This window comes from Oncorhynchus masou, chromosome 21 (genome assembly GCF_036934945.1).
Source record: "Oncorhynchus masou masou isolate Uvic2021 chromosome 21, UVic_Omas_1.1, whole genome shotgun sequence".
Classification (NCBI taxonomy): domain Eukaryota; kingdom Metazoa; phylum Chordata; class Actinopteri; order Salmoniformes; family Salmonidae; genus Oncorhynchus; species Oncorhynchus masou.
This window is the reverse complement of record NC_088232.1, coordinates 47,107,061-47,176,873: the sequence shown is the minus strand read 5'-3', so window position 1 is coordinate 47,176,873 and position 69,813 is coordinate 47,107,061. Positions and strand designations below refer to the sequence as shown.

General features: G+C 41.5%; 6 protein-coding genes and 3 non-coding genes across 15 annotated transcripts in view; 1 reads left to right on the top strand and 8 right to left on the bottom strand.

Moving 5' to 3' along the window:
- Positions 1-12,282: 12,282 nt before the first annotated feature.
- LOC135508435 (heterogeneous nuclear ribonucleoprotein R) lies at positions 12,283-35,473 on the bottom strand. Of its 7 annotated transcripts, XR_010450796.1 has the most exons (15): positions 35,320-35,473; positions 32,096-32,253; positions 30,632-30,750; positions 30,425-30,532; positions 30,196-30,309; positions 29,426-29,605; positions 29,090-29,225; positions 28,480-28,685; positions 28,142-28,291; positions 27,910-28,031; positions 27,241-27,782; positions 25,887-25,964; positions 21,984-22,076; positions 21,862-21,916; positions 12,283-20,269 (listed from the first exon to the last, which is right to left on the bottom strand). XR_010450796.1 is itself a non-coding variant. In XM_064928611.1 (13 exons), the coding sequence occupies exons 2-12, from the start codon at positions 32,247-32,249 to the stop codon at positions 25,936-25,938; spliced, it is 1,860 nt and encodes a 619-aa protein (XP_064784683.1). In that variant the 5' UTR covers positions 32,250-32,253; positions 35,320-35,473; the 3' UTR covers positions 12,283-22,076; positions 25,887-25,935. The 7 variants fall into 7 exon arrangements, 3 of the variants coding, with proteins under 3 accessions (XP_064784683.1, XP_064784684.1, XP_064784682.1); XR_010450794.1 differs by having other exon boundaries at positions 21,862-22,076; XR_010450795.1 differs by having other exon boundaries at positions 12,283-21,916.
- Positions 35,474-35,926: 453 nt separating this feature from the next.
- On the bottom strand, positions 35,927-39,794 carry rpl13a (ribosomal protein L13a). The gene is made up of 7 exons (XM_064928609.1): positions 39,714-39,794; positions 38,285-38,357; positions 37,953-38,018; positions 37,543-37,644; positions 36,949-37,034; positions 36,555-36,614; positions 35,927-36,184 (listed from the first exon to the last, which is right to left on the bottom strand). Exons 1-7 carry the CDS (start codon positions 39,732-39,734, stop codon positions 35,975-35,977), a joined length of 618 nt encoding a protein of 205 aa, XP_064784681.1. The 5' UTR covers positions 39,735-39,794; the 3' UTR covers positions 35,927-35,974.
- LOC135508601 (small nucleolar RNA Z195/SNORD33/SNORD32 family) lies at positions 36,301-36,382 on the bottom strand. The gene has a single exon (XR_010450824.1). It is a non-coding gene; the product is annotated as a small nucleolar RNA Z195/SNORD33/SNORD32 family (small nucleolar RNA).
- LOC135508596 (small nucleolar RNA SNORD50) lies at positions 37,293-37,362 on the bottom strand. The gene has a single exon (XR_010450818.1). It is a non-coding gene; the product is annotated as a small nucleolar RNA SNORD50 (small nucleolar RNA).
- LOC135508600 (small nucleolar RNA Z195/SNORD33/SNORD32 family) lies at positions 37,744-37,825 on the bottom strand. Its single transcript, XR_010450823.1, has one exon. It is a non-coding gene; the product is annotated as a small nucleolar RNA Z195/SNORD33/SNORD32 family (small nucleolar RNA).
- A 1,011-nt stretch (positions 39,795-40,805) lies between the features above and the next one.
- Positions 40,806-42,755, bottom strand: atp5if1b (ATP synthase inhibitory factor subunit 1b). Its single transcript, XM_064928608.1, has 3 exons — positions 42,608-42,755; positions 41,294-41,406; positions 40,806-41,092 (listed from the first exon to the last, which is right to left on the bottom strand). The coding sequence occupies exons 1-3, from the start codon at positions 42,674-42,676 to the stop codon at positions 40,951-40,953; spliced, it is 324 nt and encodes a 107-aa protein (XP_064784680.1). The 5' UTR covers positions 42,677-42,755; the 3' UTR covers positions 40,806-40,950.
- A 1,934-nt stretch (positions 42,756-44,689) lies between these two features.
- Positions 44,690-53,800, bottom strand: zmpste24 (zinc metallopeptidase, STE24 homolog). Its single transcript, XM_064928607.1, has 10 exons — positions 53,404-53,800; positions 52,410-52,556; positions 52,165-52,251; positions 51,952-52,068; positions 51,662-51,814; positions 51,367-51,508; positions 50,971-51,128; positions 50,506-50,610; positions 50,243-50,386; positions 44,690-49,418 (listed from the first exon to the last, which is right to left on the bottom strand). The coding sequence occupies exons 1-10, from the start codon at positions 53,506-53,508 to the stop codon at positions 49,194-49,196; spliced, it is 1,383 nt and encodes a 460-aa protein (XP_064784679.1). The 5' UTR covers positions 53,509-53,800; the 3' UTR covers positions 44,690-49,193.
- A 4,606-nt stretch (positions 53,801-58,406) lies between these two features.
- Positions 58,407-59,646, top strand: LOC135507425 (dynein light chain Tctex-type 1-like). Its single transcript, XM_064926967.1, has 5 exons — positions 58,407-58,551; positions 58,847-58,888; positions 58,997-59,120; positions 59,237-59,314; positions 59,447-59,646. The coding sequence occupies exons 1-5, from the start codon at positions 58,525-58,527 to the stop codon at positions 59,515-59,517; spliced, it is 342 nt and encodes a 113-aa protein (XP_064783039.1). The 5' UTR covers positions 58,407-58,524; the 3' UTR covers positions 59,518-59,646.
- Positions 59,647-61,503: 1,857 nt separating this feature from the next.
- Positions 61,504-69,813, bottom strand: part of rlf (RLF zinc finger) — a 12,241-nt gene continuing 3,931 nt past the window's right edge. The window contains exons 5-8 of the mRNA XM_064928606.1: positions 69,735-69,813; positions 68,019-68,155; positions 67,733-67,874; positions 61,504-66,812 (exon numbers count right to left, since the gene is read on the bottom strand). The exon at positions 69,735-69,813 is cut by the window's right edge and continues 124 nt beyond it. Of these exons, the coding sequence (XP_064784678.1) occupies positions 62,019-66,812; positions 67,733-67,874; positions 68,019-68,155; positions 69,735-69,813 (5,152 nt within the window). The 3' untranslated portion in view covers positions 61,504-62,018. The remainder of the gene's footprint in view (positions 66,813-67,732; positions 67,875-68,018; positions 68,156-69,734) is intronic.

The following is a 69,813-nucleotide window of genomic DNA, read 5'->3' as shown; positions in this document are numbered from 1 at the left end:
AAACACAACTCAGCCTTAGCATATGCTGCTTTAATGAGCCTAATTGGGATCTGGGTTAAAACAATAGGGAGGTGGTTGTCTATTGATGTTTTAGGTTGCATCAGATGCCATTGCTGCTATTTATAGACTCATGATAAAGTTAGACATGTAGGCCTAGCAATTTACCATGGCAATGCTTTCCTCTTCCAATCCTAACAATGTTGCCAATGAATGTAACAACATTGCCCTTGTGGGCACAAGACTGTGTTAGCCCACTGAGATAAAGCCTAGGCATTCACTCAGGAAGCTAACACAAGTCTTCAAGTCTCAGGCAGAGTTACTCATCATACAAGTGTGGTTTACAGAACCATGTCCCGTTACACCTCACTACTAGTTTGCAAATTTGATGATATCCAATACTGCCCCAGTGAATCTCTCTCCCTAATCACTGACTGACCACCAAGGGGTTTGTTTATGCCAGAGTCTGAGCTCTCTCATGCAGAAACTTAAAAAACACATGATTAAAAACCAAGTTCAAGAAAAGCTAAAATATCCTGTTGAGACTAAATCAAAATCCACAGTGAGAGAACATGGTAAGCATGCAACTTAACCTGCTGCAGTAGATTTGATTTTTTATTGCTTTGAATTAATGTGCCAAAACGCATCACCCACTTGAATTTTAAGTTTATTTCTTAAATCCTGGCCTTCCTTTCTAAGCTACCACATGAGCCTCCACATGCATGCTCATTAAAGGAGCACCTCTGGACAGACGAAACGTCTGCCAACTATTGAGATTATTAAGGGGATGGAGAAGGATCAACCCCCCCCCCCCCCCATTCTACCCTGGTGCGAACTGTCCCATCATCACTGTACAGTTGTGGCCAAAAGTGTTGAGAATGACACAAATATTAATTTCCACAAAGTTTGCTGCTTCAGTGTCTTTAGATATTTTTGTCAGATGTTACTATGGAATGCTGAAGTATAATTACAAGCATTTCATAAGTGTCAATGACTTTTATTGACTATTACATGAAATTGATGCAAAGAGTCTATATTTGCAGTGTTGACCCTTCTTTTTCAAGACCTCTGCAATCCACCCTGGCATGCTGTCAATTAACTTCTGGGCCACATCCTGACTGATGGCAGCCCATTCTTGCATAACCAATGCTTGGAGTTTGTCAGAATTTGTGGGTTTTTGTTTGTCCACCCGCCTCTTGAGGATTGACCACAAGTTCTCAATGGGATTAAGGTCTGGGGAGTTTCCTGGCCGTGGACCCAAAATATTGATGTTTTCTTGCCCGAGCCACATAGTTTTCACTTTTGCTGGAAAAGGCATTGTTCATCACCAAACTGTTCCTGGATGGTTGGGAGAAGTTGCTCTCGGAGGATGTGTTGGTACCAGTCTTTATTCATGGCTGTGTTCTTAGGCAAAATTGTGAGTGAGCTCACTCCCTTGGCTGATAAGCAACCCCACACATGAATGGTCTCAGGATGCTTTACTGTTGGCATGACACAGGACTGATGGTCGCGCTCACCTTGTCTTCTCTGGACAAGCTTTTTTCCAGATGACCCAAACAATCGGAAAGGGGATTCATCAGAGAAAATGACTTTACACCAGTCCTGAGCAGTCCAATCCCTGTACCTTTTGCAGAATATCAGTCTGTACCTGATGTTTTTCCTGTAGAGACGTGTCTTCTGTGCTGCCCTTCTTGACACCAGGCCATCCCGCAAAAGCCTTCGCCTCACTGTGCATGCAGATGCACTCACACCTGCCTGCTGCCATTCCTGAGCAAGCTCTGTACTGGTGGTGCCCCGATCCCGCAGCTGAATCAACTTTAGGAGACGGTCCTGGCTCTTGCTGGACTTTTTTTGGGCACCCTGAAGCTTTCTTCACAACAACTGAACCGCAGCAATTTAAGTTTTTAATGATCCGATAAATGGTTGATTTAGGTGCAATCTTACTGGCATCAATACCCTTGCCTGTGAAGCCCTTTTTGAGCAAAGCAATGATGACGGCACGTGTTTCCTTGCAGGTAAGCATGGTAGACAGAGGGAGAACAATGATTCCAAGCACCACCCTCCTTTTGAAGCTTCCAGTCTGTTATTCGAACTCAATCAGCATGACAGAGTGATCTCCATCCTTATCCTTGTCAACACTCACACCTGTGTTAATGAGAGAATCACGGACATGATGTCAGCTTGTCCTCCTGTGGCTTGGCTGAAATGCAGTGGAAATGTTTGTTTTTTTGTAGATTCAGTTCATTTGCATGGCAAAGAGAGACTTTGCAATTAATTGCAATTCATCGTATCACTCTTCATAACATTTGGGAGTATATGCAAATTGCCATCATACAAACTAAGGCAGCAGACTTTGTGAAAATTCATATTTGTGTCATTCTCAAAATTTTGGGCCACAACTGTACTGCCTAATACCTGTGAAATTAGCCCTCCATTCACCACTCTGACAAGAGGCAGGGCCATATCTTGCCATGTAAGACATAGCTCTTATTGCTCAAATTCTAAAAATCTTGAGTAAATATTGATATGTGACATTTGTGCATTGTGGCTCAATATGTTTTCAATACATCAACAGTATAATATACTGAGATATCAGCCATATATCCCACCTATAGTTTACTATTGTGCACCCCACTCTATTTTAATATGAGAGCTTTCAATATGCAAACGTCAATAGAAATACAATAAAACTTGATACCATAGGAAAACACAAACCAATTCACAAATATTGACTTATAAACCACTATGAGATTGAATCAAATGTGAGTCAATAAACACTGTAAGGTGTTTAAATGTGGTAGGTTCTTATGAGAGTCCCACTGAAATGCATGGTGCAATGATGTCTTGCAACAAATAATCCTACCACACCATAGTATGGCAGTGCAAATTCAGGGTCCTCCAAGGAAAAGGCCCATTTTCTTACGGATGTCCTTGGTTCGGGCAGCTCGCCATCCTTGGTGGAACAAAATCCCAAAAACCTGACCTGTTTTACAAACAGGATCACACAATATATATACCATGAGTATCTATTCACATAAATATTAATATAGTGCTTAGCTTTAATCTCTTACAGGAATAAGAAAATAAAAGCCGAATTAGCTAGCCGAATTGCTAGCAGCTCGTTCTCCTTATGAAAACTCACCAAAACCTGGCTTCAATCTTTCCCTCAACCCCTTCACATCATGTTCAGATATATAAGTGAGTGTTAATGTCCAGTTTTCTCTTTTTAGTTAAGTTTTATACAACTTCTCATGACGATTTGAAAGTTCGTTTTTCGTCCATAGAATGGCGGTGGCTCTTCACGTTCCGTTCCAGCTCCTTTTCAACTTGTTGGCGCCCTCTGGTGTAGAACGTGAGGTTAGGAGAGGGACTAACATGGAATATAAACTGCTTTTCGTGTAGCTTCTGACAACTGATTTGTAATAGCTGTCAACTTTTAAACATATCACTATATAATATAATATGATTGGTTACTGGAATCTCACTAGTAACGATTCGTATTCAACATTAGTTGTCCTGCGCTATCTGCTGTTTGGGGTTGTAGGCTGGGTTTCTGTATAAGCACTTTGTGATATCTGCTGATGTAAGAAGGGCTTTAGAAATAAATGTGATTTGATATGAGAAAGAGAGACAACACTGTAAATAACCAATACTATAATATTTGAAATGTCTATATAATTTTGAAACTTTTGTGAGTGTTCTGTTTACTGTTAATTTCTGGTTGTTTATTTCTTGGCATTGCTTTGGCAATGTAAACATTCCTATGCCAATAAAGCTTTTTAAATTGAGAGACAGAAAGAGAATAGAGAGAGAGGGAGAGAGAGAGAAAGAGAAAGAGAGAGAAAGAGAGAGAGAAAGAAAGAGAAAGAAAGAGAGAGAGAGAGAGAGAGAGAGAGAGAGAGAGAGAGAGATGTTTATCTCCAGTATTATGATTGCTTGTCTGGATTCCTGGCTCCTTGCCATTGCCAATTTGAAAGTGTGACCTTCTGGACAATACTTAGTAAAAAAACAATGTCCCACATCAGCACATCCTACGACTACGTTGGTTGGCCGAAGCATGTGACTAAGGACGACAATATTGAAGTCACTCACCTATGTTCTAATTCTATAATTCTAAATCATAATTCAATTTTGGAATATGACGATCAGATGAGCTTCATAATCATTCAGACTTGGTCATGAAAATGCATAAACCCTCACACATGAACACATGCATGTCATGCACGGTCTTGCATCAACACCTTAAGCAAGGCTGTGGAATGAACAGTGTGTGTGTCTTGCTTTCTGGGTTGCAGATACTGCAGAAAGAGAACGCTGAGATTAATGTATTTCCTTAGTTAGCCACTGAAGGTAATGAGCCATGTGAATGACAGAGAAGAGGGGGTATATTTACAATGTTTTAGACTGGTAGGGATGGTCTCAGATTCCATGTGAGGTGAGAATGCAGCTCTGAAGCTGTCTGAATGAATCCACCTATGGAAAAACAAAGGAGATGATGACTCAACAATCAATACCCAGATGGGCTGACTAAGAGCCTTTCAGCCTAAAAGAGACAGAACTATGGATTCAGGACCTCTGTAGCTCAGGGGTCCTCTGTGGCTCAGTTGGTAGAGCATGCCAGGATAGCGGGTATGATTCCCAGGACCACCTGTATGTAAAATGTATGCACATATGACAGTACGTCGCTTTGGATAAAAGCAGCTGCTAAATGGCACATCATATTAGGACTTGAGGAGTTGGCTCATTGCCACATGCCACGCCTTCGAGATATTGGCTTGAGTCGTTCTCCACTCCAGCAGAAGCCAATTGCTTTTCTCTTTCAGTGTTGGTCAACTTATAAACTGGTTTTGTTTCAGTATCCACATCTCTTAGACTGACGTTTGTCAGTGGTGGTGAGAAGACTTGGTTTTTACAGTCTGTGTTATCTCAATACTCTGCATTTGTCATGGAAACTGTCTGATACAAGGTACATACAGTTGAGGTCAAAGTTTACATTCACCTTAGCCAAATACATTTTCAGTTCTGCCCACATATTTTCTATAGGAATGAGGTCAGGGCTTTGTGATGGCCACTCCAATACCTTGACTTTGTTGTTCTTAAGCCATTTTGCCACATCTTTGGAAGTATGCCTGGGGTCATTGTCCATTTGGAAGACCCATTTGCAACCAATCTTTAACTTTCTGACTGATGTCTTGAGATGTTGCTTCAATATGTCCACATAATTTTCCTTCTCATGATCCCATCTATTTTGTGAAGTGCACCAGTCCCTCCTGCAGCAAAGCACCCGCACAACATGATGCTGCCACCCCCGTGCTTCACGGTTGGGATGGTGTTCTTCGGCTTGCAAGCTTCACCCTTTTTCCTCCAAACATAACAATGGTTATTATGGCCAAACAGTTCTATTTTTGTTTCATCAGACCAGAGAACATTTCTCCAAAAAAGTATGATCTTTGTCCTCCTGTGTAGTTGCAAACCATCGTCTGGCTTTTTATGGCGGTTTTGGAGCAGTGGCTTCCTCCTTGCTGAGCGGCCTTTCAGGTTATGTCAATATAGGACTTGTTTTACTGTGGATATAGATACTGTTGTACCTGTTTCCTCCAGCATCTTCACAAGGTCCTTTGCTGTTGTTCTGGGATTGATTTGTACTTTTTGCACAAAAGTAATTTAATCTCTAGGAGACAGAACGCGTCTCCTTCCTGAGCAGTTTGACAGCTACGTGGTCCCATGGTGTTTATACTTGCATACTGTTGGTTGTACAGATGAACTTGGTACCTTCAGGCGTTTGGAAATTGCTCCCAAGGATGAACCAGACTTGTGGAGGTCTACAATTTTTTTCTGGGGTCTTGGCTGATTTCTTTTGAATTTCCCATAATGTCAAGCAAAGAGGCACTGAGTTTGAAGGTAGGCCTTGAAATACATCCACAGGTACACCTCCAATTGACTCAAATTATGTCAATTATCCTATCAGAAGATTCTAAAGCCAGGACATCATTTTCTGGAATTTTCCAAGCTGTTTAAAGGCACAGTCAACTTAATGTATGTAAACTTCTGACCCACTGGAATTGTCATACAGTGAATTATAAGTGAACTAATCTGTCTGTATACAATTGTTGGAAAAATGACTTGTGTCATGCACAAAGTAGATGTCCTAACCGACTTGCCAAAACTATAGTTTGTTAACAAGATATTTGTGGAGTGGTTGAAAAACAAGTTTTAATGACTCCAACCTAAGTGTATGTAAACTTCCGACTTCAACTGTAAGTGAGAACTGCCTCTGTAACTACTTTAAAACCCATTACATAAGAGGTGATTATGGGAACACCCAAAACCCTGAATTGTGGCAAAATTGGCATTGGTTGACCTTTGGTATGAAACATAGTGATTTGCAAAAGAAAATCTAAAAATAAAAGCTGGACATCTGACAATAACATTTCAGATCACTGGGGGCATGATGGGTTAGATAAATTAGTTGTTTACCAGGCCAACTGAAGCATGCTTACAACTACAAATGTCACAACGTTATTAATGGCATTGTTTAGTGCAAGCATTCTCTCATTCCTCTTATGATGTGTGGGAATAGTTAGGCTGCCCTGCTCTTGAACCTATATAAATACAAAGACATGGGACTGAAAATCTTTAACACAAAACCTTGGGAGGAAGATCCATGCTACTACTATATAAGAGTCAAGTCAACAAGAATGGCTTCTATCTTCAAGTACAATTGAGTAGTTTTGGAAATAGGCTTCTCTCACATTCAATTTTGCTCAAGTTGTTAATGTGGTGTTGGAGGTGCCAAATGGGTCATGTCCGACATACCTCAAGCTACTTGTTATCGTGTCCCTGTGTACTCAAAATATCTCTTTCATACAGACTAAAATCCCACCATGCCTGCTCTTTTATACCAGCTTTTTCATATATCTGAAAGGGGTAGGAGGTTAAAAAAACAAACATGGTAAATTAAAAGCCACCTAAAGACCTAAACGGTCTGTGAACATTTTGTATCTTCATTTTTTTGCAGGTAAATTCATTAACACCTCCCTAATTTGAAATGCAAATAGCCCCCATGGTTTAAACGCTCCCCCACAACCCTCCCAATTTGCCAGTTACCCACTGATATGTATAAAATATGACTTCCACATGTTGTTGTGTTACAGCATTAATTTAAAAATGATTAAATTGAGATTTGGTGTCACTGATCTAGACACAATAAATAACCCATAGTGGATTTGGTTTTTGAAACGCTTTACACATTTATTTAAAAAAAATGCCTAAATAGTAGTGGTTAACATGTCGAATAGTAGTGGTTAACATGTCGAATAGTAGTGGTTAACATGTCGAATAGTAGTGGTTAACATGTCGAATAGTAGTGGTTAACATGATTTTTGAATGACTACACGATCTCTGTACCACACACATACAATTATCTATAAGGTACCCCATTTGCGAAGTGAATTTCAAGCACAGATTCAACCAGGTAATATAGCACATATAGCACATCTTCTGTCTGAAATGGGTAAAATTGTTGAAACTTTCTGTACTATTCAAAGCGTTTGCATTTTTTTTAACAGACTAAGCTATTTGTTTTGAAAGCATTTGTCTGTATTATTTCACGTTTTGCAGTTTTATCTTTTTGAGGCATCAGTGGCTTCCTGCCCCTCGGGTGTCACGGGCCACTGGGTGTCTGTAGCCACACCATCACCCTGGTAGTAGTCTCCTCCATAGTAGTAGTTGTAATAATCCGTTTCTGATGCCTCGCAAAAGACACCTATTAGAAGATGGGTGAAGATGAAAAAAAGGCAGACACTGAATACCTCTTTGTGCATGGTGAAGTTATCAATTAAGTTTGTGATGGTGTATCAATACACCCAGTCACTACAAAGATACTGCAAAAAAATGTGCCAAATAAATTTACTTTTTGCCCTGAATACAAAGCGTTATGTTTGGAGCAAATCTAACACAACACATCAGAGTACCCCTCTTAATATTTTCAAGCATGGTGGTAGCTGCATCATGGCATGGGTATGCTTGTCATCGACAAGGACTAGGGAGTTATTTAGGATAAAAATAAATGTAATAGCGCTAAGCACAGGCAAAATCAGCTTTCCAACAGACAAATTCACCTTTCAGCAGGACAATAACCTAATACTCAAAGCCAAATGTAGACTGGAGTTTCTTACCAAGACGTCATTGAATGTTCCTGAGTGGTCTAGTAACAGTTTTGACTTAAATCAGCTTGAAAAATCTACGGCAAAACTGTCAAGCAATGATCAACAACCAACTTGACAGAACTTGAAGAATCTTTAAAAGAATAATGGGCAAAGATTGTCCATCCAGGTATCCAGGTCTTGAGACTTACCCAAAAACACTCACAGCTGTAATCCCTGCCAAATACCATTATAACGTATCGACTCAGGGGGTTGAATCAAGATATATTATTGTTTAATTTTTCATTAATAAGAATACGCCCCCCCCCCCCCCCACACACACACACACACACACTTTTGACATTACAGAGCAATGCGTGTGGATCATTGACAAAAAAGGACAAATAAATTCATTTCAATCCCACTTTGCAACATAACAAAATGTGTAAAAAGTAAAGGGCCATGAATACTTTCTGAAGGCAAGAAAGTGGTAAATAAGGGGCTGTTTGAAATCAAATCAAATTTTATTTGAACATTGCCTTATGTTTTACAGGTAATATAGCACATCTTCTGTCTGAAATGGGTAAAATTGTTGAAACGTTCTGTACTATTCAAAGCGCTCGCATGCTGGACTTAATATATTGTACAAGCACTGAAGTCTGACATTCAATTTCTCTCAACTTGTTCATGCGGTATTGGAGGTACCGAATTGTGTTATGGCTGACATACTGTACCTCAAGCCACTTCATATCGTGTCCCCGTGTATTCAAATAGTTTAAACTTCATTGTACAACAAGCACTGAAACAATATTTTTTATGTGACTCACTTTTACAGTATCCCTTCATCATCGAGGGACTGACTGTCACGACTTCCGCCAAGTCGGCTCCTCTCCTTCGGGCGGCGTTCGGCGTTCGACGTCACCAGCTTTCTAGCCATCGCCGCTCCATTGTCATGTATCCATTTGTTTTGTTCCCTGCACACCTGGTTTTCATTCCCCAATCAATCTACATGTATTTATTCCTCTGTTCCCCTTCATGTCTTTGTGTAAGATTGTTTGTGTTACGTGTGTATTGTTGACGCGCCAAACTGGCTTGTTTTTTCCGTCTTATTTTTTCACGAAGATGTTTATTGTTAAACAAAATTTTTGTGACTGTTTTGCACTTTTGTCTAAATAAAGTGTGCGCCTGTTCAAAAATCTCTGCTCCCCTGCACCTGACTTCGCTACCAGTACACACTCAGCTGACACTGCCCCAACTCTAATTCCAGGAGGGGAGGGCTGTGATTGTTTAGACCATAATAGTCTGGCCTGGAGGAGACACTCATACACTCCATGGTCTTTTCAATCTTTCTCCAGTGGTAGCCTTTGGTCAGAGAGTTCAATAGCAACACCATCTAAAAACTAATCTTTAGAATAATCAAGGCACTTTTTCCATCTGTTTCCTCAGATTTCCCTCTTAAGTCAGCTAGAGTTCTCCTGCTCAGATTTCCCTCTTAAGTCAGGTAGAGTTCTCCTGCTCAGATTTCCCTCTTAAGTCAGCTAGAGTTCTCCTGCTCAGATTTCCCTCTTAAGTCAGCTAGAGTTCTCCTGCTCAGATTTCCCTCTTAAGTCAGCTAGAGTTCTCCTGCTCAGATTTCCCTCTTAAGTCAGCTAGAGTTCTCCTGCTCAGATTTCCCTCTTAAGTCAGCTAGAGTTCTCCTGCTCAGATTTCCCTCTTAAGTCAGGTAGAGAGTTCTCCTGCTCAGATTTCCCTCTTAAAGGTCTCCTGCTCAGCTAGTCAGTTCTCCTGCTCAGATTTCCCTCTTAAGTCAGATTTCCCTCTTAAGTCAGAGATTTCCCTCTTAAGTCGAGGTAGAGTTCTCCTGCTCAGATTTCCCTCTTAAGTCGATTTCTCCTGCTCAGATTTCCCTTTAAGTCTGCTCCTTCAGATTTCCCTCTTAAGTCGAGCTCCTGCTCAGATTTCCCTCTTACCTCCTGGATTTCCCTCTTAAGTCAGGTGAGTTGCTCAGATTTCCCTCTTAAGTCAGGTAGAGAGTTCTCCTGCTCAGATTTCTCCACTTCTGCTTTGAAGGCCTGAGCACCTGGCCCCCCAGGTGTTGGTATGTGAGTCGCACACACAATCATACACAGGCCTTAATTACAAAGACAAGTTCATGATCCAGTTGGAGCCACTTGAAATTAAAACAGTCATAAAAAAACCACACCATGCCCACACAATCTGACCCATAATCACATGAACACATAAACGCGGTGTTCTTCTCTTTCACAGAGGCAGCGACTCAGATTCTGTGCCGTCTTTTTTTGGCAGGACACGCTCTGGGCTCTTGTCAATGTCACAAGTCTAGCACAAGCCAAAAAAGATGGTGGGCTTTAAACTCTCGTGTTTATTTAAGAATAAGATTTGCGTGTGCTTGTTTAAACACCAGGGGATTGAACCTCTAAAGAAAGCAAAGGACACAGGAGACCAGACTAATGTTACATTTTTAAGCTGTTATTTGTTCAATGTGTTTTATGCTGAAATGAGATTTGGAGGAATGAGACATAGCCACTGAAATCCGACGATCAACATCAAAAACACATTTGACTTCTTGATTCTTCATATGGCAAGCTCAAATGGTCTCCAGCACCATCACAAACACACCAGAACCATCACAAACACACCAGAACCATCAAAAACACATTGGGCAAAAAATCTGTACCAATTTGACTTACATTTAAGTTATTTTAGTACACTCTGGTACCGATTATTTTTTCGATATTGTAGAGGGCCAGGTAAAAGTGATAGCATGAAGAAAGTACAAGCCAAGCACTTCAAAGGTGAGGTGGTCCTACTACTACTAAGAAGTATTCTCAAAAGAAGCATTATCTTCCTTCTCAAAGGGAGGCAGTGAAGTGTTTTGCTAGTCGAAGTTTATGGCCTCATTATCATCTTCAGCTGAAAGGGAGTGGTTATCTTCACTTCCCAGTAGCCAAGCACAGAGACAGCGTAAAACAATTAGGAGTGTATTACTGGTGTACTGAGATAGGAAAACAACTCTTATGAATATGCTCATAACACTAAGGGTTTGGCCGTGAGTTTAATGCTTACTGTTAAAAAGAAACCGCCTAAGAGAGCAGTCTAATGGCCCACTTAAGAGCCTAGTTCTAAATCTTCATTTTAACCATGGAGTCACTCATTCAATAAAAATTATTTTATAAATGGTCAAATGTTTCCTAACTGTATATTGAACACATAATGAGGTGAAACTATTCATGTTTAAAAAAGTTCAGAAGGAAGAAAAGCTGGACCCTCCATCTCTACTACAAGCAAGTATTTCACTGCCCTCAAGTGGTAGCAAAAGGCAACTTATTTTTGAGTTCAAATCAGCTCCAGACACCTATAGAACTGCCCAAAATGAAGCTAATGAACAACATGTTACATCAGCCTAATTCAAAGTTTGAAGCCCTTATTGGGTTGGGTAGATTTGGTATTCACTACCCAAAAGAGCTGGAATACAATTACACACACTGAAATGATTTAGCAATAAACCCAGCTTAGTATCAGTCCATGTCTACTGCCAGATGTAAGTTGCAAAATTCCTGAAACGTTCATTAAATTCCCTGTTGTTCCCAAAATCCCAGTTGGAGGATTCCTGGAATCAGGAGGAAATATGCAAGAAATCCGGAATCCTCCAACCAAGATTCCTAGAAAACCAGGGAAATTATTTAAAGTTCACAGAATTTTGCAGCCTTATGCCTGGTCTTTGGTCTCTGCAGTCAGATCAGTCCAGCAGTTTGTCAATAAAGTCGCACTAACATTGATGCCCGACAGATCAACCAATCTCAACTCATTAAAATGTTTCACATTACAATATTTTGAATGTGGACTGGGACATGAAGTAATAACCATGTAGATGTAAACAGCAGGAAGTAATAACCATGTAGATACTTGTGTTTGTAATATGTAATAAAATTATCATTAAATCATAAAAGATGGTACATTAGTACCAAATCTCAGGACATAAAATGATGCCAGGAATTCACTGAATGTTTCACCTTAAACCCTAAAATATTGGCATTTCTCAGAATATGAGTTGAAATCACCATACGTGATACACAGAACAAGAACAGAGTAGACAAAAGTCAGACACAGCAGAGTTAAATTAATTTTACATTTTTATTGATGAATGACTTATGGCTTTCTCTCCGACTTGAATAAAAATCAGTCTCCTCTCAAACTGGACTTTGTGGGTACTGCTAAATCTGTTCAACATTTTCATGAAGGAAATTCGAGTTTGGCGAGAATTGTGGGAAAGACCCCCTCCCCCACCCTCCCTTCGGAAAATCAGATCACACCTCCATTCTGCTCCCCCCACCTGTAGGCAGAAACGTAAAAAGGAAGCACCCGTGGTAAGGACTGTTCAACGTTGGTCTGAACAATCGGAATCTATGCTTCAAAATTGTTTCGATCACGTGGACTGGGAAATGTTCCGGGTCGCCTCTTGAGAATAGTATCGACGTATACAGACTCAGTGACGGGGTTCATCAGAATGTAGAGAATGTAGCTCTCACTGTGACAATTAGAACTTATCCAAACCAAAAACTGTGGATAGATGGCAGCATTCACCCAAAACTGAAAGTGCGAACCGCCACATTTAAAGGTTCCGAACAGTCATGTAAAATAATCCTTTTGACTGACTAAAATATCACCCATAATCGTTTGGCATGTGTCTTGTCATGCAGTTCACAGCAGCACTGACGGATGTGTTGATATGAAAACAGCATCAGAGTTTTTAACGACTCTTTCCCCCTTTTGTTCCATGCTGACTGAAGACCTATCTAGCCAGTAACTAGCTAACACCAAACACAGATGAAAGGCGAGACATATAATTACAGAATCTTTGCCATGGATGAATAGTGTAAAATTAAAATTATATTTGTTGACACCCTACAGTGCCCTACAGCACCAGTAGAGTAGCTACCTAGCTATATAAACCTCGCCCCTCCGCAAACACGCCTTCTCTGATGTTGGTTACAAGGTCGGTACTTATTTAAATTAGGTAAGGGAATATCATGTCACTATTGGTGTATTAAAATGAGTTTGGGTGATGTCACCCTATCCCCTTAATAATCCAGCCTACTGAATCCAAGTGTTTGACATGGGGGAGGGGACCAGTAACTTTATGATCAAACTTTATCAATGAGGAAGCAATAGTCATTTTTCATACTTTGGTCATCATACTTTATTTGATCTGGTTTCATCCAAATATCATCAAACTTCATGAAAAACATGATTTTGACTGTTTGTGACCTTTAACCATGGCAGGGTGACTGGGAACATGGACGTGTACAAAAAGACTAACTACGAGCTCCATAAGGCAATCAAAGAGGCAAAACGACAGTACAGGGACAAAGTGGTTGCAATTCAACAGGTCAGACACAAATAGTCAGTCAATCACGGATTCTAAAGGAAAAGGCAGCCACGTTGCGTTCCCTTGCCCACTTCGAGGAAAACAACATTGAGCCACCGACGCGGGGCCCCCAGATGCTCACAAGGACAGTGTGTGTTCTTAAGAGACCACTGCAAAATGATCAGTTTATCCGGTTTTACTATTTATAGGTCTGTGTTTGGGTAATATGAACATTTTTGTTTTATTCTATAAACTACTGACAGCATTTCTCCCAAATTCCAAATAAAAATATTGTCATTTAGGTCATTTATTTGCAGAAAATGACAACTTGTCAAAATAACAAAAAAAGATGCAGTGTTGTCAGACCTCGAATAATGCAAAGAAAATAAGTTCATATTCATTTTTAAACAACACAATACTAATGTTTCAACTTAAGAAGAGTTCAGAAATCAATATTTGGTGGAATAACCCTGATTTTCAACCACAGCTTTCATGCATCTTGGCATGGGGTTCAGGTCTGGAGACTGGGCTGGCCATGACAGGGTCTTGATCTGGTGTTCTCCATCCACACCTTGATTGACCTGGCTGTGTGGCATGGAGCATTATCCTGTTGGATCCTCCACCAAATTTCAGTGAGTGCGAGACCTGGAGAGGCCTACAAGCCAGAGTCTCTCACACTCACTGAAATTTGGTGGAGGATCGGTGATGACCTGTGGGTGCTTCAGCAAGACTGGAATCGGACAGATTTGTCTTTGTGAAGGACGCATGAGTCAAGCCACATACAAGGTTGTCCTGGAAGAAATCTAGCTTCCTTCTGCTCTGACAATGTTCCCCAACACTGAGGATTGTTTTTTTTCCAGAGAAACGGATAATTTTGCAGTGGTCTCTTAATTTTTCCCAGATCTGTATTTATATTAGGATCTCTGACATCTGACATTTTGTATTGCTAGGTATTACCGCTCTGTAGGAGATAGAAACACAAGCATTTCTCTGCACCTGCGATAACATCTGCAAATCTGTGTACTCAACCAAAAAACTTTGATTTGAGATTAATTGAACATGGCATTATCCAGGATACAATGTGCACCAGTCTGTCTATGTGGTCTAAAACTGGATTTAAAAGCTTCTGTTCCTGTTCTGGATCTGCTTCCAGCAGTTCTGACCTACATTCCTAATCTACATTTAAAAAGCTTTAATTAATGCAATTGGATTCATGCAAACCATGCAAGTCATAATGGAAATTAAATTTAAGTAATTAAAGCTGATAATGTCTCAAACATAATAATCTGATCTTCATGCACAAGTGCCATGCATGTATAGCCGTGGTAAAAAATGGTAAAACTATGCAAGGGAGTTAATTTTTCCACAAGCCTTTTTCTCACGACAAATTAATTCAACTGTAGCCACAGCTAGCTAGCATACTCGAGCCAGTAGCACACCGGACAACTAATTGAAATGTTTAAGCCTGCCTTCTCGTCTTAACGGAAAAACACTTAAGCCTACTTGAGTTGCAAGGTAGCCTACCGAATTTGCTGAATGAAGGACTGCAAATGCCATTTGAGTTGAGCCACGAGTCATGCTACCGAAACAGGTGTGACTTTCTCATCAATAGGCCTACAACTATTCACCGTTTACTCCCTTTTAACAGGGTGTAATTAACTTAATATTGGTATTGGTATACAGATAAGCACTAGAAAGCTCAAATTCTTTCCCTTTTAACTATTACATCCTCTGTGTTTGATTTGTGAGCTTAATCTTGATATGATGGGCAGGCTTCTGTTAAACATGAAACAAAATAGTAGACTAATGAATACGATATTTGCCTTCATCAAAATATTATTTTTGTTGCATATTTTAGTCTGGATCTTGCCCAGGTTTAGGGGGGTTGTAACAAATGATGTATATAAACCCTAGATTGTTGATGCTATGTATTGGCCAGTGACATATATATATGTTTAGCTCACAAAATATAATTTAAGAGCATATGCATTAAGGTGACTGTAATAGTATAAACGTGGCAAAAAACGCAGTGGGCCGAAGACCTGATAAAGATATACCACCGAAGAAGAAAACATTCCATTGCAAAAGAATGCTTTTTAGCCAATTCATTGATGGGAATACCAGTCGACAGAAATACATTGGACAGGCTATGCTTATCAGTCTATAAGTTAATTAGCATATGTTTTGCTAATTAAATTGGCGCGTGTGTACAGTATATTCGTTATGTATCTTATTTATCACATGAGTAAAGCATACAGATACAGAGCCTTCGAACGGAAAATCTGTCAGACAGCGCGAGAGTTGCTGCTTCAGCGTCTCAAACAGAAAATGCACACTGAAGGCCGACTTCATCAACGTGTCACACACCACTCTGCAATGAGCTGGAGGCAGTATGCATTATGAAAACATATACTTCATTGTTTGGAACCTGAACGTTTTCCTACATATTATGAGGCATGTCTTACCTTGCTTCTAAGTGGCCAAGACAAAATCTGACCATATCTGTGAAGGCAATTATTTTATATCAACTTTATTTAATTGTCCGGTGGTCAAAGGCACAATCTAATCATATTGTCACCCCATGCTAGTTGTTGCATATTAGATCTCCCTGCTTTCTAAATTTTTAACAGATATTTTCATCCCTGTCACATGAAACTGCTCGCATGTGTGGTGCACTTTGACAATGTTGTTTTCCATTAAATTGCATTATGGAATGAACATTTGTGCGTAGCCTACTGCCTTGTGCGCATTGCTGTGCTTATAATGTGAATAAATAATAGTTAATCAACATTTTAAGCTAAATTTTAACGTTTTGTTATTTATTTTTTGCTTAGACCTACTGGTTGTATGAATTTGGGAACTACCGTCTCACAACTGTCCTAGAGTCTGTTTGGAATTGGCTATTTCTTTCTCAACAAACTGACCAATAAAATAGGTCAATTTTTCTGTTGTTCTGTTCTGTTGATATTAATTACCATAATTGAAATATGATTTTGGAGAACCGTGGGTGGATGCCCTAATCAGGTTACGCACCCAATGCATCTTGGTCCGGTAAATTCAAATGTTGTCGGTCAAATGTCCAGTGCCACATTTTCTTAAAGGAAACTCTGCTCTGCACCCATTGGATATAAGACACTAGAACCTTTACAATTATTCAAATCTTATTTTTCAGCAGGTTTTGCATGACTCGGCTTAACACAGTTGGCAAACAATAGCTGTCAGAGTGCACCAAATTGGGTTAGCGTCTCATGGCATAGTGTACCCAGTCAACACACTGGGCTCGGGCCTATTCCGTTTGACACTCAGGGGATTAGGGATGGACTCGGACTCAAGGAGCTCCATGCGGGCCGAGCACTTCCCGATTCCGGTAGAATCATATTACTCTGGTCTCCGCATTGATGCGAGTAACCAGTCTTGTTCAGTACATTGCAATAGATCCGGATATCTCAAGCACACCGGTAAAAACACTGGAGTTGAAGTAATTAACATTTACCAACAGATGGCATCACCGTGCCATTTTACACCCATACCAACTTCCCAGTTATAAAATAGGACAGGAGCTGTCAACTCCTTAACAAAACAAACCTAGTAATAATTTCCAACATGAACAGAATACAGATCAAGTATTTTTGGTGGACACCCGTAGCGTGAAAAGGCAGGAGGCTTGTCTGCGGGTTCCCGCACAGGCGTGTCACCTGACTGTCTTAAGGGGAGCATTGATGGGCGAGGGAGCGGCCGACCTGTGATCACCTGGCTCTTTGCCCAGTACCTCAGGCCCCATGTGACTTGCTGGGGTTCCGTCTTTTGTCATGCGACCCGACCCCTATGACCATCAGGGTTCTGAGTAGGTGCAGGCTCAGCAATCCGAAGGTCAACCCAGTTACGATGATACAGGGATCCAGTCACTTTGAGCAAGTAGGAGCGTGGTGCCACTTTCTGTACACAGGATCCGGGTCTCCAGAGGCCCATCCGGTCCCTGTTTCACCCACCCTGAGCTCAGGTAAGTCTTTTGCTGATTTGTTATAGATGAACTTGGAGACCTGTCTTCTGATTATTTTTATTTTACTAGGCAAGTCAGTTAAAGAACAAATTCTTAATTTCAATGATGGCCTAGGAACAGGTTAACTGCCTGTTCAGGGGCAGAAAAACAGATTTTTACCTAGTCAGATCGGGGATTCGAACTGGCAACCTTTCGGCTACTAGTCCAACACTCTAACCACTAGGCTACCCTGTGAAGTAGCTTCAACAGCACATCTGTCACCACACATGGCTCCAAGAGAGTGCTGGCTACTGGCAGAGCTGCTTTAAGCGCCGTGTCATGAGGCGCTGTGCCGGGCTGCTATCCATGCATTCTGTCGGGGTATTGCGCCAATGCAGGATTGCTTTCCAGGCATCTTTGCCCTCTCGCAGAGCCTTTTTGCAGAGGTTTTTTGCGATTTTGACTGCCGACTCCGCCTTCCCATTAGGTTTTGGGTGTCGTGGTGATGAGGTGACGTGCTCGAATTCCCATTCTGCAGCAAATTTTCAGAACTCAAATTCAGAGAATTGGGGTCCATTATCTGAAATTACCCTATCTGGATGACTATAACTGGCAAGCTGAGCCTTGCAGCGTTTGATCGTTGTCTCTGCTGTTGTCTCTGCTTGAGGTTGTAGTTTTGTAGGGCCAGTAGCATGCTCTGCAGTCATTTCAGGGCATTCAGGAGAGGCTTGCTGAATATAGCAATAAGGGGCTTGTGATCTGTCACCGTGGTAATGTTGTTGCTCCCGTACCGGTAGTGGTGGAAGCGTTGGCATGCAAACACAATGCTGAGGCACTCCTTCTCTATCTGGGCATAGTTCAGCTCTGTTGGAGTGAGTGCCCTAGGGGCGATTGCCACAGGCTGGCCCTCCTGCTTGCCTTGTAATATGTAATAAAACCTTCAGGTTCCAAACAATTAAGTATATGTTTTCATAATGCATACTGCCTCCAGCTCATTGCAAAGTGGTGTGTGGCACGTTGATGAATTTGGGGCATTTCCAAGACAGCCTTCACTTTCTCAGGATCCACCTTCAATCCGGTGGAGGACAAGATGTGCCCATGAAAACGGAACTCTGGCACTTTAAACTGAAGCTTTTTTATGCTTAGCCTTAGCTTGACCTGTCTGCATCTGTCCATCAGGGCCAGCAGCTTGGCGTCATGGTCACATTCTGCCTCCTCATCACTGTCCTCATAGCTCACTACGAGGATATCATCTGCTATGGGTTCCACGCCACTGAGTCCCATCAACAGCTCATGCTGTTTCCGCTGATACACCTCTGGAGCCACGGAGACACCAAACGGGAACTTCAACCACCTCTTCCTGCCCCAGGGTGTCCAAAAGGTGGTCATGTAGCTGCTGGGCTCGTTGAGCTTGCACTGCAGAAAGGCATCTCTGGCGTCCAAGAGCGTGAAGACTCTGGCCTTCGGGAGCTTGTAAAGAACATCCTCCAACGTGGGCATAATGTAATGTGAATGTCACAGACTGATGACCTTTTTCAGGAATAGTGCCATTTGACCATTAACCATGATTATCTAATGGATAATCATGGTTAATGGTTCATCTATGTCTTTACAGTTCCTGAAACATGTCAATGACCTTATGCCTGGCCTCTACTGCAGTGCTTAGCCACCCACTCAGTTACCAGGGACCTATTCTGCCACATCCCAAGGAAAGGAGAGAGAACCACCCCTCCTTAAATCTATAGCCATCGACTATGATACACGCTAAGAAAAAAAGAACGTAAAATGGTTATTCGGTAGACCCTAAAGTAGAACCCTTTAAAGAATCCCTTTTTGGTTCCAGGTAGAACCCTTTTGGTTCTAGGTAAAACCCTTATCTGGAAACAAAAAGGGTTATCCAATGGAGACAGCCAAAGAACCCTTTTTGAAGCCTTTTTTCTACTGTAATCTGGTCTTCAATGTGGACAGAGGAGAAAATGCCTCTGCTACCACTCGTGTGCACACTAGTGTAGTGGCTAAGTTAAATGTGAGCAGTTGAGACATGTAACATAGACAATGAGACATTTTTTTGTAGATTCTGACTGTTAAATATACAGCATTTTACTGTGCATTACTGTTCTGTGGTGTCTTGCATGTCTACATTATGCCAATAGGTAATTTATTTTCTTCTCTTTTTATGCTTACAGTAAGTGTCACGAAAAGCCAGAAAACTCAGGAGGTTGATTTGTTGTGGGCCCTCTGGAAAGTCCTAAAATACACCCCTGACTGCCGTGATGAAGCTGATTCTCTTCACAGCAGATCTGACTCATTGCACCACTCTTGAAGAAGGCCACTACGCTCACGTTCGCCTTCTGTGCTCAGAGATCCTTGACGAGGATCTACCCCATCATAACATTCATCATTAATACAAAAAGCAATGGGCCTTTATATACTCTGTGTCCCAGTCTTTCCATGCATGTAATATCTGTGGGTGAATCTTGAAACAATTACAGTTTGCAGATGTGCAAAATATTGTGATGTAGTTTTGTTTTTGCCATTGCTTGATCTAATGGGGGCGGCAGGTAGCCTAGTGGTTAGAGAATTGAGCCAGTAGCCAAAAGGTTGCTGGATCACATCCCCGAGGTTACAAGGTAAAACTCTGTCTTTCTGCCCCTGAACAAAGTAGTTAACCTACTGTAGGCCATCATTGAAAATAAGAATTTGTTCTTAACTGACTTGCCTAGTTAAGAATATGTTGCAGATTTCAACTTTCATTGGTGCCTATGGAAACAAATAGAAAGGTAACGAACAATGTATTCAATTTCCAACTTTATCTTCTGCAATACTTTTTGCAGCAGGTGGGCATTATCAGGTTATGATGAGGTCTTAACTATGACCACATAATATAGTGGTCAGAGTTAACAATTATGGTAAGAATTATCGGCAACTGCTCGTATGGTGGTCATAAAAAAAATCATATTCTGGTCGGTAAAAAGTTGTACAAAAAACAACGTCCATTTCAACCAGTTTATGACCAGAAGAAGACGTCTATTCAACCAAGTTTTGCCCACTGGGTGGTCTTTGGAACATTTTAGTGCCTGTAGCTACTATGATATAAATGGAGCCATGAATTTGCTATGACAGCAAAATTCAGATTTTTTTTTCTCTCAACTCCATAAGAGGAAAAGTGAAGTTATATAAATAAATATTCAATTAGCTACTGGTCATTGACTTGATTTTTTTTTACAAAACATAGAGCAACAAATTGAATTCCAGAGAATTATAGAGCTGTCACTCGCTGATCTGTTTCACCTGTCTTGTGCTTGTCTCCACCCCCCATCAAGTGTATCCCATTTTCCCCCATTATCCCATGTACCTATATTTGCGTCCACTGTTGGTCTGTTGCCAGTTCCTCTTGTCAAGTCTTACCAGCATGTTTTCCCATATCTCTAGTTTCTGTTTTCTAGTCCTCCTGGTTCTGACCATTCTGCCTGCCCTGACCCTGACCCTGCCTGCCATTCTGTCCCTAATTGAAGCTGCCTTGGATTACTGACCTCTGCCTGCCCTGGACCTTCCGTTTGCCTGCCCCATTTTGTAATAAACAGCTGAGATTTGAACTGTCTGCATCTGGGTCTATCCTGAGCAAGGAATTGAATTCCAGAGAATCATAGCGAAACAAATTGAATTCCAGAGAATCATAGAGCAACGAATTAAAATCCAGAGAATCATAGAGCAACGAATTGAATTCCAGAGAATCATAGAGCAACAAATTGAATTCCAGAGAATCATAGAGCAACAAATTGTATTCCAGAGAATCATAGAGCAACGAATTGAATTCCAGAGAATCATAGAGCAACAAATTGTATTACAGAGAATCATAGAGCAACGCATTGAATTCCAGAGAATCATAGAGCAACAAATTGTATTACAGAGAATCATAGAGCAACGAATTGTATTCCAGAGAATCATAGAGCAATAAATGTAATTCCAGGGAGAAAAAACTCCAAAACTGGGAGCTGATATGCAATTGGAGTAAGCTCTAACAGCTTCAAGCTCGAACCCAAAGCATTTATAATGTGGTCTGTCGTTCTTTAGACTGGAGACAGAGCTCTTGTTTTCACCTCTAAAAGGTAATTGCCACAGGCAGCTATTTTTGCTAATCCTTACGACACATTACATTTGATAAAAGTAGTGTTTAGAGTAAGTTTCTGTAAACTAAGGCTTTTGATAATGAACAGAATTACTATTTTTGGTATTCTGAATCATATACTGTATTCTTTCTCCAAGTAACTCAACATTTCTTCCAACTCCAAAGTTAACTTCTCTAACTGTGTATTGAGGGATACAGTACTTTTCTCTCTACCTAAACTCACCCAGACACTGACATTTTCTTTCCGCATCTTAATCCCCACAGGGATTTGGTGAGACCTGAACAGAGGGAGAGAAAGACAGTGAAAGAGAACAATGGTTTGGGAAGAAAACATCCTAAACTTACCCCGTAGTCCTTACAGCTGCCTCTGTCTGGGAGCCCCACCTAGCAAGTCCACATCGTGACAAGACTGGGTCGGGGCCACCTCGGACACGCATCCTGATAGATAAGCCAGGTGACAAAAGCAAGGAGTTAAAATACGATAGAGAAGTACCTACATCACTCCTCCTGGAAGTCATCTGAAATTAATCCGATTCTTTTGTTGATTCCTTTTTGTTTTTTGGAACCACTGGGTTGAGAATTAAAACGGTTTGGTCGTGAATTTCTAAAGTTAGGTGTAGCTAGTGCATTGGCACCATTTGTTTGTTGGAATCTTTTGTAGCATGGTAATAATCTATTGTATTTGGCTTCTGGTTGAGAGATCATTTGGTTCTAATTGCAAAATTGCATTGCATTGCAAATTGAGCATAAAATATATATTCTGTATATTATGTTATCCAGTGTTTATCAATTAATTTGAAATTAGCAACATTCAGATCCTTATTCAGAGATAAGGGTGCTTGTGTGAACCAAAGTTTGATGAATTTACATAGGACTTCCATTTCATAGTCATATACAGCATCAACAAGACAACTCTCAAAAGCTTACATACAAGAGATAACAGGGCAAAATACATGTGGAACAATATACAGTACCAGTCAAAAGTTTGGACACACCTACTCATTCAACGGTTTTTCTTTCTACATTGTAGAATAATAGTGAAGACATCAAAACAATCAAATTACTCATATAGAATCATTGTAGTAAGCAAAAAAGTGTTAAACAAATCTATTTTTGATTCTTCAAAGTAGCCTTGACAACAGCTTTGCACAGTCTTGGCATTCTCTCAACCAGCTTCAAGAGGAATGCTTATCCAAGTCTTGAAGGAGTTCTCACATATGCTGAGCACTTGTTGGCTGCTTTTCTAGCTGCTTTTCTAGCTGCTTTTCACTCTGCGGTCCAACTCATCCCAAACCATCTCAATTGGGTTGAGGTCGGGTGATTGTAGAGGCCAGATCATCTGATGCAGCACTCCATCTCTCTCCTTCTTGGTCAAATAGCCCTTACATAGCCTGGAGGTGTGTTGGATAATTTCCTGCTGAAAAACAAATGATAGTCCCACTAAACCCAAACCAGATGAGATGCCGTAACGCTGCAGAATGCTGTGGTAGCCATGCTGGTTAGTGTGCCTTGAATTCTAAATAAATCACAGACAGTGTCACCAGCAAAGCACCTCCATACCCCCTCCTCCATGCTTCACGGTGGGAACCACACATGCGGAGATCATTGGAACCAAAAATCTCAAATTTGGACTCATCAGACCAAAGGAGAGATTTCCACCAGTCTAATGTCCATTGCTCGTGTTTCTTGGCCCAAGCAAGTCTCTTCTTCTTATTGGTGTCCTTTAGTAGTGGTTTCTTTGCAGCAATTCAACCTTGAAGGCCTAATTCACACAGTCTCCTCTGAACAGTTGATGTTGAGATGTGTCTAACACTTGAACTCTGTGAAGCATTTATTTGGGCTGCAATTTCTGAGGCTGGTAACTCTAATGAACTTATCCTATGCAGCATAGGTAAATCTGGCTCTTCCTTTCCTGTGGTGGTCCTCATGAGAGCCAGTTTCATCATAGCACTTGATGGTTTTTGAAAAAACTTGAAGAAACTTTCAAGGTTCTTGATATTTTCCGCAATGACTGACCTTCATGTCTTAAAGTAATGATGAACTGTCGTCTCTCTTTACTTATTTGAGCTGTCCTTGCCATAATATAGAGTTGGTCTTTTACTAAATAGGGCTATCTTTTGTATACCATGTCATAACAAAACTAATTGGCTCAAATGCATTAAGAAGGAACAATTCCATAAATTAACTTTTTACACGGCACACTTGTTAAAATACATTTTGATTTGTTTAACACTTTTTTGGTTACTACATGATTCCATATGTGTTATTTCATAGTGCCAATAACTTCACTATTATTCTACAATGTAGAAAAAAGTACAAATATTGAAAAACCCTTGAATGAGTGGGTGTGTCCAAACTTTTGACTGGTACTCTATAGGTATACAAATTTCACATAAAAATGCCTGGGACCATATATGTGCAGGGACCATCATGTAATTCTTTTAGCATAAGATAACATTTGCGCAGACGCACATTAGGGTACGGGTCAAAACTATACGATACGGAACGGTGGAGGGCTGATATGTCAGGAATAACACTGAGTAAAAATTCATAGCCCACTCCAGGATATGACTCTCCACTAAAAAGATAAATAAATAAGCATATCCAATAGATTGCCTCACAGTTGAATCAAACAGCAAAAGGTACAGCAACAGGATTTACTCTGGGGTTGGGTACGGTCAGATACTTAGCTACTTTTCATTTTACTTTTGAAATGTATTAGCATTGCTAGCTGTGAATGAGAGGACGTGAGTATCCAGCCTGGAGCGCTGTAAGCTGGATAATCAATTATAATAAATGTATTATGTAATATATAATACATTTCATTTTTGAACATTCAAGTCTATATTAATAATGAACAGAATGTGATTATATTATCACAGTTGGCTCTCTTATAAAAGTCGACCATCAACTGTATTAGGAGAAAAAAACTCATGCCAGACACCATTGTATTGAAAACAGTAACACATCAAATATCACTATTCACTAAACTCCAACATGGTGATAAACATGAGACAAGTGGTCCTATTCTAAACAAAACCTATTCTGTCTATAATACAACAGTAACTGGCTTTATTCCGTCCATCTAAATCAGCATGGAACTCTGTGCCCAATAGTCTGTCAGAAAACAGCTATCTGATCAGGGAAGTAATGTGAGTGTATAAACAGATGACTTAGGGGGGGGTTGTTGGTTCAACTCCAAGGCAAATTGTAATTTCTGTGCCCTTAAACTGATTATGTTTGGCAAATTTGAATAGATCTATATCTGAATAAGCCCGAGACAGGGTGCCAGAGTAGAGACAATGAACAGTGATCATGAAGTCCATATGTACTTCCAAAGATCCATTATGGGGCAACAGTATCCAATCTGTCAGTACAAACAGATTAGCCAATCGTGTGGCCCTTCCACGAGACGTTCAGTAGACATAAGATTCCAATTGCATTAGTCCTCCAGATTCCAAATGGTGAGCAGGAAAACATTTATCTCTATCTTCAGATTTGTTTTGCCAAATTTAGACATGAGCATTTGGAACATGAGGCCATGATAGGTCTATAAAGCAGGATTGTCCCAAGTGCAGGAACGCAGTTGAATGTTGGCTTTAATTCACTCTTTTAAGGTGAACCCAAACAAAAAAAATGGCTGACGCAGCAGTTACACATAATCACAGGATAGTCCTTTTCATCTGCCCTCTTTTATGAATCTCATTCAGGATGGCAGTGAGCTTTTGACGTTCAACAATCAAGTGATACGCTAATACAGCATATACACACAGACTGATCCTTTTTCATCTGCCCCCTTTTTGTTTTTGTTAAGGACAGCAGTGAACTTTTGACTTTCAACAAAAGGTGACACCTAATCTGCATAACCTGTACCTACAATATGTCTTTGGTCTCTGGCAAGGTAGCCTAATAAAGGCAGCGCTAGTTTGGGGAAGCTTTGTTACTGTAGTCCTCATACGAGGAGAGTGCTATTTTCTATGTTCTGCTCAGTAAACACACCACTGCATTATCTGTGTTCACGCATAAACCTCTTAAGTATTTTCCATTCACCTTACCACAATTTATTTTACTAGAGGCGTTTACCAGAAAACTAATTTAGTCATTTTCAACATGAGTTAACATCAGATACCAGCTGATGTAATAAAAGTGGTGCATTATTTTACTGAGCAAAACAAGTGAAGTGGGCTGAGGCCCCTCAGCAGAGGAGAGTAGCGCCAGTTTAGCGGTGAAGAGGTAAACCAGGCTCACCCTTCTTTGGGGAAGAACACAGCAGAGAATAGATGTGTTCCTCACTCACTCAACCCGCTGCCGTTCTCGCGTCTTCACCTGGGGTAATTCGGAATAAAAGGAGAAACTTAAACAAACAAAACACAAAATAAAACTGTTAAGTTGTAATAAAATGGGAGAGTAGCTAAATAAGAAATCAAAAGGATAAAAAAATATCAGAGAAATATGCTGTACTATTTACATTGCCGGGAAATGGAGGGGCCAGGAAATAGCACATTTGCGTGAATTGCCAGGTGTACGGTGTAAATGTTTTGATGTCACTTTTACACTATTTGGTGTAAAGATGCCCAAATTGGAATAGCAAAACATCAGTCAAATAACTATATGATCTTAATAAAAGCAGTTGCTTTGTGTCTTTCATAAAAAAAATTCAGATCACTCACATTCAAGGCCAAACATGGAGGTCAAAATTAGTCTAATCATGACACGACTTGACACAACTGAATTTGAAATTGCTGATAATTGAATGAAGTATGGTTGAGTTTTATTGAAATGTAACAAGAACATTTTTATAAATACAAACACATCAAAGAGCAAATTGTCTTGGCGATTAAGGTTTTGCCAGACCCATTATCTAAAAGGGCAAATTTGAGAGCTGTAGTAATACGTTTAGAAAAACAGTTTGTCTACTTCTACGAATGCTTAACATACAACTTTTACGTAACTATTCCGGTACATGAAAAAGTGCAATTTTCCTCTCCTTTTTCCCCCACCTCTGCAACAAAACTGAAAATAAAGCTTTCAGTTTAAAGCCTTTATGTACAAGCAAAGTCCTATGCCTACCTATCAGAAATCTGGGAGGGAAAATGTCCAATGGGGAGAGGGGTCTGGGAATGGGTTGCTGGCCAGTCACTGAACGATTCTCATGATTGCAAATGCTTTCTCAAAGAATTTTTCTCTTCTTTTTTTTATGATCGTCCAATTTTTCCTGTAAATGCCAGCTTAAAAAAGCTAAACAAAAAAATCTTAAATTTAAAAAAATAATAAAATAATGGTAAAAAATGTCCCAAGTAGCCACAAGCAAAGCAAAAAAAAGATTAGCACAAATTATTAAGCAAGCTTATGTATTTACATTCATATTTTGCTCCATATTGGTACTGTAGTGCAACAAATCCATATTTCTAATGTTATTTATGCATTTTGATTCATTTTTTTATTTTGTTTCTATTTCTTTTGAATGTGAAGGGTGATATATACACACAGCCAATCAAAGGTTGCTGTCAAAGCCCAATCCGTTCATGTTTTGTCTACTTCCATTGGTGCCCATAAGAATCTTGGTAAAACTCCTGGTTGTCATTATTGTAACCATAGTTACCAGAGTAGTCGCCACCTTGTTGCAGGGGTTGCTGGGCAATGGGTTGGGAGCCCCAGTTCTGGTTGTTGGTCTGCCGGCGCTTGGAGTCCGGTTGGTTGTAACCGTCAGCCTTCCTCTTCCCGCCCAAGTTGTCCCCGCGGTTTCCCCTGGCCCCTCTGATGCCGCGGCCCCTCTGCTGGGGTGGACCTCCCCGGCTCCCACGGCTTCCCCTCGGTACACCCATAGGAGCCCCCCTTTGGACGTAGCCACCTCTGCCACGAGGGGGTGGTGCTCCTCGGCCTCTAGGGGGAGGGGGGGCACCTCGACTCACCCTGCCCCCCCTTCCTCTCGGCACGTAGACATCATCGTATCCCCCGTAGTAAGGGTCGTCGTAGCCACCTCGGTAGTCATGGTAGTCGTAACCACCCCCGTAGTAATCATCGTAGTAGTCCTCGTAACCGTAGTAGTCTGGAGGGTAGGCATAGCCACCTCTCCCACCTCGGCCCCTGCCTCGCATGGGAGGCGGCATGCGTGGAGCAGGATAATAGTAGTAATCATCATATCTGTGACAACAACAAAGCAAACAGGGACATACGAAATAAGGCAAATGGCAAAAAAATATCATAATACAGTCATACCAGCCACTCCAAGCGGACTGGGCGTGGCTAGGTGCGGTCAACCTCTACTCACCCTGTGGTCCTAGTTGGCTGTCTCTGGGCCTGCCGCTCTTTCCTCTTCCTGTCCGGAGGCTTTGCCAGAACAATCTCTATCTCCTCGCCTTCCAATTCTTTGCCATTCATTTGTTGCATTGCCTAAACAGTGATGGGTTTCCCCAAGTGAATTTCCCAGAGATTCTCTACAAGCACAAGGCAAACACATAGCATGCATACTCTAAGGAGGTGTAGAAGACGCCGGTACTCACCTTCACCGCAGCATCTCTGTCCTCAAAGTGCACAAAGGCATAGTCTTTCAGCTTCTTGACCCGCTCCAACTTCCCAAACTGGGAGAATGTTTTCTCTAGGAGCTCCTCTGTGACCGGTGTGGCCAGGTTCCTCACAAACAGCACCTTTACCTGGTGGAAGACCAACACAGTGAGTTTAGAAGTTGTTCTCTGGCATAGAATGGCCAGTTCTCTCAAGTGTAATGTTTCTACATGAAAGATATCTGGGTATTTCCTCTACTCCCCAGTATCTGTGATTTAACATCCTTTGCTGTAGTCAGACACTAGCTTGACGGAGGGGGGGATCTTCAGGACCTTACCTTTGCCATAATCTCTGGGTCCGGTTCGTCTACTGGATCTGCCCACTCAACAGTAACAGGGTTCCCCCACACCTTCACCTTGCCACTCATGAGGCGGCGACGGGCCTGGGCCGCAGTTTTGTGGTCCTCGTATTCTAAGAAGCAGAAGCCACGGTTCTTCTTTTTATCATCTGGCTGGTGGTAGAGTATCACCTCCACGAGGCCCTCTGGTGGAGGCACACATATGTGCATGGTCAAAAAGAATCACAGGAAAAGCCTCCATTACACTGATTATATAATATGAGTGTAATATGATCGACAAGGACATGAGGTCACCGGTAAGAATAGATTCATGAAATCATTTGGGATGAATGTCAGAACACACAGGGCTGCACCAACTAATATACGGTATGAAGATAGGGAAAGAATGGCAGATCTTTATATCTAGGTGGGGAAGCCAGGTATTCAAGCATGAATCAGATAACTTAATAACTTGTTGAAAATCTCTATGAAAGTATGTAAGAATCTCCAATTTCCTTGTACTTGTCAGCCGATGTTTCAAATATAAAACCTTATTTAAATTGAGGGCACCAAAAAATATGATATAACAATGGTACTGATTTTCTCTAACCTGTGACTTTGCTGAAATCTTCCAATATGCTTTCTCTTGTCTTGTTCTTTGGAATTGACCCAACAAACAGCCGATTGTTTGCGACAGAGATGCAGACACCCAGGTATTTGCCAGACCGGATTTCATAATTATCACACTAGAACAAAAATATAAACAAAAAGGGTTCTCAAAATTGACCCCCACACAGATAAGTCATGCATTTACACTTCCCAGATAACTCTGGCGTGATGAGACACAGTGACCAACCTGTCTACAACGTTCATGGCTCGCGAAGCAAACACCATAAATGACCAAGTCATGCTCTTTACTTGTGGCGATTAAAAGGGGAAATCTTACAAGCTTGACGGCCTCTAGGGCAGCATCTTTATTGCAGAAGGTGATGAAGGCATATCCTCTGTTCTGACCCGAAAGGAGGGGGTCCATCATTAGACGCAGGTCCCAAATGGGCCCGGCTTTCTCAAACAGAGGCACCAGCTCATCCTCATACAAGTCTCTGGGGATCTTGCCAACAAATACCTGCATTGATAAGATCAAATTGGCAAATTACAAGCATACTGTGTAGCTTTGATTGTATTCAATGCATTTTTGACTTGGACAAGATGGAGCACTCTAGGAACTTAAGAGGTCGATTTGTGAAAAGGCATATTAGATAATATCATAACTTTAAAGGCTGAGTAAGATGTTTCAGAAGCCGGTAGATTCATTACTTACCAACAACAGCTGCAAATCCCAATAAAACTACATCACGTTTTAAAGTTGACTTTCCTTCCTTTGTCTACCTATACTAAAAATGTTGTGGTTCAAAGTGAGGTATTTATTTACTTCCAATAGCACCAATGTTTGCTAGCAAGTTTCTAACTGCATTGTGGCATTAACTAACCATTAATTATTTACATATAACAGATTTTAATTTGCATATATTTGTGGACAAAAATCTGACTTATTGCACCTTAAAAATGTTGAACCATAATAAAACTGCATTTATTTCCATAAGGTTGCGAATGTTTTTTTCAACTGCCCAAAATTGAGAGGAGGACACCTCCTTAACAGCCAATAGCCTGCATGAGAAGACTGACAGACAATAGAAAATAGGTTGTGCTTCTTGCCTCTGTTCCGATTCCAGGCTGGGCCCCTGAGTACACCTCGTCAGGTGGAGGCCCCCCATACTTCCTCTGTCCTGTGGTGACGTCCAAAGTGTAACCTGTTCTTTCCAGAAGAGCCTAAACCATATCAACGACAGATACATTCACTCAGAGACCTTTAGTCCATCTGTCCATCATTGTTAAAACATAAGCTTATGGAACTCAATGAGAAAAGAAGAAACAATTTGTTCACCTTTATCTTCGTCTCATCTGGACCCTTTGTGGATTCTTGAACTTTACTTCCTTGCTTTTCTCGCTGTCGGTATGTCTTCATCACACCACAGAGAAATGCACTTTTGTTCTGAGAGAGGACCAATAGCGTTTAGTGTAAATCACTTTTATACCTTGTTGCGTCTTTGTATGACTACTCTTGAGCGACAGTGTGGACAGGACCACTCACCTGCACATGTGACAGGTCACTCTCCCTGAACTGCTGTAACACTGACAGGGCTCCCTCCTCATTGAACTCCCTCAGGGCGTCGATGGCTCTCTCGTCCAGGTCAGCGTAAGCCACCAGTCCTGGGATGCGCACACGCACACGCACACGCACACGCACACACACACACACACACACACACACACACACACACACACACACAACCACACAGACAGAGACAGAGAAAGAGTGAGACAGAGAGAGAGAATTCTATTTAGGCGGAGTCTGCGGATCCGCAGGTAATCACCATGCCCCCTTGTTTTTTTTGCCCCGAGAGCTGAAGATCCAATTTACATTCTTTTGCATGTATTCATTTACGGACACATTTTTTTTTTTTTTTAGCATAGCTGCTGCTCAACCTCCCCCTTCACATTTCTCGCTTAACCCACCCTCTTATGAACCCTCAACCAATTGTATCTACATGATCATGTAGGCTACGCCTCTGCCTCATATTTCTGAACATGCGGCTATTAGAATGAACATAGTAAAGTAGGCTAATTTAGGGTGTAGGCTACATCCTGTCTGTTGAAACTAAGGATAATGCCATAGCACAAGCAGGGGCGCAGTTTACACAACGCATTGGGGCAAAACAATCTGCGTTTAAGTCACACGTGTACATTTCTGATAATGTCATCTTCATAGTTATGCTTCCATAATGTAGCCTGAGAAGCTAAAGAAAAATAACACTGCTACTTTGACTGCTTGTCTGCCCCCTGCTTTGCAAATGTTTGCAGTGATGGTGAAAAAAATAACATTAAATCGCTATATAGACTGCGTGTCTGTGTCTTGCTCCTAGTTGAGATGCTGTCTAAATTGTCGCATGTATACAGCCTCCTGAAAAAAGAACATGAAATCGTTACTTAGACTGCCTTTTTGTGTTGTGCTTATGCTTGCAATAACCTACTGTTACAACAGACAACATTTTTGTTGTACAATAAGTCAATCATGTCTATTGTACAACATGTCAACGTCTGTAGGCTACACCAGGCAAAGATGTCCGATCATCGACGCGGAGAGGAAGGGGCAGCAGCAACATAAAACAATCTACATAGAGCATCCTGTACATGCGCAGGCCCTCTCTGACCTTTAGTTGTCGGGAAGAACGGTTCAGGAAAAGTTGGATCGGCAGCCACTCCGTTCTATTTATAGGGTCACAACTACGTCATACATTCCTGGTGAGAGTCACTGAAACATGATGATGACGCCCGGGGGAGAGGGCTCTCTCTGTAAGTCACCATTACACTGCTATGAGCTCAACGCTCACTGACTCCTTCACTCAACGTGATTCACATCATACCGCTGACCAAGGTGGAATCCTTTGGTTGATAGTCTTCTTGAGCTTGCAGAAATATACATTATGATGTCTTACGAAATATCATGCAATGCAATCAAGAAGTAGTGAGAACAACCCCCGCCCTTTGCACTTACCAGTCTGAAATATCTTATCCAGGCTCTCCGCCACTTTCTGTGGAAGGCCTGCGTCTATGAGTGTCTGGTAGTTCTCTGTGTGTGTTACAGTTATGTCCATTGGTTCGTCTTCCTCCTTAACTGGAGCAGAACTGCCATTCACTTCAGCTGCCATTCTCCTTTGGGTCAAATGATGTGAATCAAAAGAGATACCAGGGGACTAGACAGCAAATGAAGAAGCAGGCCTATACATCACCTATGCTGCGCATTCACAAACAATATGTAAGACATGATAATACAATACCAGCTACTCTACAACGAGTAGAATACTATTTACTGCCCAATTATGGATATGAACATGTTAGGTATTGGGTAAAATGCAACTGTGATGCAATAGGCCTATTTATTTGCCATTGCCACCTGACCCACCGTTAGCTAGCTAATGTCATCGTCATGCAAGAGTCCAATAAACCTGCACAGCAGGGGAATAATTATCAAGCCTCCGTCGACAGAAATTCAGTGGATACATTTTTAAATGTGAATCATAGAAATACGGAAAGTTCAGCTTGGTAATAAGTTAGCTAGCTAGCTGGCTATCTATCTACAGAGCATTGTTATAGAGTCAACCACTGATGTCTGACAGGGGGCACAGTACTGAAGCCACCAAGCAGCCATTCATACTCCTCCATTGTAATTATTATTATTATTTTTTTCAAATAATAGATTTTGGAAGCTATAAAGATGTGTTTATTAATGTCTACAGTCGTTTCTGCAAAGTATATTCTATTACAGACACCTTAATGCATATTTTTTTATTATATTATGTGAACTAAACGAAGAAGTAAAAATCAAAAATATATATTTCAAGTAGGTTACTTTTAGTCAGTAGTTCTGAAAGTAGCACTCACGAGCCAAAAGTGGTCCCCAAAGTTGTGTACTACATCACATATGTGCACTGCAATGTGCACCATGTCATTGCTCTCTCACTCACTCTGATGTATGTGCATCTTGCTAGATGTCACTCAAATGGCGAGGGGCTGAAGGTCATTGGCTAGAACTCGAATTGCTAGGGGGCTGGCACACGTGGGGGGAAATGTAGGGAAATGGTGCAGAGATTTTGTGGCTAATGGGGAACATGCATAAAGATGGCAAAATTCAGATATGACATCATTGGCCTTGTTCGAGAAGACCAAAACTGTAATGTATCATGGGCAAATTGTGATTGACTGACCTACAAATAATAATGAGTAGTTATTTATGGTTCGAGGTTCTTTGTAGATCAGTCAGTCGAACAAGCTCATTGTCTTAGCACTATCTACTGAGTTTTTAAACTACTGCGCATGATATGGTTCAACGTGCCAATAAATCAGCACAATCTACATTTTAGTTTTTCCAAATTGCTGGTGTCTTGAAACTAAAATTGAGATCATGTATACTCCAATGACCATACAAAAAAAGCGCAATGGAGAGAGCTATGTACAATACTGCTAATTTTGCAAAACGAGGAATTTGTGGTAAGTACATGGGAAACACCAGCTTTATGCAACTCCGCTATTGAGGAAAAACAGTAGTTCTGCTCATAGATTATGCACGCATGAACTACACATTGACACATCCAGACCAAAGCGGGTGGTTTAAAAAAGACTTAGTAGTCGCCAAAGTTCCGGAGGACGTCTTTAAAACTTCTTTGTGATCGGTGTCCAGTCCAGGGAACAGTTGAGCTAATGTAGGCTAATGTGATTAGCATGAGGTTGTAATAACAAGAACATTTCCCAGGACATAGACATATCTGATATTGGCAGAAAGCTTAAATTATTGTTATTCTAATTGCACTGTCCAATTTACAGTAGCTATTAAAGTGAAAGAATGCCATGCTATTGTTTTAGGCGAGTGCACAGTTTTGAACATGAAAGTTATTAATAAACAAATTAGGCACATTTGGGCAGTCTTGATACAAAAAAATTAACAGAAATGCAATGGTTTATTGGATCAGTCTAAAACTTTGCACATACATTGCTACCATCTAGTGGCCAAAATCTAAATTGCAGCTGTGCTGGAATAACACATGGCTTTTCTCTTGCATTTCAAAGATTATACCAAAAAATAAATAAAAGTTTTTTTTTCTTTGCATGATCTTTTACCAGATCTATTGTGTTATATTATCCTACATTCCTTTCACATTTCCACAAACTTCAAAGTGTTTCAGTTCAAATGGTTACAAGAATATGCATATCCTTGCTTCAGGGCCTGAGTTACAGGCAGTTAGATTTGGGTATGTAATTTTAGGTGAAAATTTATCTTTAAGAGATTATAGTATTTTTTAAGGAGTACTACTGTCCCCACAACAACAAATACTTAAATACATGTAATTTTGTCCTTGTAACATCTTACTGAACTACTGTGGAACTCAATTCATTCCTGTGGATGACTGCTGCTGAGGAGTACCAATATGGCAACCGGTGGCGTCAAAGCCTCTCATTGGCTATTACATTGCATTCGCAATACAGACTTTACACATCATTGGAGCCAACCAAGCAGAAGTTAAGTGCCAGTGTAATGTGATGTGTTATTTTACCCCCTAGCCCAACTGTCCATTGTATACTCTTTATATACACACACACACACGTTCACCATGTACCTGTGTATTGATTTGTCAACGGTTACATACTGTAAAACTACACACAAAAATGAGTGCCAGTGTCGACCAGACAGCCAACTGGATACTTTTTCGCGCGCTATATTACAAGTATGAGGTAATACACCATTCACGTGCTAGATTGCTAACCGAGATGCACTTCAATCTATGAAATTCAAGCACGATATTACAATGTTACTTTTAACTGAAAAGTGCGACAAGTAGCTAAGCTAGTCGGTTGAAATATATTTTGCATGTGGGAGGTACATCTGGCTAACGTTACAACTAGCTGGGTTGCACGATGCATGTCTGGCTGGTATGTCTGGGACGTGGGCTCGTCTGTTGTACACAAAGCTAAGCAGACCCGCCCCCCATCGACTGAGCATAATTGGCCATTCGCTACATTAATACCAGTACATATGCAATTAAAAATGAAGATCAAAAGGCATCGATTACATTCCATTTGATTTCAGGTGTTTCCCCCCCATGATTAACTAGTGTCCAACACTGGGGCCTAATCGCTCTAGCTAGTTGCTACAGTATCGCAATTTCAACAGCCCATTTTGCTAATCCTTCCCGATCATGAATAACAAAACCTGGAAGCACTTACCGCTCCACAAATCCCAGTATTTAAAAAAAAAGTTAAAATTGTCACGAAATGCCAAATGTGAACAAAAGTGTCCCGAGAAATTGTGATTCTTGTTTATTTGGGTTTGCACATCGGAGAATGACCGCTCTGGCGCTCGTTCACGCCCCTTTCTCGCGGTCAACCCGACCCTGCCAGCCGCGCGCACGCATTTGATCCACGGGGTTTCCGACAGCATTTCGCAAGGCATTGAACAGGATTAACGCCATATAAATATATTTTTACATTAACGCATTTAGCACTGATTAATAAGCACTTACACGCAAAATGTGTCAGTTTTGACAAATACACAACCCGGATGTTGCTTCAATTGTAAATATAAACAGCAGTGCTTTCATTGTGTTCTAACTTTGATTAGAAGTAATACTGTTCATCTCTAGCAGTAGAGCGGCATCTCAAGATTCATTACTCTTTTTTTCACCTTTATTTAACCAGGTAGGCTAGTTGAGAACAAGTTCTCATTTACAACTGCGACCTGGCCAAGATAAAGCATAGCAGTGCTTGCACTCTTACATTTCCATCTCAACTTCATGCAACTCAAACACAACAAAAAAATGAATCAAGCGAGTCAAACATTCTATAAACATTTATTTATCTTTATTGGCCACCACAAACTAGCTCAGACAAGGACCCCATATTGTTTCAGGACAGCAGTGTACTTTGAAATCTTGCTCTCCACGTTCTTCTCTGCCAGCTTTGACAGCTTGGTCACGGTCTTTTTCTTGGTGTACCGGATCTTGGCCTTCTCCTTCCTCTTCTCCTCCAAGGTGGCTGTGATGGCCTGGTACTTCCAGCCAACCTCGTGGGCCAGACGCCCGAGGAGGGCAAACTGGGGAAGGCAGGTTCACACAAAGTAGAAACAATGTCACAAATCAATCATTAGCCCAACAACCCATATAAAGGTCAAGAATAGTTTCCACTACTTAGGATTCTAATTATTCTTTGGCTGTCTCAGATGGTAGTGCATGTAAAGTATTCTCATGGTCGTTAAACTCGAATATTTACTGACGTAAACATCACTGACAAGAAGAATAGATGGGTACCTGGCTTAATACATTTTGGCCAATGTCTGGCTAGCGAGAATGTGGCTAAGCATTAGCTCAACTACAGTGTTGCCTGCAACTTTTGAAAACTACATACTAGTCAATGAACAGAAATCAATTCAGTGGTGTTATTTGCTAAACTGATTTTAGGCTTACCTTGCGAGTGGGCTTCAGACGGACAATTTTCAGGGCAGCAGGTACGACCATGCGCTTCCTCTGTGGAACAAAATAAACGTCAGCAAGTCCATCGGGGCGGCAGGGTAGCCTAGTGGCTAGAGCGTTGGGCTAGTAACCGGAAGGTTGCGAGTTCAAACCTCCGAGCTGACAAGGTACAAATCTGTCGTTCTGTCCCTGAACAGGCAGTTAACCCACTGTTCCCAGGCCGTCATTGAAAATAATAATTTGTTCTTAACTGACTTGCCTGGTTAAATAATAATTAAAAAAGTGGAAGACATTCACTTCTCATATTCTCAAAGTCAATACTCAAAGTATTAAAGGTAGCATCATTGACAGCACAAGGTCAGAGTTATGCTGGATGATTGAGACTCACCTTGTCATAAGGAGGTGGGATACCATCAAACACCTTCAGCCTCTCCAGTGCAGCCTGTCCCCTCTTGGTTTTGTGAGGCAGCATGCCTGTTGGGTTCCAAGGGGGATCAATGAAGTTAGGATGTTACTAGGCAATTAGGTCAACCCACATAGGATAGGCAATACTCTAGCACAAGGGAAGCCAAGGGGGATCAAAAATATAAATATATATATATACACACACTTATGGACATAGGATCCATGCCATTTTTAGATTGTAAATATGAAATGGGTATAAATCCCAAATGTGCAGAAACTTCCCTGTAACTGTTAACAGACACCAGCACAACATTGTGGCCCTGACTAAACTCAGCAGTCAGATCCAAAAGTGTCTCATCAAAATGATCAGCTTCGGGATAAGTGTTCATCACAGTCAAGTAGGAACCATATGTTGTGCAAGATAGAGTTCAGAATGTGAATACTTCATGCCACTGACTCACCCCATAGGGATCATTTAAATCAATGTTCAGAAAGGTGAGGTCCAAGCAAGCCCCAGGACTAGTAAAACATGCAGCTGAAAAAAATCCCAGTTTAAAAGAAGGGACTGTGATCTTACCCCTTACGGTCCTCCAGAAGATTCTGCTGGGCGCTCTGAAGTGATATGGTCCACGTGAGGGGTTGGTGTTCATCCTCTTACGCAGGAAAGCCAGGTACTTCACTATTCATAAAGATAGGCGCAATACATTCAAGCTATACCCGTGTCTACACCGTTTCACAACAGCCACAATTTCACAACTCTGGTCATACCATATTGCTTTATGTCTCAGATGGTAGTGCATGTAAAGTATTCTCATGGTCGTTAAACTCGAATATTTACTGTGGTAAACATCACTGACAACAAGCAAATCTTAAGATTCAGCTCAAAATAGTTACTATGAATCAAATGTAGGACATCAGAATCACACAACACATTACAATTACATCAAATGGGTTAACCTGAATATATACAAAGTGCCAATAACTTACATTTGTTACGGTAGAAGTTTCCAGAGATGTTGATACCCTCACATCTCACAACTACCACCTTGTGGCCTGAAACGGGAGAAATCATGACTTACATATTGAAATAAGTACAGGCCCCATTGTATAATATCCACTGTTTCGGATGATAATGCGAGTTATCGTTGTAGTTACTCGAGCAATGTAGGTTAAAAAGCATCACTGACCGTTGTAGCAAAGCTAGTCAAACATAACAAGGACCAAATCGAGGTGCAATTACACATCAGGCGACATGAAATTCTTGGATTGAATATTGATCAGTCACAAGATGGGTATTCATTTATTGTGACATGACTCACCAAGCAGAACTTGCTTCGCCACAATGGCAGCGAGACGACCAAGTAGATGGCCTCTGCCATCAAGCAGCAGAACCTGGAAAGGTAAGAAGCACATCAAGTAATTGAGAATAGTTGCCCCCCCCACCTGTGGTTCAAATGATTCAACAAAGTTGCCACGTCTCAGATAGTAGTGCATGTACAGTATTCTCAAGGTCGTTAAACTGACAAGCAAAACAAATTAACTTGGATAAATACATTAAAGCTAAGGTTTAGGGCTAATATGACCAAATCTGGCTAGCAAAAGCATCCTTCAGGTGAAGATATAACATTCAAAATGGGTATTATTTTTGTGCATCTGTGTGCAGCGTTCCAGCGATTCCTTGACAAATTTAATGTTCACGCGAATCGGAGTTACTGCAATTCAATCAGGGAGAAATTAGGCTCGTATTACGTAGCTTTGAGATGAAGCCACTCACTAAACTGTTAATAGGAAAACAACTTTTAGATCTAAAACAACGTCTATCATACATGTCAGATTTCAATATTGGCCGATTACATAATGCAGGAGGTTGTTCTCTCGAATGAGCCATTATTCATATTTTTGTTGCATTCCTACCTCGAAACGTCTAATTCAATAGGGGGTTTAAAACATTTCTCCCATTTGTTTGCATTTTCAGTTCCGGTTGCATTGCATGGCGCCGTTGCGAATGCCAGACTCCACTCTGAGGCACATCAATCTTCATGCTGAAAATCGTGAAATTGTAGAATCCTAAATTGACAGCACAGTTTGAGCTATTTTACTCCACAACACGCTGATAATGACTTGGGTATTATAGTGTGTTGCTACGTTTGCTAGCTAGCCCATAGAGAGCATTGCATTGTGGGGTTAGTCGTCGATTCGAGCTGCAACAGATATGCACATGTTGCTACCAACCGTATCACGACAAAATGAAACATTTGTTCACACAAAATGGTTCTCACAGTGTTAAGTAACCCTTTAAATTATTGGAATGAGTGGTTTTGGGTGGATTTCATTTTAACTGGGTCTAAACATTAACTTGAGCAAACGTGGCCTGTAGCTTACCCAACTAATGTTCTATAGCTAACGTTAAATAGTAAATTCATTGTTAAGAAATCTTCAAGAACTAGATTCATTTGACCTCAACACTTCACAAAAAATGCCAACGAACCAAGGATTTATTCTGAAGGGGTTTTGTAGCTAACTATCCAGCCTAGTCGGAGTTATCTAGATAGCCGCGTCGCATTCATTTAGCGAAGTTGCGTTAGCCAACACATGACATCCTGGTTGTGTCAAATAATACGAAAAATGCTACGAAATGACCTCCACTAGTCTTCATTTACAATGCACAGAGATATATTTAACAGGAGTCAAATTAATCTATATGGACGTATTATTTACAAATATGTTGGTTCTTCCGCGCTTACACACCTTATTGAACCGGTCCGCCATGATGTGCGAAAAGAAAGACAGACGGGTTGTCCCGCTGTAAAAGACAGGGGTTTCTAGGCGGAGCTAAAGTTTCAGAGGAAATGACGAGATTGTTCATTCTTCTTTACGGGATTTATACAGGGCTTTATACGCAGTGTACAATGTGTTAATTGCCACCCTCTGGACAGCGTGAGGATTACATAAATCATTGCTCTCCCTAGACATTCAATGGTCCCTCTTTATCTGGGTCCATTGGACACTCTTACTGACTGTTGTGGCTGCTTTGATTGATGTATTGTCTCTACCTTTTTGTACCCTGTATTGTGCTGCTACCATTTTGTCATGTTGCTCCCATGCTATGTCTTAGGTCTCTCTTTATGTAGTGTTGTCTCCCATATTTTAATTTGTATTTATTTTTAATCCCCCATCCCCCCAGGAGGCTTTTCGGTAGGCCGCCATCGTTAGATTTTTTTTAACTGACTTGCCTAGTTAAATAAATCCACAGTCAATGAGTTAGATGCATGTAAATATCAGAAATAGACACGTCTCAAATGTATAATACTCCACAACAAGCATCTCCTTCATGACTGTCAGCTTCATGGTTTCACCGATTAACATGACTATTGTGTCTCTTTCAGGAAATGTCTTGCATAGCAACAGCACAGCAATGAAAATCAAACAATATTACAACATGTGGATAAGGTTAATGGGGGGGGGGGGGGGGATTTCTGTGCTCTGGTCGATTTGAGTACATGGGATCTGTATCTGCAGCCTGATGGTAATAGCTGGTATCACCTTCAATTAGCAATGTTGCATGATTGTATCTTCAATGGAGGATGTTATGGCATAGGCAAAACAGAGGGTTGTGTACGGACACCAATTCATGGGATAAGTTTCAATAAAAGACATGGCACCAAATTGTCTTCTCTTTGCCATTCATATTGCCGGAATCCATTTAGACAGTACAACTACACTAGCTGTAATCATCCTTCTGTCATGTGGCAAACAATCATCCTCCATAATGGCACCCCACATCTCAAATCTTAATTTTACCACAAACAATAATTGAAAGCAATAACCATGACAAAACAATAACCATTTCAAATAAATGTTTAATAACCTCAAGCATATACAGAACAATCAATCACATATACACAGAGCTGCCCAGAGACAGTGCAGGTGATGACTAGGATTTGGCAATAGAGAATCGCTGGCCTTTATTCTAATGGAGTGAGTCTCAGTCATCATGCTTCAGTTTCCTAATTTTTCCCTTGTGACGGTCAATCTCACTCTGCAGCCTCGAAATCTCCTTCTTGTGGTGGTCAATCTCCTCTTGGTGATGCTGCTTTAGTGCAGCCAACTGTTCTTGCTCTTTACGCCTGTAGAGGGAGATTGGAAAGTGTTCGGTACAGTGAGGACACAGTATGAATACAGGCCAGGCAGACTGCCACAAAGCCTCAATAAATAAATATACAGTGTCAATTTAGGAAAACAAAATAGGTCTACCACCTATTGGTCGTACAGTATACTGTAAGTCACAACTAACTGTAAGTCACAACTAACTGTAAGTCACAACTAACCGGAAGTACATTTCCTCCTCTGCTGCCTGTTTCTTTCCGAGAGCTCCTCCTGCCTCTCTGACAGATCCTCCGCCGCCACCTCCTTTCCCTGCACCTTTGCCCAACTCACCCAGCTGGTACATGGAGAAGATTAATCAACAGGTGAACATATAAGAACAACAAGATATACATAGTCCTACTAAGGAACGAGATTGTTGTGTTATGCACAACTTTTGTTAGAGAAAAAAACATGACCTTCACATTGCATAAAGCTTTCATTTTACAATGGTAAAGGCTAGGCTGTTATCAGCATACAGTATATAGAAGTAAGGGGTTCTCACAGAGATAGAAAGAGGTATAATCTTGGCATCTGTGCCATTATGGCATCTGACAGCATGGGCAGTGACAATGAGCTATCTCCATTTTAAAGTAGTCAATTATTTTTCTGTTTGAAAAAAAGTGCAAAGGTAATATTAGTGATTCACCGCCACCTGCAGTGCTGGAGTCCTGAATCAAATCTTGTCATTCATATGTTGTGGCCACTAGATGCTGGTATCATAGTGGAGATCATTTCATAGCACCCTATTTGAAGAAGACAATGCTCTGATCATTGACTCTCTGCTCCCAAACCATATAAATTCCAGCCCAGTTTACTACTTTAAAATGGTGGACGCCTTCAATGGCAATGTCCATGCTAAAACTGTTATTTCCAAGTTGAGTCCTTTATACATCTCTATGGGTTACCCTCACGTGACATGCAGCTGAACGAGCTAAAGCACATATTGAAGTGGGGAGCTTTTTGCACGTGGAACACTAATCTATGTCATTGCATTGCAAAGTGTTAGGCTATGTAGCCTCAAATCATTCATACACTAAATTTTCATGTTCCAATGAAAAACTTCCCCGCTTTAATGTTGACTGAAAAGACCAACAGAATTGACCAGAAAATCTAAACACTGCCTTTAAAAAAAAAACTGACCATTGTGGGCAACAACTGCAGCGTCAGAGACTGGCTTCAATAACCATTCATAGATGGAAGCATTCAACCAAATTCCACACACACATTAGACCAAAGTGTATGATTGAGCTGCTTACAAAGCCATTTCATCTTCATAGAACGGCGTCAGTAGAGTCGTTTGTTACAATTTGTAGCAGAACGTTCCAAATACCAGCTAAACATTGTAACATACTGACTGACATAGTAACAAGAGCATTACAACTTGTCCAAGGCCATCGCGAAATCACTTGACAATTGAATACCACTCGTTTCATTTTAACTTTGGACTGCATTAGCAGCTAAACGTGGTGGTCTAATCATATGTGGTGCGTTTTTACCTGGTCAGATGCCATCCTTAGCTGTGTGGTGAGGAGACTCCTAACATCAGCTCTCAAAAACCTTGCCATTTCGTCCCAAAAACAACTAAAACTAGACCGTTTGCCCTTGTCTACCAAAATAAACCAAATTAGGGCCTAACCATTTAATACAATGGGGGTGTTTGTGGATGAGTATGAACTGAGTCTTTATTTTTCTATGAAGGATCAATAAGATACAGAGAAATAGATGATCATCTGTGAAAAGTGGGGTTTTATCAGAAAGAACGTTTTAATAAATGGTGATCGGTCTCAAACAAGTTATATTTGAAAAACGTTCACCCCTATGCGTAATGGTACGGTCTCATTACGGACAGTATACCAAAGAGGTTTTATCATATTGACAAGATAGGAGTGACCACTTTTACAAGGGAAATACATGTCCTCAAAATGGAAGGACGTCTGAATGACGCAAGATCAGTTGGGACCATTTTATAAAGTCGTTTTTTTATCAAAGTTGCCGAAATGCCACGTGCGTCCATAACAACCTAACCAATACACAACTTATATTCGATAAAATAAGCTTCACTTAGAAAATGAGCAATTACATGTTTTGTTGACCAAATTCGACACTCATTGATCTCCATACAAAAATGATTTACTTTCAGGGCGGAGTAAACTCCTTCGCTTTGCCTTTCTGATGACACCGCTATAGCTCGACCGTTTGATATCGATGGACTGCGCCCTACGTGGTGGCCTTTTGTTGATTGTATTCGTCTACTGTGAGCACTTCTGCTAAATTATGGCTTTGATGACAACATATGCATGTTGTCAAACACACAGTAGGCCTACACCACAACTATTTGACATTTCAAAATTACATTTTCTATTTCGAAATTAAGGGATTGTATTTATAGCCTACTATTATACAAATTCAGTCATCAGAAAGCATGCAGGAAAGCCATGCATGACTCTTTACCCAGTAGTAAATCGTTTGGGTAACTGACATTTTCCATGGCCAACATTCCAAGTATCACACTTTAGAGGCAGTGTAAAAAAAAAACTTTGTTTTATGCTGTAAGAAGTGGTCAGTTAAAAGGGCAATCAGCAGGTGCTACAGCAATTTTGGGCCTTAAGTATATTAATGATGTACCCATTGATTCTTAAAGAATTAACTTGTGCCTCGTAAGCTTAGTTCAACTGTTGTACTGCATCAGAACCCAAAATGTAAGTTTGTTTAATTCTAATGTTTGTAAACAAACTAAATGTAACACTATGTAGCCTCAAAACATGGTTAAAACTGTACATTTAATATAATGTATGGCCAGTCCTTTGAGAGAGGTTACATTTCTCCAAACCCATCCCTCAGCTTTTTACCGAAATAGATGTGGGGATCGAGAACACTTTGTTTCAGGTGCTGACTGCCACTTTAAAGTCAGTAATGAGATTATGTGGTCTGTAATTTACTTTAAATTGGTCCCTTATGCAGGCTATGCTTAATATGTGTAGACATAATTATTGTTTTGATAGCCATAATCTACTTTACTATACAAGATATTGGGTTAAAATATGTACCCTCAGCCTGGTCTCATAGACTAGACATAACACAGTAAATGTAAATCCAGGATACTCATTAGTATGATATGTTACGTTTGGCATGGTTACATAAGATAGATGGTCACTAATAAAAAGTAGGGTGGTTGGTCGGGGTGGGCATAAAATGCAAATGTCGAGCAACCCAAAAGTTTCAAGTTCAAATCATTATAGCTAACCCTTCCCCCAACTCCTAAACTTAACCCAAAACGTAGCTAACGTTAGCCACCTAGGTAGAATTCATAACATATCACACGGTTTGAAAATTCATAACATATCATACGAAATGTAATTCGTAACACATCACACAAAATGGATGATGGACATCCACAAATAAATACCAACGAACAGCCTAAATGAGTGTCTCAAATTTACATACACAATAATATGAAAAGATCAGACCAAGTTTCCAGCGATATGACTATACAAATGGGCTATATTACAGTTAGTGCAGTAGTGCATGTCACTATATGTGACTCTCACTACCCATAAAAAGGCTGCGACACAAATAGGAAAAGGCAGCTGCTGTGAAGGACTTTATTCACAATGCTGCAAGAAAAGTCCTATAACAAACCAAACACTTGATTCATCTGATGTAGGTCCCCCCCCCCCTCCTCAGTCAAAACTGGGTTCACTATCACAACTCACACACACAGGCACCAGAAGAAGAAAAAATACATTAACAGGAGTCCAAACCACATACATATATTACAAATGTATTCACTTTTTTCTCCCTTTGCCATTAAGCTATTCAATGATTTACAAGTATAGTATGCTCAGACCATTAAAAGTGCATAAAAAAATAGAAAGTGTTGTAAAAAGAAATTAGGAAATTTAACCTAAATTGAAAATTCCTTTGGTCCATCATTGGCCCAAGTATTACTTAAAAACTAATGTTAAAAACTAATAAAACTTTCACCACAAGTGACAGATCCCTCGGAAGTCACATGCACTCAAACCTTAATACAGGTAACTGCCAAAATAAAGGAAACACCAACAAAGTGTCTTAATAGGGTGTTGGGCTACAATGAGCTGCCAGAACAGCTTAAATTCACTTTGACATAGCTTCTACAAGTATCTGGAACTCTATTGGAGGGACGCAATACCATTATTCCACAAGAAATTCCATAAATTGGGTGTTTCAATGGTGGTGGAAAACACTGTCTCAGACGCCTGATCCAGAATCTGCCACAAGTGTTCAATTGGGTTGAGATCTGGTGACAAGACGGCCTGTGGTTTACATAGTTCATGCTCATCAAGCCAAGTCTAGGTCCAAAAGGCTCCTTAACAACTACTACACCTAAGCCATTAAACTACTGAACAGTTAATCAAAAGGCTACCCGGACTATTGTAATTGAGCCCCTTTTTTACGCTGCTGCTACTCGCTGTTTATTATCTATGAAGTCACTTTACCCTTACCTAAACTCAGCAAAAAAATAAGTCCCTTTTTCAGGACCCTGTCTTTCAAAGGTAATTCTTAAAAATCCAAATAACTTCACAAATCTTCATTGTAAAGGGTTTAAACACAGTTTCCCATGCTTGTTCAATGAACCATAAACAATTAATGAACATGCACCTTTGAAACGGTCGTTAAGAGAGTAACAACTTACAGACGGTAGGCAATTAAGGTCAGTTATGAAAACTTAGGCCACTAAAAAGGCCTTTCTACGACTCTGAAAAACACCAGAAGAAAGACACCCAGGGTCCCTGCTCATCTGCGTGAATGTGCCTTTGGTATGCTGCAAGGAGGCATGAGGACTGCAGATGTGGCCAGGGCAATAAATTGCAATGTCCATACTGTGAGATGCGCCTAAGACAGCGCTACAGGGAAACATGACGGACAGCTGATCGTCCTCGCAGTGACAGACCACGTGTAACAACACCTGCACAGGATCAGTACATTCGAGCATCACACCTGCGGGACAGGTGCAGGATGGCAACAACATCTTCCCGAGTTACACCAGGAACGCACAATCCCTCCATCAGTGCTCAGACGGTCTGCAATAGGCTGAGAGAGGCTGGACTGAGGGTTTGTTGGCCTGTTGTCAGGCAGATCCTCACCGGCAACAACGTCGCCTATGGGCACAAACCCAACGTCGCTGGACCAGACAGGAATGGCAAAAAGTGCTCTTCACTGACAAATCGTGGTTTTGTCTCACCAGGGGTGATGGTCGGATTCGTGTTTATCGTCGAAGGAATGAGCGTTACACCGAGAGCTATACCCTGGAGTGGAATCGATTTGGAGGTGGAGGGTCTGTCACGGGGCGGCAGGTAGCCTAGTGGTTAAAGCGTTGGACTAGGAACCAAAAGTTAGCAAGATCGAATCCCCGAGCTGACAAGGCAAAAACCTGTAATTCTGCCCCTGAACAAGGCAGTTAACCCACTGTTCCTAGGCCGTCATTGAAAATAAGAATTTGTTCTTAACTGACTTGCCTAGTAAAATAAAGGTCAAATAAATGTTCTGGGGCGGTGTGTCACAGCATCATCAGACTGAGCTTGTTGTCATTGCAGGCAATCTCAACACTGTGTGTTACATCCTCCTCCCTCATGTAGTACCCTTCCTGCAGGCTCATCCTGACATGACCCTTCAGCGTGACAATGCCACCAGCCATACTGGTTGTTCTGTGCGTGATATCCTGCAAGACAGGAATATCAGTGTTCTGCCATGGCCGGCGAAGAGCCCGGATCTCAATCCCATTTAGCATGTCTGGGACCTGTTGGATCGGAGGGTTGAGGGCTTGAGCCATTCCCCCCCAGAAATGTCCGGGAACGTGCAGGTGCCTTGGTGGAAGAGTGGGGTAACATCTCACAGCAAGAACTGACAAATCTGGTGCAGTCCATGAGGAAGAGATGCACTGCAGTACTTAATGCAGCTGGTGGCCACATCAGATAGTGACTTTTGATTTTGACCCCCTCCCTTTGTTCAGGAACATGTCTCCGTTGTTAAATCTTATGTTCATACATATATTTACACATTTTAAGTTTGCTGAAAATAAACGCAGTTGACAGTGAGAGGACATTTCTTTTTTTGCTGAGTTTACATATTACATCAAACATGGTCCAAGCACACCAAGACAGTTGTGAAGAGGGCACGGCGAAACCTCTTCCCCCTCAGGAGACCGAGAAGATTTGGCATGGGTCCTAATATCCTCAAAAGGTTCTACAGCTGCCCCACCGAGAGCATCCTGACTGTTTGCATCACTGTCTGGTATGGTAACCGCTCGGCTTCCGACCGCAAGGCACTACAGAGGGTTGTGTTATTGGCCAAGCTTCCTGCCATCCAGGAACTCTATACCAGGCGGTGTCAGAGGAAGGCCCTAAAAATTGTCAAAGACTCCAGCCACCCTAGTCATAGACTGTTCTCTCTGTTACAGTACGGCAAGCGGTACCGGAGCACCAAGTCTAGGTCCAAGAGGCTTCTAAACAGCTTCTACCCCCAAGCCATAAGACTCCTGGACATCTAATCAAATGGCTACCCAGACTATTTACATTGTCCTCCCCCTCTTACTCTGCATTGTTGGTTAAGGGCTTGTAAATAAGCATTTCATGGTAACCTCTACATCTATTGTATTCGGCGCATGTGTCAAATATAATTTTATTTGACCACTCATGCCCCGTGGATAGGGGCATCGTCATCCTATGGGGGCATTGTCATGGTTTTTATACATGACCCTAAGCACGATGGGATGTTAATTGCTTAATTAACTTAGAAACCACACCAGTGTGGAAGCACGTGCTTTCAATATACTTTGTATCTCTAATTTCCTCAAGTGTTTCATTACTTTGGCAGTTACCTGTATAACTTCAACAACGATCCATCTTAAGCATAGTCTTGACTAAATCTGAAATGGTGTGTATCTTTTAAAGTTCCAGTGTTCACACACACCTCTCATAATAAACAGTTGTAGATGGAGCCAATCGACCAGCAGGATATACTACTAATAATAAATTGATGGCCCATTCGCTGTACATCCTATTGATACTACTGAGATTTTTTTCTCAACCCCCTCCTAAAATGGATTGGATAGGGATAGTTCCACCCCTACTGGCCAGGGATAGTTCCACCCCTACTGGCCAGGGACAGTTCCACCCCTACTGGCCAGGGACAGTTCCACCCCTACTGGCCAGGGACAGTTCCACCCCTACTGGCCAGGGACAGTTCCACCCCTACTGGCCAGGGACAGTTCCACCCCTACTGGCCAGGGACAGTTCCACCCCTACTGGCCAGGGACAGTTCCACCCCTACTGGCCAGGGACAGTTCCACCCCTACTGGCCAGGGACAGTTCCACCCCTACTGGCCAGGGACAGTTCCACCCCTACTGGCCAGGGACAGTTCCACTATTGTACAACAAGGTTTTATGAGAAAACATTTGGAATGACAAATTCTTAGGGGAGTAAACGAAATTCAAATAAACCTTCAGTAAAAATGTAAACCTTGCTGAAATATGAGAAATCCTTGATCAATGTGACATGTACTAGTGGCACGTGCTTAAACAAAAAATGTTCGGGTAATTATTTATGCCCACAATGGTATTGTATGTTCATGTTTGCCTATGTTACGGACGTCACGCTGCTTGCTTAGTGAGTACAGGTTCCTCCCGATTCAGCTCGCACTGAGCTCGAACTCAGGACCTATGCCTGGCTAGCACATGTGACCGCTCTCCTTGACAACTTACCAACCGTTTGAGCTATCTGGAAAATGTATAAATCGATAGCTCCATCGGCAACATGTACCATAAGCTCACAGCTAGCTTGACATTCTTAACCACATTACACCTAGAATAAGCATAGCTGATAGATCTGGTCTCACACTAGATTTCTGAAAACTTTTGGTATTGTGCAAGTTTGAAACTGGGAAAAAAATTTAACCAAAAAAGGAACATAATGGCAAGGATAAAGGAGAACAAAAATAGGGAAACAGAGAGGAAAATAGGGGAGACTACATCAGAGTGCCAGAAGAGGCATGTGGAGACCCTTTGGGAGAGGCAGCAGGCGTGGCTCTCCTTTTGGGACTCGTCAGTCCTGCTTGGTGCTTCCCAGGGCCCGTAGGCGCTCCAGGAGGGGAGGGTGGGAGTAGTGCCACATGGAAAAGAGCCAGTCAGCCACAGGGAAGCCCAGGTTGTCTTTGTTGAGCTTGATGAGTGCAGAGCAGAGCTCCGAGGCTCGACCCATACCCCGCGCAAAGGAGTCCGCCTGGAACTCAAACCTGCGGCTCAGGACAGTCAGACAGAAGGACAGGACCTGGAGGTAAGAATGGGAGAAATGTCAGTTTTCCTCAGCGGGCTGTAGCAGGTACTCATCTGCTAAATCGCCATCTCAAAAACACTTTCTGTTTAAGCGGAGTTAAGAAATATATTGTAGCTTTAGATGTATATTTCTTTGGCCAATATTTACTACTAGTATGCTGAAGGTATTTTCACCAAACAAACACTGCACACAATGAGAATAGCTGCCAAAGCACTGTAGGGCCAACAGATAAGGCCTCCACTGAAGTGTATTAAAAGGTCACATATACACAGAGTGTACAAAACATTAAGAACACATGCTCTTCCCATGACAGACTGGCCAGGTGAAAGCAATAATCCCTTATTGATGTCACTTGTTAAATCCACATCAAAATCAGTGTAGATGAAGGGGAGGAGACAGGTTAAATAATTATTTTTAAGCCTTAAGACATGGATTGTGTCTTTGTGCCATTCAGAGGGTGTACAGGGAAGACAAAACACTTAAATGCCTTTGAAAGGGGTACGGTAGTAGGTGCCAGATGCACCGGTATGAGTCAAGAACTGCAACGCTGCTGGGTTTTTCACTCTCAACAATTTCCTGTGTGTATCAATGATCTACCACCCAAAGGACATTCAGCCAACTTGACAACTGTGGGAAGCATTGGAGTCATCATGGGCCAGCATTCCTGTGGAACGCTTTCGACACCTTGTAGAGCATGCCCTGACAAATTGAGTCTGTTCTGAAGACAGAAGGGGGATGCATCTGAGTATTAGGAAGATGGTATTAATGTTTTGTCCACTCAAGTGTAAATGCATTGTTTAGGAGATGGAGTCACTCACCTCATTGTATGGGGAGAAGATGAACTGGAATATGATCATCAACCCAATCAAAGTGGGCTGGCTGTTATAGAAACCAAAGGCCATGAACAGCTCCTTCTGTCCAATTAGCACAGCAAAGAGGAAGAAGCACAGGAAGGAGTTCATCTGCAAGGACAGAGGCAGGGGAGAAAATTGTATCGATGACATTTCTGCATCAACATGAAAGTGGCCTATTGGTATAGAGGTGACGTGCAGATGCATATCAAGGGAATTCCCAAACAAACCTGACTGATTACTATGTTTTTCACAGTGTGGCCCAACTTCCAATGGCCCAGCTCATGGCCCAACACCGCCAAGACCTCTGGATTGTTGCAGCCTTGCTTCTTGTTCTGGAAAAAAAAACAAAAAAAACGTTAACATACCTGGTTTGATTTTTAAAAGAATGATGCATGAAATATTGACTACAACTTCTAGTACACCATGTTACGTTTCTATGATAGGACCACCACAACAAATTAGATGTATAACATGAAAGTTGTTATGTGCTGGCAGTGCTCTAACCAAGACTACAGGAATGGTATGTATGGCCGAAGTGTTGCTCAGTAATACTGGAGACCTTTGAAGAAGAAGCTTGCTTCTGCAATAAATATTATTGAATGGAATCAAGTTTCCTTCCTGAATCTTTTTTCAATATTTTATATTTATAACATTTTGACACCAAGTTCTCTGCGTAACCGAGTAAGTCTGACCTTGAGCTTGGATTTGTCCTCGGTTAGTGTGTCAGTCTCTGGCTCGCCTTCCTTGTTGAGGGGAGAGTAGTCCTCCAGCAGGGTGTCGAACAACACTATGCGCTTGTTCTTGAAGAACCCATAGAAGTAAGCGTTACTGTGAGAGGAACGCTTGGAACCTGGAAGAGTAGGTCAAAATGGATCATTCCAATACAACTTTATAGTCCATAAGTAACAGCGAACATCGGAAAGGTGTTTCTGCTATGTTTTCAACCCCCACACATCACCACACACAGTTGAGACGAACACACGGTCAAGCTGCAGAGTAGCTCCCATTATGCCTTGCTCTCCTCTGATGTTAAACAATTACGGATAAAGTCTAAGGTGTTACATCTTTGGGACAAAACAAGTTATTACCTTCTACAACATAGACCTTAGTGAGAGGGAAACTGATAGACTTCGACATGCTTTCAATCTCTTCCTTCAGCTCACCCTCTGGCAAAGGGGTGAACTTGTCAAATAGGGGCGCAATGTAGTCCGCATAGATGGTCACCAGAACCTTGGAGAGAGAAGGAACGACCAGAAAGAAATACATTTGTAATCTAGTAGGATATATTGGATATTAGTTAAGCTCCATTAATTCCTCCCCAGAGCCTAAACAACTGTTGTTTGAATATTCCCATCCAGCCAGTTACGAGGTGAAAGGACTGACAAGCGAGACACCCAGTGTGAAGAGCCAGGCGTAGATGAAGAAGAAGTCTCCACCAATCTTGATGATGTAGAGGAGCAGTGAGGTCACAGGCAACAAGATACACTGGGTCACAATAAACTTCTTTACAGCATCCTTTAGGAAGAACCCCAGCGTCTGGAAGGAGGACCATAGACAACAACAAAAACAAATAAACGGTGTTACAAACCATGCCAGTGAAAAAAAAGTGTAATTGATTCAATCTAGGAAACTGTCTGTATAATAAGAATGTCCTCAGAGAGTTGACAGTCTACCTGCTGGTTGAAGCCATGCTTCTCCTCAATAACAAAGGTGTTGTAGATACTCCAGGGAAGACCAGTGAATGCACTGAACAGGGTTGCTAGTATCAGAAACGAAAGAGACTGGAAGATCTAAAAGAAAAGACAGAGCCATGGAATGATTCAAGAAAATTGCCAAAACATTTGTAATACTGGACTGCCTATTTTAACCGTGGACCATGCACACACCTCATACTCTGGACCCAATCCAAAACGAGCAGTCACTGTCCCAGCAACTTTCCAAACGAAAGGGATTCCGCCAAACAGCAGGATCAGCTATGAGAGAACACAGCAGTGTTATATTGGGGAAAAAATGAAATGCCCTCTGTGTGGAGGTGATACTCTCTGTCAGCAGATAAATTGAGGTTGACAACTAGGTTGTAATATAGCAGAGTAGGTCCTAACAAATCAATGGATATTTTAGTTGTACCCACCGTCCCCTCAGTTTCTGAATACAGTCCAGACCAGAAACTGAAGTTGCTCTTGTCCAGTTGATAAAGACGTGACTTCTCAAAGGTGTCTGTGTCCATGATCTTCCCCAACTCTTGTGGTACGTGCATGGTCAACCTGTATATTCTCCGCTGGGTGTTAGAAGAGACACTTAGACATGTTTTTATATACAACTCAGCTAATCAAAAAAAGAACTGTCCATGTTACAGAATGATTAGTGGGACCTCGAGTTGCAGTAGGGCAATTCCATGTTTGCGGAATTACACCAAACAAAAAACATCGATTTCAAAGTTTAACAAACCATATAAATCTACTCACAATGAGTACTTTAAACAATTGACACAGTAAATAAAATAACATTTACTGGAAAAACTGCAGATGCAAAGTTTGGTAACAGAATTAAAGGTAATATCACCCTCAGTTGTATTATGTTACCAAACGTTGTATGTAAAAACTTATTTCTGTAAAAAAAAAAAAAAAAATTGGGGAAATTGTTAAAAGTAGTTCTTGTGGATAGAGTTGGATGGTTTATTTTATTTAACTTGGCAGGTCAGTCAGATAATTCTTATGACGGGCTACACCGGTCAAACCCGGCCGACGCCGGGCCAATTGTGTGCTGCCCTATGAGACTCCAAACCACGGCCGGCTGTGATACAGTCTGAATTCGAACCAGGGTGTCTGTAGTGACGCCTCAAGCACTGCGATGCAGTGCGTTAGATCGCTGCGCCACGAGAGCCCAGTTTAGAATACATTTTCGAGCGAAAAACCTGTCGCAGCGTAATTCTGTTACAATGGAATTGCACAGTACAAAGACGACGTCACTCCCGAAATCAGCTTTGTTCTTGGTAAAATATTGTAGACAAACAATAATGAAAAGAGTCAGCATACGGCTAGCGAGCAAGCATTGAAATGCAGTAAAGAAAGCCTTCTTATTGACAAAGATGACCGTTACGAAACTAAGTAAAGTTCAACAATTACCTGTCTGTAGGAAAGGTAGGCCTCCCATAGATACACCGTCCACGAGAACACCAGAACAGCATAAAATATCTTATTTTCGATTGGTAGGTTAAGTATTGTTTCCATCTTTATTCTGGCCTTGGTCTCTATTTAAAGTTAGCAAGCTAGCATGTGTTGCTAGTTGGACTCACTGGTTGAACAGCCGCCCGTTCACACGCCTTCCAGTCTTTATTCAGAAGATACAACTGTTTATATTTAAATAACTTAGTATGGTTTATATCCCCAGATTAAATTGACTAGCATTCACCGGTCCACTCAAAATGATAGCAAGCTCATTCGCATCCAGTTTCCATTCATACTAAATGTTCTTCTTCGATAACGTTTAACGGCGGTTGCCATGCTAAATGTCAGTGCAGCAGTTAATTTTGTTCCCAGTGAAACTGAACCAGTCGTCTGAATAACTAAGGTTCCATGGTCACTGTATTATCTCTCAAAATATACTGAACAAAAATATGAACGTAACAATTTAAGGAAATCAGACCATTTAAATAAATTAGGCCCTAAGCTATGGATTTCACATGACTGGTCAGGGGTGCAGCCATGGGTGGGTCTGGGAGGGCATATGCCCACCCACTTGGCAGCCAGGCCCAACCACTGGTGGGCCAGGGCCAGGCCCAGGCAAACATAATTTGTTTTCCCCACTAAAGGGCTTTATTACAGACATAAATACTCCTCAAAATGCATGTGTGTGTGTGTGTTTTGTGTGTGTGTGTGGGAGTGTCAGTGTAGTATGTGTGTGGTTAGAGTCCAGTGACTATACATCGAGCCTGTGCAAGAGAGTCAGTGCAAGAAATAAGAATAAATTATAATAAAACAATGCAAATAGTCATTTGATTAACCGTTCAGCAGTCTTATGGCTTGGGTGTAGAAGCTGTTAAGAAGCCTTTTGGTTCCAGACTTGGCACTCCAGTACTGCTTGCTGTGCGGTAGCAGAGAACAGTCTGTGGGTGGCTGGAGTCTTTGACAATTTTTAGGGCCTTCCTCTGACACCACCTGATATAGAGGTACTGGATGGCAGGAAGATCGGCCACTGTGATGTAATGGGCCGTACCCAGTATCTTCTGTAGCGCCTTGCGGTCGGATGCCAAGTAGTTACCGTACCAAGCGGTGATGCAACCACTCAGGATGCTCTCGATGGTACAGATGTATAACTTTTGAGGTCCCATGACAAATCTTTTCAGCCTCCTGAGGAGGAATAGGCATTGCCATGCCCTCTTCATTACTGTCTTGGTGTGTTTGGACCATGATAGGTCCTTAGTTATGTTGACACCAAGGAACTTAAAGCTCTCGACCCGCTCCACTACAGCCCCGTAGATGTGAATGGTGGCATGCTCGGCCCTCCTTTCCTGTAGTCCACGTTCAGCTCCTTTGTCTTGTTCACGTTGAGGGAGGGGTTGTTGCCCTGCACCACATTGCCAGACCTCTGAGCTCCTCCCTATCGGCAGTGTCATTGATCAGTCTTACCACCATAGTGTCGTCTGCAAACGTAATGATGGTGTTGGAATTGTGCGTGGCCACGCAGTCGTAGGTGAACAGGGAGAACAGGAGGGGATTAAGCACGCACCCCTGAGGGGCCCCCATGTTGAGGGTCAGCGTGGCGGATGTGTTGTTGCCTACCCTTACCACCTGAGGGAGGCCCTTCCAGAAGTCCAGGATCCAGTTGCAGAGGGAGATGTTCAGTCCCACGGTCCTTAGCATAGTGATGAGCTTGGAGGGCACTATGGTGTTGAACGCTAAGCTATAGTCAATGAACAGTATTCTCATGTAGGTGTACCTTTTGTCCAAGTGTGAAAGGGCAGTGTGGAGTGCAATAGAGACTGCGTCATCTGTTGGGTCGGTATGCGAATTGGAGTGGGTCCAGGGTTTCTGAGATGATGGTGTTGATGTGAGCCATGACCAGCCTTTGAAATAATTTCAAGGCTACAGATGTAAGTGCTACGGGGAAGTAGTCAATTAGGCCGTTTACCTTGGCATTCTTGGGCACAGGGACTGTGGTGGTCTGCTTGAAAAAGGGTCAGGGAGTTGTTGAAAATGTCAGTGCAGGGCCTCCGAAGTGGCGCAGCGGTCTAAGGCACTGCATCGCATCACTACAGACCCGGGTTCGATCCCGGCTATATCACAACCGGCCGTGACTGGGAGTCCCATAGGGCGGCACATAATTGGCCCAGCATCATCCAGGTTAGGGGATGGTTTGGCCGGGTGGGCTTTACTTGGCTCATCGAGCTCTAGTGACTCCTTGTGGTGCGCTGGGCACCTGCAAGCTGACCTCGGTCATCAGTTGAACAGTCTTTCCTCCGACACATTGGTGCGGCTGGCTTCCGGGTTTAGCTGGTGGGTGTTCAGAAGTGCGGTTTGGCGGATCATGTTTCAGAGGACACTGATTTGACCTTCGCCTCCCGAGCTCGTTGGGGAGAAAAAGGGGGTCAGATACAACAACAAAAAATATCATACTTGCCAGCTGGTCAGCGTATGCTCTGAGTATGTGTCCTGGTAATCCGTCAGCCTCACATCGGCTACAGAGACCGTGATCAGACAGTCATTCGGAATTACTGGTGCTCTCATGCATGGTTCAGGGTTGGTTGCTTCAAAGCGAGTATAGAAGACATTTAGCTGGTCTGGTAGACTCGCATCACTGGGCAGCCCGTGGCTGGGTTTCCCTTTGTGATCTGTGATATTTTGCAAGCCCTGCCACATCCGAGCAGAGCCAGAGCCAGTGCTGAAGGATTCAATCTTAGTCTTGTATTGACGATTGCCTGTTTGATGGTTCGTCGGTGGGCTTAGCTGGATTTCTGATGAGTCCGGATTTGTGTTCCACTCCTTGAAAGCAGCACCTCTAGCCTTAAGCTCAGTGCAGATGTTGCCTGTAATCCATGGCTTCCTGTTGGGATATGTACGTACAGTCAATGTGGGGACGACATTGTCACTTATTAATGAAGCCAGTGACTGATGTGGTATACCACTCAACGCCATTGGATGAATCTCTGAGTATATTCCAGTCTGTGCTAGCGAAACAGTCCTCATAATAATGAGTGACATGTTTATATGTTTGTCAGATTTTTTTCCAGTACCTTTTTTGGTACTGTACATGTGTATATACAACTCATGGGGAGGGTGGCAAAAGTGTATTATTAAAGCAACTAATGGCGTTGTGATTACATTTTATCTTCTTACTTTACACATGCTAATAAATACATTTATATAAATATATATATATAATAATACCATGAATGTAAAATGACTGAAAACAAAGTCATTTGGAAAGTAACATGATTATGAGCTTGATAAACCAAGTCAACTGAGTAGGTAAACCTATTTTGGATTTATTCCATGCTATGAACATTACAGATAATCAGTAATAATCTCCTGTGGGAAGGCATTGATTTCAAGAAACTAGAGATTTATCCAATGTATTTGTTGTAGTACGGCTGTATGACCGATTACTTGGCCATTTTAAGTGGTTCCTATAATTTTGTTAGTCCAAGAATGAAAGAGATAGCAGAGATATTATTGAAAGAAAATATATTTAGAAAGTGTTTTCTCATGCCAATGAAATGCTGTATGCACATAGGTGTCCTGCAGTCTAAACTGCAGGGTCAATGAAATAACCATTTAAATTTCTCCTTTGGAGCAGAGTCCATGTTATCTTTATGACCTATGCAGCACTCTCCCAGTGTGAAGAGCTGTTGGCGTGTACAGAGCCCTTGGTCTGGAGAATGTGTTGAGAGCAGTGTGGGGAGGAACAAGATGGGGAGGTTCGATGTGAACCATGCTTCATCAAGGTTCTCTTCATAGCAGTCACTTTCAATTCTAGCCGCTTGACTTTGATCAGCAGAGGGCTTTGCTGTCTTTTACTGGACCTTCGCTGCTCCATATTCTCCCCTGAGTTCTTCCAGCTAGCTGGACATTTGGTCACCCAAGTCCAGGCAGCCTTAATGAAAATGTTGAGAATGTAATACATCAGTAGCCTATAAAAGGATAATTACATTTTAAATTAACACATAACTATTAACGGACAAAACATGAACATGGGATAATGAGTGGCTGGTTACAGGAAATTAGTTTGTGGCCTCCTTTCATGATCATTTGACTGCTAAATCATTCAATAATGGTAATTCATTTTGATTAAACATAGCATCAAGCTGCTTGAAGTAGTCAACTGCCACTCCGATGGTGGTGGTGATGCCCACTGGGCACACACTGGTTGAATCAACGTTGTTTACACGTCATTTCAAGGAAATTCCGTTGAACCAACCGATGAATAGACATTGAATTGTCTTCTGTGCTGTGGGTGATGATGATAGATGAGACAGGAGTTAGGACCACACTTACCTGTGAAGCAAGTTCTATTCTGTCCCAGTAGATATAACACAGGTAGGAGAGAGCAGCCACAAATAAAGCTGTGAAGCATTTCCATCCTTCAAAGACAGTCTGCGGCGACGGGACAACCATTTTGAAAGTTGCATGTCTGAATCTGTTGCTACCAGTGAAGCCTGTCGTTAATGCACAACGTATCCTTGACCACTCAGATGATTGGGGTTCAGCTCCTTCAATCCAATCCATTTCAATCAATGTTTTGACATTTTAAATGGCTAGATCGATGAAATGCACTGATAAAACGTGTGGTGGCGCAATTGAATTTCCCACAAATTGGTCGACATTCTAGCATCTAAAATGAGATTCTAGTAATTCTATAGCATGACTTCACAAACGCGGCAGATAATTATGACAGGGCCTTATTAGGCGTCTTTCTCCACAACATTCCTTCCATTATTTCCATTGAATGTGTTTTTCTTAACATCATGTCCACACATGTGTTTAAGGCCTATGTTATCCAGAAATAAATGAAAATATCTGACAATTTAAAACGTCCCGTTTCTGAATATTCGGGATATGGCATAGACATAAAAGAAAGAAATGGGTATTGAAAATAAAATCCAACTGACACAATATGCGGAAATAATAATAAACCAAATCATCTCAGAATTTCTGTTGCACAGATTCAGGTCCCCGTGATTTGACGTTGACATATTTGTTTGGAGGTCCCTATAGCAACCATCTAAAACGTTCGTACGCCACGGGACCATGGACGAATTTCAATTATCCGAAGAGGTAGGTTTAAAGAAAAAACGCGACATTAAATTATCTTCGGGAAACATTTGAGTTTTTTCCCGGCCTATATTGTTGCATTGTATCTTTTTTTTGTTTTGTTGCATTGTATCACATTTCCTACATTATCTTGCTGTGACGTTATGTCTATTATTTGAGCGGGCCAGATAAATTTACCTCTAAAATCCGGTGGCTATATACTGCATGTGGGAAATAAAACAAGAGACAAAAACACCAAATGTCGTGCTGCAAATGTTACTTTCCTAGCTCGAAAAAAATATTTTCACTCGCTTTTCAGACTGCATTTGTCGTTGATGATATAACTACAATCATAAAAGATGTAAGTATTTGCGCAATTGGTGATATTACTACAATCATAAAATGTATTTGCAATTTCCAAAACAAGTGGTGATTGACATGTCAGTGTTAACGGAAATAAATACTTAAGACTGTGGAGACAACTATTGGAAGCAGTGCCTATCAACAAAATCGAATTAACCAATGGACATCCAGTGTGGTGGAAACAAGTCTGAATCAACTGTCCAAACTAGGAAAACCCTTTAAATACATAGGTAACCCTTCTTGTTATGTTGTGTACAGTACATTTGTAAAATGTAAAAGTATGGCAATGAAAGGACCCAACAAAATCAAGTAATGATTTACGCATCTTTACTGTGTTCATCATTAGTGACTTGCATCATACTGCAGAAAAATGGAGCAGGCCTGCACACTGCCAGCTCTTGCTTCTGGGACAACACTATGGACAGTAAGCATCATAACAATGTTTTGCAGACAGTGTCTACAAAGCTAAGTAACAGCAGAGGCCCACAATGGTTTTTCATAATCTGTAGAATGTTGGAATGGGAACTATCACAATCTGTGTTTGTTTCTCTTCCAGGAAGCTGTACGGTGAGATGGGAGAACAAAACCACGTACTGTATAGTCTGTGTCTTTGGGTTGGCTGTCTGACTTGAACAATCACCATCTTCCCCTGTTTTGTAATCAGACATTTTCCCAACCCTAGTGAAACCAGTCTAATAAATGTAGCCCTTGGTTTTGAACACAACTGGTCAATCATTGAATACACCCGTCTTATTCCTTATCACGTTAAGCGGTTTAGCTAAGTTCAACAAACTGCAATAACAGTTAAAAATATATATTTTTTCTCCTTTCTTCCCAAATGATGACTGCACATTATTGCAAACTGATCATTGCAGATTTAAAAATCACTGAATAATGAACAGTTTAATACCACTGATATGCCTTTTTATAAATATACCTTAAAAGATAGTCTCAGCGATATGAATAAAGTGGGTCAATTTACACATCAACTAAGAGTATTGACGTTTAAGACTCAACTTCTCCCTTGTTTTGGTCCTGTTCCTACCACACTAACCAGTGTTTGTGCATCTGAAAACATAGTTGAAATAGTTTTTTTTAACTAGGCAAGTCACTTAAGAACAAATTCTAATTTACAATGACGGCCTACCCCGGACAACCCTGGGCCAATTGTGCGCCGCCCTATGGGACTCCCAATCACGGCTGGATGCGATACAGCCTGGATTCAAACCAGGGACTGTAGTGCCGCCTCTTACACGGAGATGCAGCGCCTTAGACCGCTGCGCCACTCGGGAGCCCAGTTTACCAAGCCACCAATTACTTCAACCTGGAAAAGTTCAGGTACCCTTAAGAAACATAGTTTAAAAGTTATTTTGAAAAAGTATACTTCACAAAATATAAATGCAACATGCATCAATTTCAAAGATTTTACTGAGTTACAGTTCACATAAGGAAATCTGTCAATTGAAATAAATAAATTAGGCTCTAACCTATGGATTTCACATGACTGGGCAGGGGTGCAGACAATCATAATTAGTTTTCCCCCTCAAGAGGACTTTTATTGCAGACGTGCTCCCTCAAAACATCTGTGGAATTGTGTTGTGACAAAACTACACGTGGCCTTTTGTCCCCAGCACAAAGTGCACCTGTGTAATGAGCATGCTGCTTAATCAGCTTTTTGATATGCTACACCTGCCAGATGGAAGGATTATCTTTGCAAAGAAAACTCTCGTTAACCTGGATGTAAACAAATTTGTGCACAACATTTGAGAGAAACAAGCCTTTTGTGCATATGGAACATTTCTGGGATCTTTAATTTCAGTTGATGAAACCAACACTTTACATGTTGTGTTTATATTTTTGTTCAGTGTAGTTCACTACAACCAAACTGCTTTGTGAAAAATTATCATTCCTAAATCTGAAAAGTCAAACCAGGTTTTCATTCAACCGTATGCAAGTAAAGTACCATGACAGGCCTGACAGAAACAGACATGGTCCCTAAACTTTCCAAATGTGAAGAAAATTCATTTTATCGACACTAGTTGGGTTATGTGAGAGAAGTCGGTGGAAACGCTTTTATGCACAAATATTGATATAACCATAATATTGAAGAAAACTTGGGAGTATCGCGATGACGTGTGGTCCTTCCACTACGACTGGTCGGGAAATCATGCAGTTTATTAGGCTACAGATTAAATAAATTACAATAAACTTCACAGGGCGGTGAAAGTGCAAGCTTGATGCTCATTTCCAATAAATAGAGGGTCTTATTCTGGAGACATTATCATTGGATGCTTAGCTGCCATTTCACAAATAAAAATAATCTTGATCTTTTGTCCATAATAATCTCACCATATTATACGTGCTTTCTAGTCAAGTGTGCAGGTACAGAACTTTACCTGCACACTTTTTGCTAGAGCGCACGTGCCACTTTGCTAGTGGGCACACTCGTTATCGAAACACTTTCTAATGAGAAAAGCCACTCTATAAAGTAAAATGTGTTTATTTTCATAGATAGTATTAAATAGTCCACTATATTTTCACTGACTAGTTCCCTGAAGAGTTTAAAGACTAATCAATTTAAAGGCATGACAAGGAAAATAAAGATAGACAATGCAATTTCATATTTTTGAAAGGGCCTATTCAAACATTTATTATTCTTATAAAGCATTACACATCTGCCCACTGCATTGAAAAAAAAGAAAGGGGTCTTAATATTCAGAGGGGACAACATTTTTCCTCAAGTTATTAGTGGGCAAATGAGATGTTCCTGTCCCATGAAAGCTATTTTTCAGACAAATTAATAGCATTGAAATGGTACAATGAGCTACACCGTTCTAAATAATATTTGAAAATGTTTTATAAAACTTCATTTTGTAGTGAGAAGACGCATATATATATACACATTAGAACGTTCATCACCTGACAAAAATGTAATACAAATACTCTAAAGAAGTTTTAAAAAATCAGGGGAAGGATCATTTTACACACGTATCTGTTGTATGTCAATTAAGGTACTTGAGCTAATCAGTTTGGCAACTTAAAAAGATACTGATAACATCAGAGTGGTAATTACATTAGAAAAAAAAACACTGGGATAGTCTTTATATTGGACACAAAGGTACTCAGTTCTACGAACCGTCGAGAAGTAGCTTATCATTAGTTTTTGTGGGGAAGAGGTCAAGCAATGAGGTGGAAAACCTTGGCCTCTCAAGAACTACCACGGGCCTGAGGTACTGCAGCTGCTTGATGGCTAGGTCTCCACAACCCGTCAGAGCCTTGTCCAAGATGAGGCGCAAGTTCTGGACTGATGTGTATTCCCCTGTCCTAGGAAGAGGCTGAAGTGGGGAAGATCGAGCCCGCCTGCTACGGGTAGTAGAGAGACCCATCTGGCTGTTCTCCTTTACAGAACAGTTACGTCTGTAGGAATCCCGCCGCCGAGCAGACACCACAGGTGGTTCAGGCCTGTGGCTGTTGCAGTGAGAAGCCCGGGGCCTCACATCATCCTTAGTGCTCTCCTGTATGAACTTCAGGAAAGATGACTCAAATCCCATAGGTTTATAAGCAGCCAGGTCAAATGTGCGAAGGGGAGGGCTGTGAGGCTGTGAGTCCTTTGGAATGGGAAGGAGCTCAGAGAGCTCGTTCTTACGTTTAAGTGGTTGGCGGGCTTGAGGGGAGGGCAATGACACAGAAATTGTTGGTTTGCCACCATCTTTGCCTGAACTGTCCATGAAGCCCTCATCAACACTGAATCGGAGGGAGGATGGTGGAGAGAGATCAAGAGCGGGCGGGTTTGAGGATTTTCGCCTTGGCCTCTCCTCTTGGCTGTTTTGAGTAACAGGCTCTTCAGTGTGCCCACTAGGTTCTCCATAAAGCAAGTCATCGGCACCCACCAAAACATTCCTCTCAGCAGGTGGCTCCTCTTTGAACCCCAGTGGGTCATGCTCATCAAGTGTGTCTGCTTCGATGGAGTGTAGACTCATAGGGACAGATGGACCACCAGGGTTATCTGGCTCTGCTTGATACTCCATCTTCAGAACTCCGTTAGGTGCCCTCGTCATATCAGGGCAAGCAGATAATACAGTATTCCTCTGAATCAGCTCGTCCAGTTTCTCTGCACTAAACACAAGCTTATCCTCATTCAATTCAAAAGCATGATTGGTTAATTTGTGGCAATTCAAATAGTGACGGCGCATACTACGTATAAATTTGACTACAGAATCACAACCTTGCACCATGCACGGGAAGGCTTCACGTTGACAACGATCTTGGCACATCTGCAAGGCCTCCTCATGGGAACGGAATACCATATCTTCAAACTTTCTGGATTTCTTTTCAGTTGACACATTTTCAACGTCATCTTCATCTTGCTCTTCACTAGTTTCTTCAGCCTTAACATCTTCAGGAGACTTTGGGCAGTGTCTTAGAGATTGCCTGAGGGGTAGCTTGGTTTCATCTTTCTGTGGCGTAGATGTGATGATCAGCTTCTTTTGGCATCCAGTGGCTGACGTGTCCTTGTGAGTATTCTGGAGACGTAATACGAGTGAATCATAATAATTGAGGTGGCTAGAGAGTACATGTTTTTTCAGACTACTGCTTTGGGTGAACACTTTTGTACAGCCGTCATACTTGCAGCACAAGGTCGCCTGGTAAGGATGATCACTTTTTCTGTGACGTTTTAGACTACTGGTCGCCTGGTTAGGATGATCACTTTTTCTGTGACGCTTCAAGCTACTGGTCGCCTGGTTAGGATGCTCACTCTCTGTGTGTCGCACCAAGCTACTGTTCAGGAGGTAAGAAGCATTACAGTTGGCGTAGCTGCACCTAAACTTCTGTAAAGCTGGGTCTTCTGAAAGCGCGGAAGGATGTCCCATCACCTGCGAATGAAACTTCTTCTGGTGTCGATAAAGACTGGAGGCGTGGGAGAAAATAACCCCACAGTCCTTGTGCTTGCACATATAAATGCCGCCTTTGCCTCTTCGCATACCTCTGTCTTCACTTTCCTCCTCTTCGAAGTGATCCTGCATAGATGGAGCATGACTGCATTTCTTACGCTTGTCTCCAGATTTAGCAAATTGTACAATATTTTGTCGCATTATTTTCTTTTTTTGGTACTTCTGCTGCCAGGAGGGGTGTTGCCAGGTGGGGGTCTGAGATTTTTGTGTAAAGGAGGATGCTTGCTCGGTGTCATCTGGGGGCTGTGTAAAGGAGACTGTTGGCTTGGTGGGTTCTGGGGGTTGTTTTATGGAGACGGTTGGCTTGGTGGGTTCTGGGGGTTGTGTTATGGAGACTGTTGGCTTGGTGGGTTCTGGGGTTTTACCCTCAACCCGCTTTTTAGACCAACAGCTCATTTGCTCCACAACTGCCTCGCTAAGTCTATGCGTCTGAAGATAATGAACCCTCAAGTCCGTCTTCTCTCTATGGCATTTGAAGCAGAGGTGACACTTAAATGGCTTAAATGTCAGTGATTTGAGGATCTTCATTCCTTTCGCCTTCTTTTCTGAGAAATTATGCTTGTTCATGTAGTGGCGCATTAGGGTTGTGCTGGTCACACTTCTAAAGTTGCAATCATTAAGCTCACAGAAGTATGGTTTAGTAGAGGCTTGCAAAACAAAGGGGCTGACCTGGTCTGCATCTAAGTGTTGCTCTGTGGGTAGACTGTGGGCTACTGATGGTTCCGTGTTTGATGTCAGTTTCACCCTCTTGCCAACAGCGGGTTGCGCTCTCTTTTGCAAAAACACAACTGGGGACCTGGTACCAAGACCCTGATGGCAGGATATCTTTGATGTGGATCCTGAGATTGGATGGAAGGGCTCACAAAATCCATTTGTAGAGCTGGAGAGAGTCAGACTAAGCTGGCTAAGCCCAATCAAAATCTCTCTCAAAGGGTCATTGTCCAGGCTTGAGGGAGATGTTGCTGTGTTCTTAATAGGACAAGCATTTTCCTGGCTTGACCCCTTCATTAGCAGACAATTTGCAAGTTCATGTTTGTTCTTGTCATCTTTGTTCTTCTCTGTTTTTATCTTTAGACCTTTCGATTTCAAGCCCTTCTCTTTGACAAGATTTTTGCGTTCCTTATTCTCAGACTTGAAATGTTCTGGATGAACACACCTTAGGTGTTGGTGGACATCTCTAGCTTTGGAGAAGGTCAATCCACACCTTTCGAAACCACAAGTGAACTTTTTTCCATCAAAGCACACAGCAACAGATGCCATTGTGCCCTTGGGCTCCTTGCAACTCTGTGAGGAGGAGGCACTGCATGTAGAGAAAGTAACATTGTTTTCCCCATTGACTACCTCCTCCAGTACAGTCTTTATGTCACACGACTTTTTGGGGCTGGCTATCTCCTCTGTTATGGAGTCAAGATGTTTTCTTTTGGCCTTCCTCTGTGCCTCAAAGTCTTCCTCTGAGAAGGTAATGCCGTGTGTGGCTAAATGCCGGCCAAATTCCTTTTTAGAAAAGTAGAACTTCTTGCAATCAAGGCTAGTGCAGCTATATGCTGCATCACGAAAGTGCTGTGCTTCATGGTGGTATACCTGCCCCAAGTCACAGAAAGAAAGACTACAACCTTTCAGCTCACACTGGTAGCTAAGTTGAAAGCCATGGCTCTGCTTATGTGTGACAAGCTCATTGGAGGTGCTGAAACGAGCACCACAATCTGTGACCATACACATGTAAGGCAGGTCACCGTAGTGCACACGCCGATGCCTGCGGTGGTGATAGGCAGACATGAAGTGGCGCCGACAGTAAGTGCACTTTTCCCTACGGTCTCTCATTTCACAATAATGTTTCACGTTCTCGTCGCTAACATGGTCTTCTGATTTAAGGTGCACACCCAGGTACTTGGAATGCTTAAAAGTCTTTGTACAGTGAGTAGCAGGGCATGTGTATATGTCACGATTCTGCAATTCAAAATGAACGTTAATGTATTCAATTGTGATGTTATCCTCATGACCAGGCTTCCTGGGTGCAGATGAAGCTTGTTCTAGAATGTGCTCCAGAACATCAGGATCATGTGTGGACTGGTAGTACAGCATTAAGGATGGGTCAAGGGCAATCTCACCAGGCTCCAAGTCATCCAAGTCATCCTCCTCCATTTCCTTATCCAAATCAACCCTCTTTTTGTCCTTTTTCTTCTGTCGAGTGCTTCTGGATGGCATCTGAAGGTGTAGTTTGGTGTGTGGGATAAAATCCTTTCTGCTCTTAAACTTCTTCAGGCAGACAGGGCAGGTGTAAACACCGTTTTCTTCATGCCTCTTAGAGTGAAGAAGGATTCGAGTCTCAGTAACAGATTTCTTACAAATCTTGCAGAAGAACTTGTATTTCTTCTGCAGTGAACCCTGCTCTGAGGTACCCTCAGCATCTGGCTTTGAAGGTGGTTTACTGTCCCGGTCATTTTCTTCATCTTTCTCATGACCATCAATGCTTCCACTTGTCCCATTTACGTATTCTTTTGGCATATCAACAAATCCCTTCTCCACCGCCTCCTTTACATCCTGCTCAAGACTAACCTCCTCCTGCCCCCTCCCTTTCTCTTCTTCCTCCTCCGGCTCAGGTTCAAGCCCCAGCAGCATGATGCACTGATGCTTGAGTGTCTTCCAGTCCCAGAATTCAGGGTCGAAAGGCCAGTGGGCTTTAAGTGCCAGGAGCAGTTCACACCGCAGCGAGTTGGGGATAATGGCATTTTCCTGGTCATACTTCTGATCGGGCCGCAGATAGAGCTCTTGAAGGGTGCTGAAGGCCACATGAGAGAGGCCTAAGAGAAACTCTGTCAGCTGGCAGGCCCGCAACACCTCAAGATCGTCTGGTAGGAGGCAGGATACAGTTTTGCACACAGATATCCTCGTTTCTGTGTCCTCTTGCTTTGGGAGCTGTAGTGCTTTAACACATAACTCCACAGATGAAGCCAGACCCAGCTCCTCTGCCTGTAGAATAAACATGAGATCGTTTTTTCCATTGCTGTGACAGTGGCATACAATTTAAAGTAACTGCCCAGTGAAAATTCCACTTTAAAAAATAATAATATTCTGTTAAGTCATATCCAACTGTTGTTGACCCGTCATATACTCCTGGCCAAAGTAAAATAAATAAATAATTAAAACACTTTTTTTTAAAAACACCTCAAACAGACCATTTTTAAAAATGCTGCTATTTCCTCAGAACAGTCGTCATCTCACTGAGGATTGAGCTGACCAATTAGCGGTTTATTTACAAGAATATTTAATGACCAGTATAGACGGGTTGGCTGACAACGGCATTCAAATGATGCCTGCATTGATGTCTAGCAACAATGACAAAAATCTTCCTTGTGGGAAATTGCAGATGGCTCGTTTCAGCATGTATCTGGTTTTGACTGATGTCATGTCTTACCCTAATATGGCTCAAACTCACTAGCTAACCAACAATTGTAACTATGTATTTCAGAGACAATAAGCACTCCTTGAGCAAATGTATTTGTTTTCATTAAACATTGAGACTAATTATATAGTTTACATGTTGTCAACAGTGTAAGCGATACCGTCCATTTTACCCCATAGTTGCCCACGCGTTGCTTTTGTTGCTAAACAACCAACCCGTCTATACACCCACACCATTCTGTTGGGGTACGTCGACATCATTCCAACACAGAAGTTGCTTTTTAACATACTTAATTACCATTTTTTGGAAGGAAAACCATTTCACTCATATTGAAAGTAATTATAGGTCATATTTCATAGAAATCTGCAAACACTGGGCAGTTACTTTACATTTTGGGAAATTGTAACTGATATTTTACGAAAATAAGTTTAAACTTTATTTTGCAATGACATATCAAAATCAGAGGTAGAAAAATATATTCTCCTACCTCTGTCCGGATGACACGCACAAGGAAGAGCAGATGGTAGACAGTCTTAGCAATGGCACCTAGCTGCAGGCAACGCTCCAGCAGTGACTCCAAAGATGGGTCGATCCTTCTCTGCAGCTTACTCCACAACAGTGTGAGCTCCCTAAAAAAAGACAGAAAAGATGAAATAGCATAGAAAAATATAAAATTGGAACAAGACCCAAAAACACACACCAGCGCAGAAATAAGAATTTCAATTTATCCGTATGCTTCGCAAAACTCTTGACATTGACCACTGAAAACTCACCAGGAGCAGTACAGGCTCTGCTGCTGCAGCTGTTGCGTTAGGAAGGTAGTACACAGGATGAAGGCTGTGTTATCCTCCCCCTCAGTCTCCAAATTGCATGTAATATCCAGCACATCCTTACAGTCCAGTCTGGATATCTGTGGGATAAATAAATACAAGGCCAAGTCGGTGGCCTTCAGAAAGTATACACACCCCCTGACTTTTTCACATTTTGTTGTGTTACAGCTTGAATTTTAAATTGAGATGTGTCACTGGCCTACACGCAATACCCCATAATGTCAAATTGGAATTATGTTTCTAGACATTAACAAATACATTAAAAACGAAATGCTGAAATGTCGCGAGTTAATACGTATCCAGCCCCTAAATAAGTAAAACTGTTCTTAATACGCCACCTAAGTTGCATGGACTCACTGTGTGCAACGATAGTGTTTAACATGACTTTTGAATGACTACGTCATATCTATATCACCCCACACATACATATAATTGTAAGGTCTCTAATCAAGCAGTGAATTTCAAACAGATTCAACCAAAGACCAGAGAGGTTTTCCAATTCCCAGCAAAGGGCACCTATTGGTAGATGGGTAAAAAAAAAAAAAAACAGACATAGAATATCCCTTTGAGCAGGGTGAAGTTATTAATTACTGCAAACATTGTACAATCCAGGTGTGCAAAGCTCTTAAAACACCTGGATTAGTGCCCCTTACACGGGATGGTTGAGCTAACATAAGCTAATGCGATTAGCATGAGGTTGTAAGTAACAAGAACATTTCCCAGGACATAGACATATCTGATTTGGCAGAAAGCTTAAATTCTTGTTAATCTAACCGCACTGTCCAATTTACAGTGGCTATTACAGTGAAATAATACCACGCTATTGTTTGAGGAGTACACAATTTTGAAAATGAAAAGTTAAACAAATGAGGCACATTTGGGCAGTCTTGATACAAAATCTTGCACAGAAATGTAATGGTTCATTGGAGGAGTCTAAAACTTTACATGTACACCGATGTCATCTAGTGGCCAAAATCTAAAATGCACCTGGGCTGGTATAATAAATTATGGCCTTTCTTGCATTTCAAAGATGGTACAAAAAATGTTTTTTTCTCTTCTTTGTATTATCTTTTACCAGATCTAATGTGTTATATTCTCCTACATTCCTTTCTCATTTCCACAAACGTCAAAGTGTTTAATTTCAAATGGTACCAAGAACATGCATATCTTTGCTTCACAGCCTGAGCTGCAGGCAGTTAGATTTGGGTATGCCATTTTAGGCGAAAATGTTAAGGGGCGGATCCTTATGAGACTTACCCAGAAAGACAAATTTGATTCTAACATGTATTGACTCAGGGGTGTGAATACTTATGTAAATGAGATATTGCTGCATTTCATTTGCAAAATGTTGTAAAATCATGTTCCAAAATGTAATTATGGGGTATTGTGTCTAAATCTATTGAATCCATTTTGAATTCAGGCAGTAACAGAATGTGGAATAAGTCAAAAGAGGTACGAATACTTTCTGAAAACACCAACTACAGTATTGTGGAAAATATCACTTACATTTTAAGGGCAAAGGAGTTCAAACAAGCAACACTGTCAAATTCACTAAGCCATCACATTTATTTCCTTACATAACAGCATTCTCTGAAAGCTATTTAAATAGCAGTATGAATAATAATGCACTGAGCTGAGCTCAACAACACACTGACAGACCTCCATGATGGCCTCCTCGCCCGGCAGCAGTTGGCAGAGGAGAGAGACATAGGTCTGGCGGAAGGTGGTTTGGTTAGAG

What these genes read in the sequence shown, in the direction of transcription:
- LOC135508435 (XM_064928610.1), bottom strand. Translation starts at nt 32,249, where the DNA reads ATGGCAGCTGAAGTGAATGGCAGTTCTGCTCCAGTTAAGGAGGAAGAC. An exon ending in CAGATGAGACGAAGATAAAG is followed by an intron (nt 30,310 to 30,424) that starts GTGAACAAATTG and finishes GATATGGTTTAG; the next exon opens with GCTCTTCTGGAAAGAACAGG. An exon ending in ACAGAGATGCTGCGGTGAAG is followed by an intron (nt 28,032 to 28,141) that starts GTGAGTACCGGC and finishes ATCACTGTTTAG; the next exon opens with GCAATGCAACAAATGAATGG.
- rpl13a (XM_064928609.1), bottom strand. Translation starts at nt 39,734, where the DNA reads ATGGCGGACCGGTTCAATAAG. An exon ending in AAACTTCTACCGTAACAAAT is followed by an intron (nt 37,645 to 37,952) that starts GTAAGTTATTGG and finishes CTTTATGAATAG; the next exon opens with TGAAGTACCTGGCTTTCCTG. An exon ending in TCCCACCTCCTTATGACAAG is followed by an intron (nt 36,615 to 36,948) that starts GTGAGTCTCAAT and finishes TTTGTTCCACAG; the next exon opens with AGGAAGCGCATGGTCGTACC.
- atp5if1b (XM_064928608.1), bottom strand. Translation starts at nt 42,676, where the DNA reads ATGGCAAGGTTTTTGAGAGCTGATGTTAGGAGTCTCCTCACCACACAG. An exon ending in TAAGGATGGCATCTGACCAG is followed by an intron (nt 41,407 to 42,607) that starts GTAAAAACGCAC and finishes TCCATGTACCAG; the next exon opens with CTGGGTGAGTTGGGCAAAGG. An exon ending in GAGGAGGAAATGTACTTCCG is followed by an intron (nt 41,093 to 41,293) that starts GTTAGTTGTGAC and finishes CTCCCTCTACAG; the next exon opens with GCGTAAAGAGCAAGAACAGT.
- zmpste24 (XM_064928607.1), bottom strand. Translation starts at nt 53,508, where the DNA reads ATGGAAACAATACTTAACCTACCAATCGAAAATAAGATATTTTATGCT. An exon ending in AGCATGGCTTCAACCAGCAG is followed by an intron (nt 51,815 to 51,951) that starts GTAGACTGTCAA and finishes TCCTCCTTCCAG; the next exon opens with ACGCTGGGGTTCTTCCTAAA. An exon ending in TCTTCTCCCCATACAATGAG is followed by an intron (nt 49,419 to 50,242) that starts GTGAGTGACTCC and finishes TCTTACCTCCAG; the next exon opens with GTCCTGTCCTTCTGTCTGAC.
- LOC135507425 (XM_064926967.1), top strand. Translation starts at nt 58,525, where the DNA reads ATGGACGAATTTCAATTATCCGAAGAG. An exon ending in TAACTACAATCATAAAAGAT is followed by an intron (nt 58,889 to 58,996) that starts GTAAGTATTTGC and finishes TAAATACTTAAG; the next exon opens with ACTGTGGAGACAACTATTGG. An exon ending in AAAACCCTTTAAATACATAG is followed by an intron (nt 59,121 to 59,236) that starts GTAACCCTTCTT and finishes GTTCATCATTAG; the next exon opens with TGACTTGCATCATACTGCAG.